The following is a 72089-nucleotide window of genomic DNA, read 5'->3' as shown; positions in this document are numbered from 1 at the left end:
CTAAACCCAATTGAGACTTAGAAGGGTAAAGTTTCCAACTTTACCCATAGGGACTACCAAAAAGGGTGCAAAACTCAAACCCCAAGGCTTAATAGCACAAGGCTTAACCAATAAGCAAGTAACTCATGAGTCAAAGCCCCAAAAAACAAATCTAGCCTCCTTGAGCTAGAAAACCACGTAAAGTTGCCAACTATACATTTATGCATGCCTAAATGAAGATCTTAAGCTTAAAAAAGGAACTTAATGCATGCATGGGACCAATTCTTCTCATAAAGCTTGCACCTTTAAGATTAAGTGGTCCAATGCAACTCAGATCCAGAATAACAAAACCCAAAAACGACTTCTCACACTTTTCAACCCAAAAAGGGGCTAATAACACAACAAATCACCAAATGAGGAGATCTAAACATCTACTAGTCAAGGTATGAACTTGATACCTCAAAGAGACTACAACAAGTGGAGAGATTCTATATCTATGACCTTCCTTCCAAGCTAAACACCTTCAATCTTCAAGCTTACCTTAGAAATGAGAAAAATAACCACACGAATCCACTCAAGGCTTAAGAACACCACCAATAAAGCTTATGGGTTGAATTAGGGTTTTAATGACAATGGAGGCTGGTACGGAGGCCATCCATGAGCACTTAAGGCCTTTAAATAAGGGGGAACACCCTAAAAATTAGGGTTTCCTTCCCTACCGCCAACACGCCGTGTTGATTCATTAAACTCCGCTGGCCAAAGTCCTAACTCCACGTCGTGTTGAGGCTTGAACACGCGGGGTTCAATGATAATCCATGAACAACTTGAAAATAATTACATACCTAGAATCGAGCGTTACAATTCTCCCTCACTTGAATCAGACTTTGTCCTTGAAGTCCGTTGACTCAAATAACTCCAGGTAGTGCTCCCTCATCTCATCCTCGGGCTCCCAAGTCCACTCCGACCCCTTGCGGTGCTGCCACTGTACCTTCACCAGCTCCAGTACCTTGTTCCTCAAGGCTTTCGTCTTCGATCCAAAATCGCCACCGGTCTCTCAATATAATTCATGCGGTCATCCACCTGAATATCCTCCAATGGAACCACTGCAGAATCATCCAGTAAACACTTGCGCAGCTGATATACATGGAAAGTACTATGAATCTGACTCAGCTTTGCTGGAAGATCTAACCGATACGCAACCCAGCCCACCCGAGCCAAAACCTTGAAGGGACCAATATATCTGGGACCCAGCTTGCCCCGCTTTTGGAATCGGATGACACCTTTCCAAGGTGACACCTTCAGGAGAACCATATCTCCCACTTATAACTCTAAGTCTGAACGGCGCCTATCGACATAACTCTTATATCATGGAGCCTGCTCCGAACCTGCTGAATCTGCCCAATGGTCTTCAGTACCACTTCAGTACTCCCCATAACCCGCTGTCCGACCTTGCCCCAACAAATCGGAGTCCTTCATTTCCTACCGTAGAGCATCTCGAATGGAGGTCAATGGATACTTATTTGATAACTTTTGTTATACAAAAATTCCGCTAACGGAATATAAGTATCCAAACTCCCACCATAATCCAACACGAATGCACGCAACATATCCTCAAGAGTCTGAATAGTCCGCTCACTTTGACCATTGGTCTGCGGATGAAATGTTGTAGTGAAATGAAGACGAGTTCCCAACTCGTCATGAAATCTCTTCCAAAATCTGGAAGTAAAATGAAAATCCCTTTCGAAACAACTGATACTGGCACCCCATGACGTGTCACCACGTCCTGAATATAAATCTCGGCTAACTTCTCTGCGAAAAAATACTCTCCTGAATCGGAATGAAATGCACGCTCTTGGTCAACCGATCCACGATGACCCAAATCGAATCCACTCCGCGCATAGTAATGGGAAGCGTTGTGATAAAATTTCGCTGATGCTCGGCCTTCACTTTCCTGCAAGTCAAGCACCACTCCACGTACCAAGCCACATCCTGTTTCATGCAGGGCCACCAATAATCCAGACGAAGAACCCTATACAGCTTCATCACTCCGGGATGGATGGAGAACCTCGACTTGTGGGCCTCCTCCATCAGATTTTGGCGTACACCGCCAATAAGGAACCCAAACTCATCGATGCAGAGTCAACAATCCACGACTATCATAATCGAAGGAAGCCACCTGACCCACAATGCGCTCACTCTTCCGGTGCTCTTCCTTCATAGCCTCGGCCTGAGCCTCACGAATTCGCTCCAACAATGCAGTAATCACGGTCATCCTCAAACATATATCCCTGATCGGAGCCGCGACCTCCTTGCGGATGAGAGCATCGGCCACCATATTGGCCTTCCCCGGGTGATAAAGGATCTCACAATCATAATACTTCACCACGTCCAACCATCGATGTTGCCTCATGTTCAGATTTGGCTGATCCATGGCCCCCAACTCTAAATCTTGTGTTGGATAGTTCGCCTCATGAGGCTTTAGCTGCCTCGAAGCGTAAGCGATCACACGAACCCGCTGCATCAACACTGCCCCCAAACCTGTGATCGAATCATCACAATAAACCACAAAGTCATCAACACCCTCAGGCAGGGTCAGAATTGGCGCCTCACACAATCGCTGTCTAAGAGTCTAAAAAGTTGCCTGCTGCTCAGGCCCCCAACGAAATGTCACCGACTTCTTCGTCAGTCGGGTCAATGGAACAACGATCTTGGAGAAATCCTGGATGAATCTTCGATAATAACCAGCCAGACCAAGAAAACTCCGAATATCAGAGGGAGACCTCGGAACCTCCCACTGCATCACGGCCTAGACCTTGGCCGGATCGACCAAAATACCCTTCTGGTTGACAAGGTGCCCCAGAAACTGCACCTCGTGCAACCAGAACTCGCACTTGGAGAACTTTACAAAAAGTATCTCCCTCCTCAACGTCTCCAGCACTTCCCTTAAGTGCTCTTCATCCCGCTCCTGAGTCTTGGAATAAACCAATATGTCATCAATAAATATTATCAAAGACCGATCCAACATCGGTTTGCACACGCGGTTCATGAGATCCATGAACGCGGCCGGAGCATTAGTGAGCCCAAAAGGCATCCCCACGAACTCATAATGACCATATCGAGTCCGAAAAGCTGTCTTCTGCACATCCTCATCCTGGACCCGCATCTGATGATAGCCCGATCGCAAATCAATCTTGGAGGACCAAGATGCACTCTGAAGTTGGTCGAAAAGATCATCAATCCTCGGGAGAGGATAACGGTTCTTCACTGATACCTTATTCAACTCCCGATAGTCAATACACATACGATGAGACCCGTCCTTCTTCTTCACAAACAGAATCGGTGCTCCCCAAGGCGAACTGCTCGGTCTAATATATCCCTTGTCTAACAGCTCCTGTAACTGTGTAGACAACTCCTGCATATCGGGTGGAGCCAACCGATACGGTGCTTTGGCTATAAAATCCACACCTAGAACCAACTCAATCCTGAACTCCACCTGCCTCTCCGGAGGTAACCCAGGAAAATCCTCAGGGAACACATCCGAATACTCCCGCACAATTGGCACATCATCCACGGTCGCCTTACCCTTATCCCGGGTATCTAAGACATAGACGAAAAAACCCAAGCAACCCTGGTGAAGATAGCGTCTGGACCTTGCTGCAGAACACATAATCGGCCGACGCTGCGGTCTCTCACCCTGAATCACCAACTCTCCCCCACTTGGGGTCTGAACCCGAACTAACTGCTGCTCACAATCGATCACTGCTCCATTGGGCTCATCCAGTCCATGCCTACGATAACCTTGTTCCCACGCAGAGAAATGGGAACCAGATCAACCAGACACTGCTTGCTGAATAACTGAAGGGTACAATCCCGATGAACCCTCGTAACCCAAATCATTCTATCATCAGCAGTCTCAACATCAAGAGGGAAATCCAGCTCCCCCAGTGCTCCAACAAATCTCTTGCTAAGCGCAAGTGATACAAAGGATCAGGTAGCCCCCGGATCAAACAACACTAAAGCAGAGATATCATTCACAAAGAACGATCCTAAAATAAAACATATACACATAAGCAAACAATTCAATATAAATAAAGAGATATGGAGAATATACATACCCATCACCACATTGGGAGTTGCACGTGCCTCCTATGTCGTCAGCTGGAAAGCCCTGCTCTTCGCCGCATGCGCATCTGACCGGCCCTGGCGGCCGTCGGTAATCCAAAGAGTCGCAGGAGCGCATGATGACACCGGTCCTGTTGCAGCCAAACTCGGACATTGGGCCATCTAGTGGCCCCTCTGATTGCATTGAAAGCAAATTAGGTCTGATCCCTAGGTTATGGTAGCAGTACAGTCCCTGCTATAATGACCCGTTCGATCACACATGAAGCAGCCAGAACCACCACCACTCCTGCACGGTCCCTTGTACGTCCTGCCACACTTTCCACAACGGCTATGGCCCTGATGTCCCCTCGATCTAGAATCTGATACCTTGGGCCTCTTACCCAAACCACCTGATGTCTGAACCTCATCTGGCTTCCTCTTCCTCTCCATCTCCAGGTCAATCTCCCTTTCCCTGGCCTGAGCGATCATATCCTCCAGCGTCTTGCAACTTGATCTGCTCACAAACTGTTGAATGTTGCTCCTCAGCATCTCATGATAACGGACCTTCTTCATCTCCTCGTCTGCCATATACTGCAGAACCAGAAGTTCCCTCTCCCTGAACATCACAGTGATCTCGACCATTGTTTCAGTAGTCTGGTGGAGGTCCTGGAACTCTCGCGCCAGCTGCTGCACCTCAATAATCGTGGCAAACTCAGCGCGAACCTGGTCGAAAAATCATCCCACGTCATCCCATCAGCAACATCATCACCCACTGCACGACCAACCTCCTCCCATCAGTCTCGTGCCCTGTCCTTCAATAGGCAGGAATCTAGTCTGACCTTGTCCCCCTCGGGACAACGACTGGTGCGGAAAGCGTTAACAACATCTGCTAACCACCGCCTGCTTGCAATGAGGTCCTTCACCCCACGATAATCCAGAGCCCCACATGCCCGGAACTCCCTGAAAGTTAAAGATCGTGCTCCTGCTAGGCAATCATCTCAGAACGAAATGAACTCAACCGCTCATCCAAAACCTCCAAGATACCCTAATTGACCGAGCCAAATATCACAAGAGTTTGATCAAGAATTAAACGAGTAATCTTTGAGGAGAAAAACTCCCTAGTCTACTCATTGAGCTGCCTAACTCCAGATCCTGGACCCTCATTGGCACCAGAACTGCCAACAAATCTGACCCGCAATACCACGATACTGAAAATAGACCATATCAACCATCAGAACATACACATAGAAATACATATCGGGGGAATCACAACTCTAAAAGCTCCTTGATTTTATCGTAACTCTCCTTGAATCTATTACGAATCCTCTACTTCCAGTAGTACAGGCCCATACTACCTTCCACATCTATCCGTACTTTCCTCAAGAATTGCTTTGACTCAACCAAGTTACTCTACATCCATACAATCTTCCCTCACAGATAAGGCTCCCAACACTAGATCTCATCCTAGGTTTTCCTTGGGCAAACTCCATACCACTCTCCGCCATCATCCGCAAAAGGAACTCCAGCTAACTTCCTCTAACTAGCTCACGAATACACATACACATCACTAAAACTAGATAATTCTTCAATTAAGAGGTCTCACAATACAGCGTTTTGACTCAAACAAGAGTTGTGCAATAGAGTTAAAACCTAACCCTCTAAAATTATTTAGTTCCCATAATATGTAACTTAGCATATTCATTTACTGGTTAGCTGAAACTAGTTAGAACTCCTAAAAGCACAAAGCAAGCAACATTCGAGCATCAAATATCAAAACCAAGCATAACCTAATCAGGCCATCCTATCATTGATGATCAGTACTAGCATGCAAGTCTTGTTGGATTTGGTGTCTAAGCCCATAACTATAACTGGTATGTACTTGACCCGATAGTATGGACTTTTGATAAAGAGGTTATTTGTGATTTATTAATATATTATAAGTATAATATATTAATTGAGAAATCATATTATTTAACTAGTATTGATCAAGAATTAATTTGGAATTAATTTAGTGATCAAAAGAGACTGATTAAATATACGGGGACTGGTTAAGTAAATCAATGATTCTTATAGTGTGGGTCAATGATTCATGGTTGATTAGGATGGGCTAAACCAATATGATAGTCCATGGAGGTTTAACCCATGGAGCCTAATAAATATGAAGGGTCATGGTGCATTAGGGTTTGCATTGATGAAACCCTAGCCTTTGTCACACTATAAAAGCAACCCCATAGCCCTAAAATCGGTTGCCCATTCATTGTAAGAGAGTGATAACCGATTTTGAGCTAACTAGCCTACTCTCTCAAGCCTCCTCTTGCATTTGGTGTTTGTGACACATTAGAGGCATCACACTTGAGGTGTTAAAGCTTTCTAAGGCCAAGAACTACAAACTACATCAAGAGGTATTCATCTAACTTTGTTTTTATGTTGTATATCCTCTATTGTATGCTAGTTAGGATGTATGCTTTGGAAAAATAAAATTGCATGTATAATTAGAGAAACCTTAGATCCAAAGCATCTAGGGTTGCATGTGCACTATAAGAGTGTTATAGTACTTAAAACTCAACAGTGGTATCAGAGCCTATGATTGTTTTCTATTATATTTGATGCTTGGTTATTTTTCAAAGCTGAAAAAATCGATTTTCTGGCCTCTGACTGATGAACTCGCCGAGTCCAATGATCTGACTCAACGAGTTCACTCACTAAAAGGGCTACTCGACGAGTCCAGTTCATGTACTCGTCGAGTAGAGGCTTCTGTTTGCAGAATTTCGAGTTTTTGGCCAGAATTGGATTAGGATCATTACCACAAACTGTTTTGTATCATAAAAATCGTATTTTCTGATTTGGTAATGATGATCCTCATCCAATTAAAGTACAATTGTCAAATTTTAAGATAATAAGATAAGGATTTGTATTATTTGATATGAATTGCCTTGCTATATGAGTTAGATTAGATCAATGGTAGATTATATGATAATGTTGTTAGTTAAAATTGATCTAAATTGTTCTTGAAGTGAGTTTTGTAACTTGTCCTCAAGTTATATGAAAAGTCTCATTCATGAACATTAAAACTCATAAGTTTTCATAAGTTATGGAAACCAAAAGTTTTGAAGAGTTACAAAACTTACCCTCAAGTTGTGGAATTTGTAAAGTCTCACTTATGAAACATTTAATTCCAAACCTTAGAATTTTAAAAGTTTAAAATTCAACCCTTATACTATTATAATATTATAAGTTTAATAATATATATATGTATAAGAGAAGACAGTCTTACCGTTAGTAGGCCTCATTAATGAAGCCGGTCTATAAGGGGGGTATAAGGTTACTGCCTATAAAATGGTGGTTTAATAGGTGTCCACTCTCACCCACCGCTTCCTTGACTGGTGGAGGATCGTTAGGCGAATGGGTAGGATAGGACATTAATTCTCGTTATAAGTATAATGATAATTATATAAGTAACTACATGTTTTTATTAAATTCCCAATCTTAGTTACTTTAGGAAAAATATGAAAATGGTGTTATTCCATGAAATTGCACTTTGCACCTTGCTAAGTCGTTAATGGAGCGTGTGTGGTTAACCGACACACTAATTTGGGACTAGCAAGGGTGGCAAAGGGTAGCTTGATGTTAATCATAGATCAATCGAGCGTGTGTGGTTAACCGACACATTGATTAGATGATTTGTAACATTAAGAGTATCAAGCACATTTACATGGTTATTCACACCTTGTTTGTGATCCTCGGCATCCCAGTCAAAAACTTGAAGGGCATAATCGAGATTTAAACATGCCATTGAAAAGTTCAATGAATCTCAAAAGAATCTAGGAATTTCAATCCAATTTAAAACTTAAAAATCAATTTCGTTTTTCATGGTGGAAATTGGTAAATCGTCATTTACCTACCTTTAAATATTTTGAAATTGGATAACGGCATCCCTCCTCCGAATTGTAAAATATTGTGTTGGGTCCTAGCCTTAGTATTTCATTTGGGTGTTATATTAAGGATTCTTATCTAATCTAAACTCGTTCTTTTTCTTTTCAGCTGTCTATCCCAAACATCTAACCCTTCTAGCTCATTCTCCCTCATGAACTTGGTTGGGAGAACTATCTTCGATGGGTCAAACTTTAACAATTGGATTAGAAACATTCATATGGCCTTTCACTACGAGGACAAAGAATATGTCCTCGATAAAGAGATGAAGGAGATCGATGAAAAAACTACTACTCCCGAACAAATCGAGGAATACAGGGTTCATGAGAGGGACGCGACAAAGGTGTCGTGCATTATGATTGCTACCATGACTACTGAGCTTCAAAAGTCCTATGAGGACTTCTGGCTCTACGAGATGCACCAAGATTTGATGGAAAGGTATCATCAAAGTGCTCGGAAATAAATGTATGAGATCATTGCCTGCATGATCACAACCAAAATGAAGGATGGAGAGTCCATCACGGCCCACTTGCAAAAGATGTAGAGATTTGTGGACCGCTTGGTGAAGTTGAATGTGAACTTCGATGAAGAGTTGGCTATTGACATCATCCTACATTCATTGCCTCCTTGTTATGATCAGTTCAGAATGACTTATCAAATGAACAAAGAGAAAGTCACTCTGAGCAAGCTTCAAGGCCTACTAAGAACTGCAGAAATCAATTTGAAAGGAAAGGTTGTTGTACCTACTCCTACTGCTGCTGCCCCTGTTCTGAAAATTGGACATGGGAAAGGGAAGAAGAGGAATGCTCCTTATAAGAGCCACAAGGGAAAGTCTCTTGATGGATCCTCTTCCAGTGGGACCAAAGCTGGTTCTGCTAATCCCTCTACCAATCAAAAGGAAGCAGAGTGCTTCCATTGTCATGAAAAATGGCACTGGAAACGAACCTACCCCAAATACTTGCAGGACATTAAGGATGGGAAGATAAAGCCCACATTCGTAGGTATTTACACTATTCTATCTAATAACTCATCGCATGCTAATTCTTGGGTCCTTGATACAGGTTGTGGATTACACATTTGTTCTGATTTGCAGGGACTAAAAGGAAGTAGGGATGTGGAGCACGGGAAGATAAACTTAATTATGGGGAATAGGAAAGTGTCGCCTGTGACCAAGATTGGAGTTTATTCTTTATTGCTTACTAGTGGGTTAAATTTAGATTTGAATAATTGTTGTTACTCGTCAGATATGATGAGAAATGTTATTTCCTTTCATGGTTTGTATAAACAAGGTTTTAGATTTTCATTTGATAATGAAATTGGTTCTATTAATGCTTTCTATAATGGTTTATTTTATTTTAAAGCATTTCCTTGTGATCGTATATATGAAACTGTGATGGTTGTAGATAACTTAGGAAATAATGTGTTAAATATTGATTCGTCCAATGGTTTGGACAAGGCATGCTTGTGGCATTGTCGTCTTGGACATGTCAACAAGAAGCGCATGGCCCAACTCCAAAAGGATGGAGTTTTGGAGTCATTTAACTTGAAATCGGATGACCCTTGCGAATCTTGTTAGCTAGAAAGATGACCAAGTCACCCTTCACTGGTACTTGTGAGAGGGGTGAAGGTCTGTTGGATCTCATACACACCGATGTGTGTGGACCCTTCAGATCCGCTACAAGGGATGATAACCGCTTCTATGTGACTTTTACTGATGATTACAGCAGATATGGCTACATCTACTTAATCAAGCATAAGTCAGAAACCTTTGAAAAGTTCAAAGAGTTTAAGAAGGAAGTGGATAATCAATTGGGCAGGAAGATAAAGATCCTTCGATCCTATCGAGGTGGAGAGTATCTTAGTATCGAGTTTCACGACTATATTAAGGAATGTGGAATTGTTTCACAGTTGACTCCACCTAGGACACCACAGTTGCATGGTGTGGCTGAGAGGCACAATCGAACCTTGTTTGACATTGTTCATTCCATGATGAGTCGAGCTTCGTTACCTATCTCATTCTGGGGGTATGCCTTTGAGACTGCCGCCCATATCCTTAATCTAGTCACTACTAAGAAGTTTGCCAAAACACCTCATGAGATGTAGACAGGGAAGGTTCCCTCATTGGATCACGTCAAGGTTTGGGGTTGCGAGGCTTTCATAAGACGAGAGACTCACGACAAGCTCGAACCTCATAGTGAGCGATGTATTTTCATCGGCTACCCACATAAATGCTTTGGATATCTCTTCTACAGACCGAGTGACAATGTTTTCTTCGTTGCGAGGAGAGGGGTTTTTCGAGAGAGAGAGAGAGAGAGAGAGAGAGAGAGAGAGAGAGAGAACTCATATGCCAAGAGGACAGTAGGAGGCAAATTGACCTTGAAGAGCTTCAAGAGTTAAGTGATGAAGGAACCTCAAACACTGGTGCTCAACCCGAGGAGGAAACTCCTGTTGAACCTATTGACAAGTCATTACCTCTTCGACGTTCCTCTCGAGTTAGGATGGCACCTTAGTTTTATGGCTTCCATATTACTATTGAAGGTGATACGTTTATCAGTGATAGCACACTGGTAAACTTGGATGAACCATCTAACTACAAGGAAGGCATGACAGGCCCCGAGTCTGCTAAATGGAAAGAGGCAATGGACAACGAGAATCAGTCCATGTATGACAATCAAGTTTGGAACTTGGTTGACAATGTACCAGGTCGCAAGACAGTCGGGTGCAAATGGATCTTCAAGAAGAAGACCGACATGGATGGGAAAGTACACACATATAAGGCGCGACTAGCTGCGAAGGGCTTCACTCAAACTCAGGGAGTTGACTATGATGAGACCTTCTCACCAGTAGTAAAGATTAAATCTATAAGGGTAATGTTAGCCATAGCTGCATTTTATAATTATGAAATATGGAAAATGGATGTCAAAACTGCTTTCCTTAATGGAAAGTTGGTTGAAGATGTTTACATGTGTCAGCCAGAGGTTTTTGTCAATGCAAAGTACCCTAATAGAGTGTGAAAGCTTGAGAAATCCATTTATGGATTGAAACAAGCATCTCGCAGATGAAATCTTTGTTTTGATGAGAAAGTCAAAGATTGGTTTTTCGAGAAGCGAAGATGAGTCCTGCGTATATGTCAAAGCTAGTCGGAGTATAGTTAGCTTTCTGGTAATGTATGTAGATGACATACTTCTCATAGGAAACGACATTCCAACCTTGCAGGAGGTTAAGTCCTGGCTTGGGAAGTGTTTCGCTATGAAGGACTTTGGAGAAGATGCCTATATTCTAGGGATAAGTATATTGGGATACATGAGTAAAAGACTAATATGACTTAGTCAAAGTACCTACTTGGACAAGGTGTTGAAGCGTTTCAGCATGGAGAACTCCAAGAAAGGTGACTTACCTATCCAAAGCAATACAAAACTAAGTAAGACTTAGAGTCCGAGTACAGAGGCTGAGATAGCAGAGATGAGTCGAATACCATATGCTTCCACAGTTGGCTCGATCATTTATGACATGACTTGTACTCGTCCTGATGTGGCTTTTGCTTTGAGAATGGTCAGTAGATATCAAGGGAATCCTGGTAAAGCTCACTGGACTGCAGTAAAGAACATTCTTAAGTACATGCGTAGGACTAAGGACTGGGTCCTTACCCTCGGTGGGAGTGATGACTTGAGAGTGACAGGGTATTGTGACGCCGGTTTGCAGACCGACAGAGATAATTTGCGCTCTCAGTCGGACTGGGTGTTTACCCTAAATGGAGGAGCAGTAACATGGAAGAGTTCCAAGCAGGAGATTGTAGCTGATTCAACGTGTGAATCAGAGTACATAGCAGCGAGCGAAGCACCGAAAGAGGCGATATGGTTGAAAAACTTCATCGGAGACCTTGGAGTTGTACCATCCATAAAGGAGCCTGTGAAGATTTTCTGCGATAATGAAGGGGCGGTCGCCTTAACCAAGGAACCGAGAGATCATGGTAGATCCATGTATATCGACAGAAAGTACCGCTTCATAAGACATCGAGTAGAAGAAGTACTCCTCGTAGTTAGGAGGGTATCGTCAGAGGATAACCCAACAGATCCCCTTACGAAGGGACTGAGTAGGGTTAAGCACTTGCAGCATGCTAAGAGTATCGGGCTGAAGGACAATATTAGTTTTACTGATTAGATAAAATATTTAGAAACTTGTAATAGCTAAAATGTAATTGACATTTGATGATTGAATAAAAGGAGTTTTATTTATAAGTAAAGTTACTATCTTGTGTCAATTGTTTACAATTGTTTCACTTTTGCATGTTTTGACTTCCGGAATAATAAGATTATTCAAACTATCCACAGTCGATCATACTTTGGAAGTAGGTTATGAGGTTAGACTGTCGTGAATTGGCTTGTAGATTGTCTAAGGTGTTAGACATAGCAAAAGTATGCTACAACGTTCATGAGTGCTCTTGAAATAAGATTTGAGTATTGGATTAAACCCACACTCACATGAATCATTTCATGGAATTTATCACGAGTGATTGTGAGACGATAATATCATATAGTCTTCAAACCAAGATATATGAGTTGTTAACTACGAGTTGGTTGTGCATTGATGATATGAAAACACATCAGTAACTTGATGTTATAAAACGTATCATTGTGCATGATTTAATGAGTAGTAAGTACAAGCATACAAGTCGAAGTTTATATGTTCCTTTTATCCTAAGAGGATTAAAAGCAATATCTTGGACCCCTCGATGATTTTGTTTTGACTTATGTGTCGGGCCCGGTCAGGACTAAATTGATGTGTTCAATTATGTTCTATGTCAAACGAATCGGAAATCGGGAAACAAACAGCAGGATAATAAGTATGAATATGCTCCATGTATTTTTCCGCATGATATCTTGAATAAAGGAGGAATATATGATCCCTTATCTAAAGGATGCGTCACTGACTAGGTCAGAGTTCGACATCGGATTTTGAGAGCTACGATTGCTAATCGGATTTTGAAGTTGCATTGGCAGTTATAGTTATTAGACTTATCCAAGTAGGAGACTGTTGGATTTGGTGTCTAAGCCCATAACTATAACTGGTATGTACTTGACCCTATAGTAGCATGGTCCTTTTGGGTTGCCTTCACCAGAGCAATTTGATAGGATGGACTTTTGAGAAAGAGGTTATTTGTAATTCATTAATATATTATAAGTATTAATATATTAATTGAGAAATCATATTATTTAATTAGTATTGATCAAGAATTAATTTGGAATTAATTTAGTGATCAAAAGAGACTGATTAAATATACGGGGACTGATTAAGTAAATCAATGATTCTTATAGTGTGGGCCAATGATCCATGGTTGATTAGGATGGGCTAAACCAATATGATAGTCCATGGAGGTTTAACCCATGGAACCTAAGAAATATGAAGGGTCATGGTGCATTAGGGTTTGCATGGATGAAACCCTAGCCTTTGTCACACTATAAAAGCAACCTCATAGCCCTAAAATCGGTTGCACATTCATTCTAAGAGAATGATAACCGATTTTGAGCTAACTAGCCTACTGTCTCAAGCCTGCTCTTGCATTTGGTGTTTGTGACACATTAGAGGCATCACACTTGAGGTGCTAAAGCTTTCTAAGGCCAAGAACTACAAACTACATCAAGAGGTATTCATCTAACTTTTGTTTTTATGTTGTATATCCTCTATTGTGTGCTAGTTACGATGTATGCTTTGGAAAAATGAAATTGCATGTATAATTAGAAAAAACTTAGATCCAAAGCATCTAGGGCTGCATGTACACCATAGGAGTGTTATAGTACTTAAAACCCAACAAGTCTACAGGCTCATACGACAGACATACAACGATATCTATCCTACCATTCTACCATGCAACAACTGAGCAGATCCTTATCCCTAACTAGCATGCGATTCACAAATTCATAGATCAAAGCATATCAATAATATGTATGGGTAATTTGGGAAAGCTTACTTGAGCTCGGCTGATTGCATGCACCACACCCTTTCTTATTTTTGAAAAACCTTTTCTTAAAATATGTTTTTTTTAAAACTTTACCAAATCCTCAGTTTGAGTTCAGACACACCCGAGAGTGTGCCTAAATCCCTCAAACCAAGGCTCTGATACCAACTTGTAACATCCCAAAAACATGATCCTAAAATTTCATTTTTAATTCAAGTAAAAACAATATTCCAAAATGTTGTTCATACAACCCAATAAAATAAATATGTCAAACATCATAAAAATCAAAGTGTATCCCATAAATAGAATCTATATGGTTTATGCAATGCAGTTATCCCGATCCCTTCCCCTTGGAACTGGAGTACCTGAAACATAAACTGAAATCCGTAAGCAAAAAGCTTAGTGAGTTCCCCAAACTACCCCATATCATACATAATAAATCACATACTGGGCCCTCGCCCGTCATCGGGCCTCGCCCGACTTCGGGCCCCGCCCGGCATTGAGCCCCGCTCGGTTTACATATATGTTATTCTCAGGCCTTGTCTTTCACTCGGCCTCGCCCGCTACATATAAAATATATATCGCATAGTCATGCTAACACATATAATGATCATAAACACTAGCATATGTTCCGATCATCGGGCCTCACCCGACATCAAGCCCCGCCCGATAGAGATAGCAGCACACAACACATGCAAGGGTCATACAGACTCCTAACATCCTAGAAAAATCAATAAGGGCCGACATTGGTGCGTTAGACCCAATAAACCCAATGAGGAAACTCACCTCCAAATCTGAACGATAGCAGAATAGGTCTCTGCTCCGAATATCAGCTCTACCCGACACCTAAACAGTAACAATCCCTTAGATACAACTAAAAATACCTCAATACTCCTTTATAGGTCAAACTTGGTCAAAGAAAAAAGTAAAAAGTCAAGGTCAACGGCCCATGTTGACCCAACACGCCATGGTTCCCTTTTACCACGTCGTGTTTCCCCTTTATCCTCACAAGCGCAAAAATCCCATCCAACACGTTGTGTTTCCTTGAAAACACGCTGTGTTTCCTTGAGTTCCAACAGCTTATTACATTAAGCTGTTTCCTTCGTCTCCAAGGGTTCCCAAGCTCACCCAAAATTGAGACTTAGAAGGGTAAAGTTTCCAACTTTACCCATATGGACTACCAAAAAAGGTCCAAAACTCAAACCCTAAGGCTTAATAGCACAAGGCTTATCCAATAAGCACTTAACTCACGAGTCAAAGCTCCAAAACACAAATCTAACCTCCTTGAGTTAGAAAACCACGTAAAGTTGCCAACTTTACGTTTATGCATGCCTAAATGAAGCTCTTAAGCTTAAAAAAGGAACTTAATGCATGTATGGGACCAATTCTTCTCATAAAGCTTGCACCTTTAAGCTCAAGGGGTCCAATGCATTTCAGATTTGGAATAACAAAATCCAAAAACGACTTCTCACACTTTTCAACCCAAAAAGGGCCAAAAACACAACAAATCACCAAATGAGGAGATCTAAACATCTACTAGTCAAGGTATGAACTTGATACCTCAAAGAGACTGCAATAAGTGGAGAGATTTTGGATCTATGACCTTCCTTCCAAGCTAAGCACCTTCAGTGTTCAAGCTTTCCTTAGAAATGAGAAAAATAACCATAAGAATCCACTCAAGGCTTAAAAACACCACCAAGGAAGCTTAAGGGACGAATTAGGGTTTTAATGACAATGGAGGCTGGTAAGGAGGCCAACCATGAGGACTTAAGGCCTTTAAATAGGGTGCAACACCCTAACAATTAGGGTTTCCTTCCCTGCCGCCAACATGATGTGTTGATACACCACAACACGTTGTGTTGATTCATTAAACTCCGCGGACTAACGTCCCGACGCCACGCTGTGTTGAGGCTTCAACACGTCGTGTTCAAAGATAATCCATGAACAACTTGAAAATAATTTCATAACTGGAATCGAGCATTACATGTTGATCGACCTCATCAAATCTTCATCAATTCCATTTAAGTAATACTCCATTATGTCAACCCATTGTTCGTAGTATTCTGGAATCAACATAGGAATTTTTGTTGCAGATCCAAGCAAATGAGAGAAATTTGTCATCATGTTCACATTAAAGTTCACCATTGATGAACAATTTTCAAAGAACGTAAATTTTGATTCAAAGAGAAAAATCAATCAGAGATCAATAGATCTAACATACAAAACACAGAATCAATACAACTCAGTCGATTGACACTAGTTTTTCGTTTCAATCTGTGGAAAATTTTGAATTGGCAAGAACGATTCAAAAAGATGAAAAATACGAGAAAAATTCAACTGATGATATGATTCCTGCTCTGATACCAATTGAAGTGTGTTAAAAATGATAAACGAATCAATCGAGTAAGTAAAATCAGCAAAAGACACACAGATCTAAATAATATCTGATTGGCTCAATTTCACGTCTGAAGAGTACAAAGAAAGAGCGAGAGAGAGAGAGTGCAAATGTGTTAAGAGAATGTTCAAACTTCTCTCTAACCTAAGTACTTACCCTATTTATAGGATACATTAGACGTACAAAACATACAAGGACTAAACGTGACATAACGAAACTAAACTGCCTTGTAAATAGATAACATGTCGAAAGTGCTTCTGCTTTCGACACTTACAAACACATAGAGAAAGACACAACTTTCAACTCTCACTATCTACTTTCGACTCTACAGTGGTATATGTGGCCACGAACCACGATCGTGCATACCGTCCCGGTATGTCGTCGTGGTTCGTAGTCGTTGCGTTTCGTGATGGCTACGCCGAGGGTAAACGACCAATCAGAAACCTTTGCCCAATTTGACCGTTTAACGATCCAATTTTCAAGTTTTTAATTTTTTTTACAATTTCAAAACATATATAAACACAATACATCAAATTTTATACTCACCTTTCATCAAATTATAAACTCTCATTCTCTAAAAAAATACATGGATTTCTTTAAGAATTTTGATTCAGATTATGAGGTGGAATTCATCTCGACATTCTTCAACGTTGTGCAACACATTCACGATGAAGAAAGTTTGAAGTTGCGCGTTCAAGAGCGGTCGTTAATTGTGATCGCCAAGCTGCACACGATGTAACACCCTGTTTCGGGTCGTTTCATAATTCAGGATCGTGACCCGAAGATCAAGTATCATAAGGCTTCGGGCCTTGGGAAGGAGAAGTTTAGGCCCAATTGGTGGTGGATAATGTAGGTTGTGGGTACCAAGTGTTCGATTTGTGTTTTGGAGCCCAAGGGTATAACGGTAAAATAATGGTATTGGTTTTCCATGAGTTTGGGATTTAATTTCGGAAAGTTTTAAAGGGAAAGAGAGTTGATAGGATTGTAGAGCTTCTCATTACCTTTTCGTGGATATAAGGATCATCGAAATCAGAATTAAAACGAAGTTATGGCATTCGGAAGAAAGGATGGTTATGGGGTAGTCTAGTACGTTGGGCGTACATAGGTGTACGATGGTCGTACTGAACTAAGTGATCGCGGATGGTCCTTGGAGTACGCTAAGCGTACCTGGAGTACGCAGAGCGTACTCCAGTCAGATGCAAACCCTAATTTAGGGTCTTGGACCCTATATAATGGCCTTAACACATCTTTAAACCCTATTATCTCCAACCTCCATCCCATTAAACCTTAAATACGAAACCCTAGATTTTTCTTGAGTGTTCTTGAGCTTTGGTGGTAAACCTTTGGTGTTCTTGCTCAGTTTGAAGAAGAAGGAGCTTGGTATTCAAGCATTGGTTGGTATGGAGCTCATAGATCCAGAGTCATCATTCATTTTGCTAGAATTTGAAGGTATAAAGTTTCTATCTTGGTAACTCTACATGTTAGATCTAGTCTAGGGCTTGTTTTGGGCATATTATGGTCCCTTGACTCATCCTTGTGAGTATGAGCTACTCCAAGGGCTTAGAATAATGTATCCTAGCATTTACGATGTTGTGAGTGCATAAAAGTGTCATCTTGATGAGTTTGGATGAACCATGTATGGTTTGGTGTTCATGTTATGGACTTAGTTGGATTAAAACGGGTTTTGGGTCCCATTAAGACATTCAAAGGGGTAAAGTTGCCAATTTTATGTGTTAAGAACTTAAAATGAAGTTGGATCTGAGTTTGGACGTTTGGTCTTAAGCATTAAATGCTTAATGAGAGGTTTTGGACATCTGATGAGTACGTTGGGTGTACGTAGGAGTACGCTCAGCGTAATTCATGAAGTTTGGTTTTCCTTGCTTTGATGAGTTGTACGTTGTGCTTCATTAAGACGTACATGGGGCGTACAAGCTTGGTACGTAGGGCATACACTTTAGTGAGCCTTCTTGATTTTGGGCCACTTTTTGGACTTTAGGGGTTTGGGATTATATTGGACCACAAGTATTGCTGAGATGTGCCATGGTTAAGTTTTGGGCCTTTATGGAATTGGGCCCAAATTGGGCCTTGTGTGTCTTATGGACTTATGTCAATTGAAGGAAGGGTAAAATGTATTTTACCTTAGGAGTCGGGATTAGTGAATTAAGTCTCGATTATGGTTTGTGACCCAATTATTGATTATGTTTGTATTTGGCTTGTTAGCGTGGGGATTATCCAGTCCAGTAGCCCGAGCAGCAGTTGAAGTGTCAGCGGACTGAGGTGAGTTTCCTTCACTATATCCGTGGGTAAAAGGCACCAATGTCGACCCACTAGATTATATTTGTAGTATGATGATTGTCTTCGTGACAATTACCTGTTATGCATGTATCTACTTGATGTCTCTGTGACTCTTGTTGTTATGATTATATGTGACAACCTGAAACTTTTCCCGTTATCCTTACCCAGTTTCCGTTAATAAAATTTGGGTTTTTATTTAATTCCGTCAAATCTCTTAATTTGGGAAGGACCTTAAGTTTTAAATAAATAATATGTATTTTATACGATTCGGAATAAACCGGGAATCACGCGAAAAACTTGAAACTTCCTCGAAAATCACCGAGTTCACGGTCAGGACGAGTTTACGACCGTAAACTTGTGTAGACCGTAAACCCGTTTACGGTCAGGTGGACCCCCCCTTGACCGAGAAATCTACCCTATATATAGAGTATTTGGCCTTCATTTCACACTTTAAACACTTCAAAGGCTTTCTCTCTCTACTCTCTCTCTACCTTCATCGAGTTTCCTCCAAGATCTTCAAGTTGTAAGTGTTGTTCACATCTATTTGTTGCTTCATTCCTCTATCTAGTGGTAAATCCATGTTCCTATCTCATTAATCTCATCATTTATCTAGATCTTCAAGAATCCTCAAGAACACCTTAGTGTTTTGGACCGAAAACACCTTTCTTTGCCTTCAAATCGTAAGTATCATCCTCTTATACTTATATCTAGTTAGGATTCTTGAGTTTTGCCTTGAAATCGTCACTTTTCCATGAACAAAAGGTGTTTACGGTCTAGTGTATCTCCTTAGACTGTACACCCTTCAATGACCGTATATTCATGGGCCGTAAACCAATGAACCGTAAACCCATGGACCGTAAACCCTATGACCGTAAGGTCATTAGACCGTAAACCAATGAACCGTAAACCCATGGACCGTAAACCCTATGACCGTAAGGTCATTAGACCGTAAACCTTATGACCGTAAGGTCATTAGACCGTGAACCCATGGAACCGTAAACCCATGGACCGTAAACCCGTGACCGTACACTTCTGATTACGGCCACAAATTCTCCTTTTCAATCACATGTGATTCTAACACTTAGTTTTAAGTGTTTCCTAGTCCCTAAGGTGGTTCTTTCCATAACAAATAGTGTTATGCCCGCACCTAATACATATATGTACTTCTACATGCTAAATAGGATCTGTTTGTGCCCGAGGCTTTATTTGACACTCAGCAATTCCTACCAACTTACACTTGAATCCCAAGTCATACTGTGAGTTCATACCCCTACGCTTTTTCCGAGTTTTTCATGTTTTCAGGGTGGGGGGGGGGGGAATACAAGCAAAAGTACAAGGAAACTTGTGCTCAAAGTATATTATTTTGTATAAGATAATTATATTTTCAGCATGCTTTTAAACACAGAAAACAGTTTTACCAAACGATTAAGAAATCAACTCGTAGAAACAGTTTTCAAACTAAAAGTAATGAACTCGTGAAACATTTCGTAAAATGTATATCATACAGATTATAAACAGGATTTTTAGTATTATTACTTGTAAATTGTTAGTCTAAAGTTGGGGACACGTCCTTGGTAACACTCCCACCGAATTCGAGAGTGTAGGATTAGCACTTGTAACCAGAATCTCTTGTAGGGAGAGCGTGACTGTTGTGTATAGATCTATACGGGACTGACTATCCAGCACCTAAACTGCTAGCTACAGTTAGGCATACATGCCTGTGGTGACAAAGTCATAAAAGGATACTGGCCCCGTTCCGTTCCATATCAAGTTTAAGTACGGTTATGACACCCACAACCCAGATAACAGGAATTTACGTTTGTAATAATGAATCAAGTGAACTAACCTCAAAGTAATAATCGATTCGATTACTATAGGGTATTAATAACACCCTTAGGATTTAGTTAACCACTTATTCATTAGTTTTATTTATGTAATAAGGCTAATACACCTCACATGGAGCTAACAGGGTTTTTCAAGAAAACTACGCCTAACGATATAAGTATGGTAGATACTTGTACACCTCAGACTAGAAACATATAACCAACCATCAACTTTTAGGGAAAATGTAGGATTTTCCTGGGATAACTCAACCTTTCATAAACGGACTATTTAACAAATAACTAATGGATAACCAAACATCTTTCATAAGAAAATATAGGATTTTCTTGGGAAACACTTTTCAAAGGATCAAAGAAACATTTTTCACCAGAACTAAATACTTATGAACTCACCAGCTTTATGTTGATACTCTTTCAAACTACTTGTATTCTCAGGCCAGCAATAGACAGGTACTTTTATCAACTTTTGGAGAAGACGGAGCATTTGGAGTTACGTCTTTTACTTTTGTTATATACTCTTATGTACAAACTATGTTTTCAAACAGATGTAAATAATCATATTGTAATGTAATGGTTGTATTTACTTTGCTTACTATGATACAACTGTTGTGATACTACGCATGACGTCACCCGCCTCCGAACGTTTCCGCCGTTATTTCTGACGGTTCGGGGGTGTGACATTATATGTACTGGTGGTAGGGGTGAAATAGAACCAATACCGGTTGAAAGATACCGAAGGGGGTGAAATAGACCCAGTACCAGTTGAAAGATACCGAAAGGGGTGAAATAGACCCAGTATCGGTTGAAAAATACTGAAGGGGGTGAAATAGACTCGGTACCGGTTGAAAGATACTGAAGGGGGTGAAATAGACCCAATATGTTTTTGACTGTTATGTATGTATGTCATGGGGTATTTTTGGGGAGCTCACTAAGCTTTGTGCTTACAATTTTTAGTTTATGTTTCAGGTACTTCCAGCTTGAAAGGGGAAGGCCCGGCTTGATCGCACCGCATCCGCCCATGTTTTCCGCACCATGTGATTTTGGGGTTTGTAATATGATATAATTTCACTATGATACACTTTTGGTTGTTTTGACATGATTATTGAATGTTTTGAAATGAGTTAAAAATGAATTTTTTTTTGAAAATTTGGGATGTTACACACGACTTATTGGTACGTGATTACTTTGCCGATAAATGTCTTTACAATGATGACTCGTTCGAACATCGTTTTCATCTAAATAAGGATATATTTTTACGTATTAGTAATGTTTTAGAGGCCCGTAATGATTTTTTTTAACAAAAACCCGATGCTTAAGGAAGAATGGGTTTTTCTAGTATACAAAAATGTACGGTTGCGCTTAGGTATTTGTGATACGGTATACCATTTTATGCATCCGACGAGTACTTAAAGGTATCCGAGAGGACCGCAATTGATTGTGTATATTGGTTTTGTGCATGTGTGTATGAGGTTTTTCACAAAGAATATATGTGTTAACCTAGTCCATGTAGTATTGAGAGATTATATTTGGCTCATGAGGAGAGGCATGGATTTCCGGGTATGCTTGGTAATCTAGATTGTACACATGTGGCTCGGGAAAAAATGTCTAAATGTGTGGCGCGGTCAATTTACACGAGGTGATATATGTGAGCCAACTTTAATAATAGAAGTTGTTGCATCTCAAGATTTGTGGATATGGCATTCGTTTTCTGGAGTTGTGGGGTCTAACAACATTAGTGTTCTTGTCCAGTCTCCTCTTTTCAACGATATTTGGACCGGCAAAGCACCTGATATGTCGTTCACGGTGATCGGACATTCGTACAAATAAGGTTACTACCTTTGTGATGGGATATACCCTGATTATTCTACATTTATGAAGGCATACTCGGTTCCTCGAAGTGAAAAGACAAAGTTGTTCACAAAAAAAGTAAGAATCATCGAGAAAGGATATCGAGAGGACATTTGGAGTCCTCAAGCAGACATTACATGTAGTGAAATACGTTACACGACTCTGATATAAAGATATAATTAAACGAATGGTCGAAGCATGTATTATAATGCATAATATGATTATTGAAGATCAAGGTCGAACGATTTGCACATATGATCCGGACGACATTGTCATCCAGATTGAAGAGTTCATACCCAGAACGACTGAATTTTTAACACGACTTGTTGAAATTCATAACAGCGAAACGAGTTTCAAACTTCCCGAAGATGTCGCGGAGCATTTGTACCAACTTAACATGAACGAAGATTAATTTTTTTTAGGTTACTTAAGTAATGTAGTTTTTAATATTAATGTAATGTTTCTTTATTATTGAATGAAAAACTAGTTAAAAAAAATTCTATGTTTTTTTTTTCATTTAAAGTTGTATTTTTATTGTATTTTTGAATTAAAAAAAATATAAAAAAATGATGTGGAGTGGAGTGGTAGTAGTGGGTATCCCATAGGTTTAGTAATACTTAGGACATGTCCAACCAACCTCCAAATGCCATTTTTATCTCCATTTTTTCCCTCATTTTTTTCAAACCCTACCCTATTTCTTCCCCTATATTTGAAGATATGAATAGTATTACCCACTATATAGAGTAATACTATTCATTTCTTCAAATATAGAGATGAAGTTTTAGTTGTTGGTTTTAGTTCCTCTTTTTATATATTTATACATTTAAAGTTATTTTATCTATTAGTTTAAATTAAACATAATGTTTAATATTTATAATATTTTGTTATATAATAAATTATATTAATTAATCATAAATATAAAATTTATTTTTATTTATCGAATTCATATAAAAATTTAAATACGTATTAAAATCATGAAACATGATAACATATTTATTTATAAGTGCATCATAAATATAATCTTATTTATTTAATATTATTGTAACGAAAAAAATATAGATTATATATTTGTTAAAACCTAATTAAAAGAAAGATGTCTTTGACAATCTATGTAAGTTGGAAGAATGAAATATACTAGGAATATACTTTTGGGGTTAAAATCAAGTAAGATTGGAGATGAAACCCTATTAAGCCCAGTTTTAATCCATTTTTGGAGGAAAAAATATAGTTGGATTGGATATGGTCTTAATGGTGATGATGTGACACCCACCACTATAGATGTTAGGGGTGGATATAACAGATGCCCTTTGAAGAAGCAAACAAAGGACAATCATAACTTTTCACCTAAAAGTAAATACATATAAATTGTTATATCTTACGTATGGCAGACCTTTTGTTATTCAAAATCAAGAAAAAACTTCATTGAATATATATATATATATATATATATATATATATATATATATATATATATATATATATATATATATATATATATATATATATATATATATATATATATATATATATATATATATGCTTCTCTTCCATGGTCAAGAGAACGAACAAGAAACTTAAATACATTGGTTCTCTCATAGTTGACCAAGAAAACAAGCATGGAATGAAATAAGAAAAATATTGATGCCAAGAGGACATAAACAGGTATATATATTTCAAAACATCAACTTTGGAGATTTGAAACCAACCATTAAAAAGATTTTTAGTAACATAGTCGAGTTGGCTCTTATACCAATTGTTGGTTATTTTTATAACCAAAACATAAAACGCGGAAATATAAACTTTGGATTTTTTTTCTCTCGAATCTATTAAAAGAAAACTTAAACATGAAAGAACGATTACATACCTTATTCCATTGAGATTTTCAGATCTGGAGACTGGGGTGAGTTTTCCAGTTGATCTTAAGAACTCACTCTGATTCCTTAGCAATGTGACTCACGAATTTTATCTGTGTATGTCGTGTGTCTTGATCTGCTCCTCATGACATGTATATATAGGTGGAGATATACCCTAATGTGAGAGATGAAAGGGATCTTGAGGATCTGAATCAAACCGGGAATTCAACCCACAAAAGGTAAGTGAATAACATATAAATCGGTACATCAACAATTTCTATTATTACGGTAATAACCAGATTTAATGATAACATTATACATATATATGAAGTGATCCCATAATTATCTAACAGACACGATTAGCCCCTTTTACATGATTGTATTTCATATGTCATTTATACGAAACAACAACGTTTACTATTTTGTAGAGACATGACTATTGCATCTATCTTTCGAATGAGAGTATACCATATTGGGACCATTGCCATTGACCTATATGTCCACACGCTCATGTTGGCTTTCCTAGAGCAAGTTGGCCCTCTAAAATATATTCCATAATTACATATGGATTCCTACGGTACAATTTTGTAACATATTCGGATTGCATGTTTTGATGATGGTCCCATGTTTGTAATGGTAGGGTATTGCTGTTTTCGTGCAGTGTTATTAGAGAAAATTTAACTATTATATGATCTATATGAAATTAATGTTTTAAAATATGAGACGAGAAAATTTAACTATTATATGATCTATATGAAATTAATGTTTTAAAATATGAGACGCATCTAAAGATATGTCATACTGGAGCATGATAAGCAAATAAATATGTATAATTATGATATGTATAATTTATAAGAAAGATGTAATTTTATGTCTAGATTAATATGTATTTGGTTTGAGGAAACAATATTTTGACTTGGCATAAAATATAATAACTCTCAACTGTTTATCAAAATTTTAAAATATCGTTTACAACAATGTCCACAACCTTTGTTGATGTAATCCTTGATTGAGTAAAGGTTCTATCGTTTCTCGCTTTCCACAGGCACCACATCGTTCCATAGTAGATACCCACCAAGACCTTCTTCTTTTTTGGACAGTCCCCCATGTCGCCGCAAATTCTAGAACTTCGGATACCTTATCAAATGAGGGCATCAGAATACCACACCATGTGAAGATCCAATACCAAGTATCTTTGGCAAAATGACATACACACAGTAGGTGGTCAGCTGACTCCTCTGCTAAATTACATTCACCACACGTAATCGATGCAATATTGATTCCCTGATTCTTTAAAGCCAATGCAGAGGGGATACGATTTTGAACTGCCCGCCAAACAATACACGAAAAGTTTGTAACAACTTCTTTCAGCCACAGAAAGGGATTGTTATCCGGTCCAATGTCAGCCTTTATCAACCTCCTTGTAAATGTTGCAACAAAGAATTTGCCCATTTGAATCTAGTTCACATGACTATGAATCACTGCTTGAGTTTAGACAAGTAGAGTTTACAATAAAACTTTGAGTATTTAGCGGGCTGTAATTAAATTTGCAAATATTTTTATTGTAAAATGATACGAAATGTAATGACTAGATATGCCGGACAATAAAAAAACAATCAAAATAAATAATTGTATTTATAGAATTCATTACAAATTCTTATAGAAATTTAAATGGTTCTTAAAACAGCTATAAGAATTTAAAATAATATCCACTCATATTTGTGGTGATGTTATTTGGGTGTTATTAGATCACTCAACACACCTTTAATCCATGAACAATGTGTACAAGCCATTGGGACGAGTTCGTTAATGCATAGTTTTTCTAGGCACACAGCTCCTGAAAGTAACTCTTTCACTCGGGGGGGAACACAAACTCTAAAGGTAGGGGGGCCGAAACTGAAACAACAAAACAATATAAACAAGTTTAATTTTGTTTAAATTGTAACATATCATAATACTATTATACTTTTTGTTTATAAATGCGGTTCTAACAATTACCAACTAGGTTTTTGAATATAAATGAACTAACAACTCACAACTTGGGTTATGAATCGTAATTAATCTTTAGTATTTTTTATTTATTTATAAAAAACAGCATTATAATATATTTTTTTTCTAAACGGTTTTGTAATAAAAGATTTCTCTATATCTCGTCAAATCCTATTTATTCAATTTATACAATTAAACAATTACACAAGGTACATATACAAAAATAAAAAGTTTACACAACAAATGGTTTATACATCTTACTAAAAAAATAGTAATTCTTACTATCTTATATTCCTGAAAAAATTAGTAACAAATTAGTAACAAAATTCATAATTCGTACTATCTTACTATCTAATCTTCCTAAAAAAATTAATAACAAATATGTGCTCCTATGGCTATGAGCCTATCACACATGTATTTAAAGAAAAGTCAAAAGCTAATATAGGATGTAGAGGCATAGGTGCTCTGTTGCAGTATTTAATTAAAAAAGCAATTCATGTATATACATACACGCAATGTGTTTGACTCTGCTTAACAACAGTTTACCATAAAATACCCTAAAGCAACCAGCGAGAAGGAACAAGATACAAGAAAGAGTATGTTGACTGACTTACAACTTATTAGCAAGTGAGGCTACAAAGGTGAAGCAAAGTGAGAGCGTGGCAGTCCGAGACGAACGGAGAGGTTGAGAAGCTCGACCAATGCATCGTTAAACCATTGGAAAAACAGAGATGAAGATAAGAGCGGTGTGTTCAGTTACAATCTTTTTTAGACTTTTTAGTTCTTTTTTTTTCTTCGTTTTGTAGTTATCAGATAGTTTTAACTTTTAGATTTCAATTTTGGAGCATATGTTTCCTTCAAATTAGGATGGTTAGTTATTCACAAAACTTCTACTTTTATTTTTCTGGTGTCCGTTCCTTTCAAGCCCTCCAATTTCCAAAGCTTCATTTTTTTAATATCCTAGAAATAACTAAAAAATAATATATAAACAGGTATAAGTAGGCAAAGCAAGACGAATAACCCCTCCCAGAAATATTTGTTCCCTTCAATTATCCGTTCTATTTTGCGTTTACTTTTGTATAGGATCTAGCCGAAGTCCATTGTATTAGACTCAAATGCGGGGAGGCCATGGCCCTCTGGCCCTAAAGGGTCTGCCCATGCTTTCACTAAATGTATTTATGTGCTTTTTTGTTTATTAATATACTACTTGTCGTACGTTGTGATGGTTATTAACATTATACAATATCAATGTATGTGGAGTTGTTCTTGATGCATGTTATGTTATTTACCTAGCTATCAAATTTTAATTATGTATAAGGTGTTGTTATTTTTTTAAAACGGCAGAAATATCATCAAACTAAACTAGCAAGATGTTAGAAAACAAAACCAAAATCACATTACAAGATAGCTAACAAGGGATTATGAAGCCACCCAATCCGACTAAATGAACCCTTATACCTATATTGACACCAAGTGAAAGCTTGCGTGGCAAAATTATCAAAAACAACCGATATCTTTGGGGCAACTAAACCAAAGAGAGTCTTATTTCGAAGCAACCAAATATGTCACCACAATAACAAGAAAAATTGCTTTAAGAAACTCCTTTTGGATTTTACCTAGACAAAGCCCCGAAAACCAAATTAACCGATCTCCATAGCAAAAAAGAATATGGATATCAATATCACACCATCGAAACTCTAGCTTGGACCTACTTCGTAAAGGAGAATGTGAAGAATAGATGAGAACTGGACTCAATACCGATGTTACAATTAGGACATTGCAACGTAGGGATCTCCACCCCCTTTCAGAAAGAAACAAACGAGTAGGTAGTAAAACTTTAGATAATTAATAGGCAAAATACGAACGCATCTAGTAACACAAGGAACCGCAGGCAAGGAAATTTGTTCCACAAGAGCACGAGCCGACGTAGTGGAATAAACCCTGGAGATGGAAACAGGGTTGGGGAGTACCCGGGACCCCAATCCCCATCCCTATCCCCGAATCCTCATTTCAATCTTTATCCCATCCCGAATGGGGACAGGGGATCCCCAACGGGAAATCGAAGATTTCTTTTTCTATTTTAATATGAAAACTTTTACGTAAAGAAAAACTCCAAATTTCAGTTTTACCAATATAAGTTTAAAAATTTTACAAAACATAAAAATATTATATATTGCATAAAAATTCATATTTCTTCAACCAATCCCTCCTACCAAATCTACATACATACATGGAAAATCAAATAGAAAAAATTATTAGAGTGATATTTGAGGTAACAAGAAATAAGCCAAAGAGAAATATATATATATATATATATATATATATATATATATATATATATATATATATATATATATATATATATATGGGTTAAATTAGATAAACGAATAAGATAAAGTATAATTTCAACCAACTAATACTAATGAGTTAGGTTATTTGGAACAAAATTTAGGTATTGCAAATTTTACTATAAATATATGTTTGTATTATTTTTATATATTAATATCAATCGGGTCTGGGTCTAGGGTCCGGGACTAGGGATATCCCAATCCTAGCTTTTTTAAATGGGGATTCCCCATTCTTGTACCGATCCTCGGTCAACTTGGGGATTCCCCGGTCAAACCAGGCGCGGTTACGGGTTCCCCATCGGGTATGGGGTTTTTCCATCCCTAATGAACCCCATCACCAGTTAACCTCCAAACCCATCTATCAACTGCATGAGAAAGAGAAAACGAACTCAAAAGATTAAGAAGAGCATATCCATCCAGCAACAACAATCTAGGAAACATGCACTTTAATGGTGTAACGTCGTGATTTTTACCCCAAAATTTTTCATTTTATTTAACACATTTTTTAACAGAAAATGCAACGGAAGTCTTTTATAAAACTCATGCTTTAAAACAAACCACACGTTACCATCTTTCAAAAACAACCCAATTAAAACCGTTTAAGTTTAAGAAAACCTTTAGTGAACAAAAGTAACAACCATACATGTCCAAGTGGCATTGTCTAAATAAAAACATACTACCCAAAGATAAATGCTCACAACCTCATAAGTCCATGATCCTAAGTTACCAAATGCACAAGTACAAGAAACAAGTGTCAGCCCCTGCTGAGTGAGTTAATAAAAGTTGCATATAGTCGTAGGGAAAACTTACAATCCCCAAATGGGTCAACAATTTACTTTATGACATAACAACATTAAGCAACAAATACTCATTACTCACATATATAATACATATAACAACAAAGTCATCACGTACCACCAAAAGCATAACATATCACCAAAATCATTTAACCAAAAGCATATCACCAAAAACATAACACCAAAAGCATCACATATCACCAAAAACATATCACCAAAGGCATATCACAAAAATAATAGCACCAAAGGCATGTCACCAAACGAATATCACCAAAGACATCTCACAAAAAAAACATCACATATCACCAAAAGCCTCACATAACACCAAAGGCATACCACCAAAAACATCCTATGATATACATGAATCTCTACGCACATCCTATCCCAAGGGAAATACCTAGTTCACTACTCGTGTGCCCACATTTTTAAATGCTCTAAGTGGCTCATGCCTTCCACCCGAAACACCAACACCAGATACCCCTTTCGCTACTCCGACTATCCGAAACACAAGTGTTCCGCGATGTCGTTCAGGATATGGTACCAACGGTGTCGTACATCCAAAAAACTTTCCATTCCAACGAGATGTTTGTATTGGTCCTCCTCATTAGGACCACACCACTCCAGTCCACGAACAATGTAATTACAATGTAAGTGTACCATGTGTCGTGAGATCTTCTAGATAGACGAGGAAAATAACACCAAAATGGCTTAAGCTCTTTCTTATAGGTCCTCTTTCAATCTATTATGCCACCAAAGGTATTCAGATAGGGTTTAAAGCAAGTATCATAAACTACACAACCTGCTACGCAACTCCCCGCAAAATTCAACAAATCATCATATTAAGCACGTAATTTCATACAATCAATTAATATCATTATATTCACTAAATTCATCAACAATTCACCAAAGCATAGCCAATTATCATCATTCCAATTAAATTCATGCTAGCATACCATAAACATCATAATCATCAAAATGGAGTTAAATATTAATTTATACCCTAAGCATGGAAACTAGAAAACAAGAATATAAAATTATCATATCATATTCAAATACAAAACAATGACTAATTAAGACATAAAGCAAATCAATGATTCGCATATGAAATTTACTTTTGGACTTATGTACATTTAGTGAGTAAAACTACTAACTCACCTTAGCCTTGACGAATCCTTTAATAAACTAAAGTCTTGAGGTCCCTTGAAGTTTTCAATATGTAATGTCCCAAAAATTACTATGTAAAAAATTCAATTTTAAAACCAACAAAAACATCATTCACTAATTTCAAAATCCATCAAAATGTTATAATGTATAAAATAGTTAGCAGGGTAAAAATCATGTCATAAAATACAGAATGTTGGTGGATGTGGTGCAATCATGCCGAGCCATTCCTTTTTGAACTGGAAGTACCTGAAACCATATACATATAACTATAATCACAAAGCTTAGTGAGTTACCCCAAAATATCCCATACCAAACATACATAACAACTCGAAACTAAAACTGGGTCTATTTCACCCCATTTGGTATCTTTCAATCGGTATTGGGTCTATTTCACCCCCTTCAGTATCTTTCAAACGATATTGAGTCTATTTCACCCCCTTCGATATATTTCAACCGGTATTGGGTCTATTTCACCCCTACAGCTAAGCATACAACCATATAATCAAGAGTCACAAAGACAATAAGCATATACAAGCATATCAACAAGTGTTACAAAGACTACTATCATCCTATAAACATAATCTAGTGGGCCGACTTTTGTGCCTTCGACCAACGAGTATAGTGAAGAGACTCACCTAAAAAAAGGATGATCCACTGCAACTGCTCCTAATGCTGCAAATATAGATGCTAAAAACCACCTATACAACCATATAAAGTATACCCTTAGCTTCCCTTCCATAACTAGGGGTTTGACCAAAAGTCAACGCAAGTCAAAAGTCAAAGTCAACGGTCAAAGTTGACTCGCCACATCATGGCCCCCAAACGACAAAGCATACATGTTTTCCCCAGTCGCTATGTCGTGGCAACTCGGTCCAAAACGTCTTAATGAGTTAAGCTGAAATCTCTAATCCCAGAGGTTCCAAAACCCAGATCTTATCTTTAGTGTTGTCTAAAGGGATAAAGATTCCAACTTTATTGTAACGCCCGCGTTTCTGGCTAAGAATTATTATAATGATGTAATAGTTAGGGTCAATAATTGTAACCTATCTGATGTAATGAAGAAGAATTATTTGAGTATTATGTGATTTGCGTGTAAATTATGTGCAATATACGTGCTTATAACGATATAATAAAATAGGAATAAAATACGCGTCTAAAATAAAATAATAATTAGACCTAATATCTTTGAAGAACATTTCAGTAGTCGTAATAAGGATTCCGGAGATATAAAGAACGCTAAAATCCGACTTATAACGAAGAAGTTATGACCCGTCGAAGTTTTGCGATTAAACCGGCACGACTCCGCGTATCGTAAAAACTAAATTCTTGATGAAATACTTTTTACCCTTATCAATCTAAACGAAAGTCATATTATACATTAAACCGAGTGCGAGCATATAGAGAACGTCCAAATTTGACTTCGTTAGAGAAAGTTTTGACTTTTTAAGATTCAACGTAGCAGTATACAACTCGAAAATTGAATTTTAGATCGGTCGATTTTTAGCCGACACAATCTAAACGAGAATTGAAGATCTCGTCAATAGGAGCTCAAAGATATAAAAACATTAAAAAACGGACGTCGGATGACAAAATTATGAATTTTTAACGGACTTTAACTGTCTAAGCCTATTAAAATAAAACTTTAAAAATAAAGTCAAAATTAGCCAACACAGTCTAAAGGAGAGTTGTAGATCACGTCGATAGCCACGTGCGGATATAAAGAACGTCAAAAACGGTGCTCGTATGCGAAAGTTATGAATTTTACAAGATAATTAATTTTCGGATTAACTAGGAAGCGACACGTGGCATGATCTAAGACCACACCTTCTTCCCCACGGCTTGCCACCTGATGATGACGCGCGGCACATTATGCCCAGCGTAATGCTTAGGTACACCTAGCGTATTTCCCATTCACAGCCTATAAATAAAAGTCGCAAATCACTCAACTCCTCACACCTTTCTATCCAACTCTCTCCCCCCCCCCCCCCCCCCCACCCAAAGTGTCAATGCCTTCTCTAGAAATTCCTAGGTGTTAGTAGCGAAGCCCCGAAGCACCAGGAAGCCTTGAGAAGTAGAGATTTCGGCTTAGAAGTTCTGCCCATGCAGTGTCCAATTTCTCGCTAAACCACCTGTAACTTGAGTTATGCTTACTGTATTTTAAGTATAACTTATGTTTAAGTTCATTAACGTTATTATGAACCTATAAACAAGATTTATCAGTGATTCCAAGTCGTTATACTGGTTGATCTACTTACGTGGATGATGTCTACACTGGATTTAGTGAGGTGTTTAAAGTGAGATTTCCAAACAGTATACTTTGTATACCAAACGGATCCTACATCCGATATGATCCTACCTGGTTGTTCCTTACTTGATAGATCTTGAAGTAGACTTTGAGTTAATGATGAATCTAGAATAATAATTAGTCGCAATAAATATTAGACTAAGACTTAGTGATAATGATACTAGGTTATGTCAAAGGAAAAGACATTTTCTAGAAGCGAAGCGCTGTCCGAATTTTGTGTCGTCACTTTAACAAGTGAGTGCATAGTTACTTTCATCTTACACATAGATATGAAGTATTTAATATAAATTATAGGCTATATGTGTCTATTATTTGTGTTCCTGATATCTATGTTGGGTGAACGATTTATACATGTTTTACATGATTTAAACTTTATATATGTATTTTATACCTATAAATATGTTGGGTAAAGATGGGTAGATGAAAGATGATATAGATGATGAAAGATTAGATAAATGATGAGAGGCCTTGATTTTAAAGATGATCCAGTCATCTTGTGAAGTATAGATGACAACCATGGACTATTCTAAACAGTCCAGTGGAACGCTAGCGGGCTTGTAACCTATAGGTGTTTTTGAACTATGTGTTCACCATGTGTACTCCATAACCTTCATGGTTGCCTTACTAACATATATTGCTGAGGAATTCCCTAAGCATTATTGTAAATCCCGAAGATAATCAGATGAGAGGTTTATGGATTATAAGCCAGTAGAATAATAGATGTTGTAAGGCCTATGTTATTTCCGTTTATGCTTATGTATTGTGTTGACGATGACATCCCAACGTTTTTAATATAATTAAAATATATTTCTTCAGAAATACTTTGATAATATCTTTATCATATTTTGGGAGCAAATTCCGCAATATAATTCTTCAAAAGGATACTCTTATTTTTAAATAAAGGATAAACGAATCGGTCTTTTCTGGCCGTGAAATTGGGGATGTCACAGTTGGTATCAGAACATTAGATTAAGTGAACTAGGAATTTGAAGGATTTCTAGACTTAAACTTAGAATGCTAAGCGATGATTGTGAGATGAGTGTCTACTATATTACCTGAATTGACACCAGTACTAGTTTATTTACGGAAGATGCCTAAATTTTTTAATGTGCTAAATGGTTTATGAATAGCTATAAAATGCCTTATATGCCTTATGATGCTATTATTTGGTCGGATCTATGTTCTATTGCCGACCGGATAAAGAAACTTTATATGTTCAGATTTCTAAACGTTTAATTACGATATTAGAACTGGTATGTAACCTTTCGGAGTAATAAGGAGATTTAGACGCCTATCATAAATAAAGCTTTCCCTATTATTCTCGTTGTACGCTGAACACCTGCTTGGGTGTATAGGTCGTCATGTGAGAACTTGCAGCGGATTAAGAAACGCTAATGGAAACCAGCAGCTTGAGCCACGAGTGATTGAGCATGCACCAGAGGTAGCAGCTGCACCCGAGCCAATCACGATGGCAGGAGTCCAAGCAATGATTCAGGCTATGATGGCCGAACAAAGGGAGGAGATGAGACAAATGTTACTTACTATGGATGAACCTATTGTACCCATTGTACAACCTGAACTGAACATTGAACAGTCAGAGGAAGGAAATTAGAGTCGTACTGTGAGTCAAGTTGAACCCCGAGTGGTAAGGAGGAACGACCCAGACATAGGGATTGGCAGGGATGGACGTATGTAAGAACTTCTTGGGTGCCAATCCACCAAGTCTTTCTGGAAGCTCAAATCCATTAGAGATTATGGAATGGATCTCCGAAATGGGAATGGTATTTGAAAGCTGCAACTACAGAAAAAAGCAAAACACCGTCTTTGCAGTCACATAACTAAAGACCGAAGTTTTAAGTTGGTGGAAGTTGTTGGCAGATACAATGCCACTGGGAGAAGCCCTGAGGATGTCTTGGGAAGTATCCATGGAGCAGTTGAAAATGAAATAATGCTCAGAGGTAGATCTGATAGATCAAAACAATGAGTTTCATAACCTGAAGAAAGGGAATACGAGTGTTGATGAGTATGCCACCGCATTCATCGAGAGGATGAAGTTATTCTCCTACTTGGTGCCTACTGAACTCTCCAAGATAGAGAATTTTGCTAACGGATAGCCAACGGACTTTGGCCCAACGGTCAAAATGGAAACTACTTTGAAGACAACCGTTAGAGCAACCAAGAATGTAGAGACCCAGTTAAGGGAGAAGGGTCTGGAGAGATCTGAGGTATGAGGGAAGCGAAAGTTTTATGGATCATCAAGGTCCAACAAGAAAAGCGGGTTCGAAAAGTCTAGTTCCAAGAACTTTAGAGGAGGAGTAGGTGAAGCAAATTGGTGTGAGAAGTGAAAAAAGAAACACTCTGGAAAATGTGGCGAAGATATAACTTGTTTCAAGTGTGGGAAAACTGGGCATTACGCTAATGAGTGTACATCCAGCAAGAGGGTGTGTTAAATATGTAATGAAGAAGGGCATATTTCTACGGACTTCCCGAAGAAGAAAGAGCTAGCAAGGCCTAATGTACCGCCAAGGCCAAAGGCAAGAGCATTCCAGATGACCCTCGAAGCAGCAAGGGATGAAGTAGATGTCGCTTCAGGTACCTTTCTTGTAAATGAATTTCCTGCCAATATATTGTTTGCTTCAGGAGCTAATTACTCCTTTATATCTCATAAATTTAGTGGAAGACTAGCACTACCTGTAAATAAAGTTGATAATGCTCTAGTTGTAGAAGTTGCTAGTGGAAAATTTATACATGTTAGCGATTTCATTAAAAACATCGTCATCAACTTGAACGAGAATAAATTCCACGAAGAGTTGTTACCCATTGAGTTGAACGGTTTCGACATAGTACTAGGAATGGATTGGATTAGTGCAAACGATGTCGATATACTATGCAGGAAGAAGATGGTGAGAGTAAACCCACCTGGAAAAGAGTCGTTTATGGTGTACGAGGAAAAACGTAGAGTAAATTCTGGAATCATTTCCCCGATGAAAGCCAGAAAGTGTTTGTTTAAATTATGTACATCATACTTGGCATTTGTGATTGGCGCAAAGAAGGAGAAGAAAGAAATGTAAAGAATACCAGTGGTATGTGACTATCCGAAAGTCTTTCCCGAAGATCTTCCTGGATTGCCCCCTGATAGACAAGTAGAGTTTCGAATAGACTTGTTTCCAGGATAGATGCCAATAGAAAAAGCACCATACGGATTAGCATCGACAGAAATAAAAGAGCTTATGATGCAACTTCAGGAGTTGTTAGACAAAGCTTTCATTAGACCTAGTTCTTCACCATGGGGAGCTCCGGTGTTATTCATGAAGAAAAAGGATGGGAGCATGAGAATGTACATAGACTATAGACAGCTGAACAAAGCAACGGTGAAAAACAAGTATCCATTGCCAAGGATTAACGACCTATTCGATCAACTGTGTAACACCTGTTCCAGGCATTATTTAATTTATCTAATTTTTAGGGTTTTGTGCATGGACTCGGCGAGTTGGGGAGCTCCAACTCGTCGAGTAGAGATCGTTATGAGGACGCGGATTTTAAATCCTACTCGATGAGTCGGAAGGCCCCGACTCGACGAGTAGGCGTTGTAAAGGAAAACCCTAATTTTTAGGGTTTACACCCTATTTAAAGAACATAATCCGCCTCTTGTGGTCTCCCTTACCACTTCATTAGCCAGAGAAAACCCTAGTTGAACCTTGCAGCTTCTTGAGTGAGAGAGAGAGCTTTTGTGAGTAATTTTGGTGTGGTTGTGATGGATTTTGGATCTTGAAGAAGAAGGAACAAGGAGAGAAGCAGTAGCTCCGACATCTACTCTGTATTGGTAACCATCTTGAGGTATAAAGTCATTACCTTGATCTTTAGATGCTTAGATCCATTTTCTTTGTAGTAAATGGCCACTTTTGGTGCAAGATGGGGTCATACTCGGATTTGGACTTATCACACGGATATGGTTCCAGATCTGGACCTCTCTAGGTCCCCAATGACATAAATTTGCTCACTTTATCCAGCTTAGGCCCTTTCCATGCACTAAAACCTTGTAGGAATCTTAGTTTTGATGTTTTAGCCTTGTGAGGCCTTGCATGCACGTAAAGTTTGCAACTTTACGTGGTAAATGCACTAGGGGAAGTTGGATTCGAAGTTTGGGACCTTAGATCCCACTGAAAAGGGCTGAACACAAAAGGAACTAAAGGAACTCGTCGAGTCCCTTAGTTGACTCGACGAGTCGGGTAGGGTTTACCCATTTTCGAGATTCGGAATGAGTGCAGTGAAAGATTAGGGTTTTGGTATTGTATGAACTTTTAGTTTTCTGGACATTTGATGAACTTAACGAGTCACTTAGGTGACTTGGCGAGTTGACATGGGATTCAGTGGAATGGAATCGGGAGGAACTTGACGAGTTGCTAGGATGCACTCGACGAGTTAAGGTCAACATGGACTATTGACCTTGATTGTTGACCTTGACTTTGACCAGGGTTGACTTTGAGGGTATTTATGGGATTGTGACAAGTTAATCACATGTTGATTATAGGCAGTTGAGGAGGAGCAGTGCGTGGGATATATTTGATCTTAGCTTGTCAGTTCAACATTCGAGAGGTGAGTCTTCTCACCATAGCAATGGGTCTAAGGCACCAAGGCCGGACCATTTTATGATATGTGGATTGTCGATTGATTATGCGTTATGTTAGTATGACATTTGCATGGAAGACCACGGGGGGTTCCCGTGGCAGTAGATTGAGACCACGTGGGGGTTCCCGTGGCATTTGGTATAAGACCTCGGAAGGTTTCCATGGCATCCTAGTATATTTGCATGTTTAGTTTGTATGATATTTACTTAGTAGAGAAGACCATGTGGGGGTTCCCATGGCAGGAAGACCATGTGGGGGTTCCCATTGCAGATAGTTAAGACCATGTGGGGGTTCCAGTGGCACTAGGTGTAAGACCCTGGAGGGTTTCCATGGCTTCCTATATGTTGTATGCATGGCTTATGTGATATGTGTAGCTTTTATATCTAATATGATATGTGTTATGTGGATTGTGTGTGGGGTATGCTCTGGGGGACTTACTAAGCATTAGCTTACAGTTTGTGGATTTGTGTCAGGTACATATGAGCCCAAGGGCAAGGGCATGGCTTGATGGCACAGCGTGCACTCTCTCTCAATCGTTTTTATGGGACACTCTCGTGATTTGGAAATAAATTGTATTTGATATGAATTTTAAAACAATTGTATTTGGGATTTCATGGTTTGTGGAAAGTATTTTGGTAAATCAAAAATGAAAATTTTCTTTTGAAAATTGTGTTGTTACAAACTGTAATGTTCGAGCTATTTCTCAAAGATCGATCTTAGGTCAGGATATCATCAGTTGAAGGTAAGAGAGCAAGATATCGAGAAGACCGCATTCAGAACAAGATACGAACACTATGAGTTATTGGTTATGTCATTTCGACTAACCAATGCTCCAACAACATTTTATGGATTTGATGAACAGGGATTGTAAACCATTCCTCGATAAATCTGTAATAGTGTTCATAGATGACATCCTGATTTACTCAAAGAGCAAGCAGGAGCATGGCAAGCACTTGCGAGAAGTATTAGAAGTTTTGAAGAAGGAGAAGTTGTACACAAAGTTCTCCAAATGTGATTTTTGGATTCGAGAAGTCCAATTCCTGAGTCATGTGCTTAACCAGGAAGGAATAATGGTTGATCCAACAAAGATTGAAGCTGTGATGAAATGGGAACGACCAAAAATGTCACACCCCTAAACCAGAACGGCGGAAACGTTCGGGGGCGGAGGACGTCATGCTCAGTATCATAACCATAGTGAAGAAAGTAAACACAACCATCATAAATATAATTTAAAAGGTTACATCGTTGCAAAAATACATGTTTCCAAATAAATTACATATGATGTCAAAATAGTTCAAAAGAAATCTGCGCCATAGCGTCTTGCCTCCAAAAATCTTGTGGTTACCTGTATTACTGATTACCTGAGAATACAAGTTGTTTTTGAAAGAGTATCAGCATAAAGCTGGTGAGTTCATAAGCAATTTATGAATGAAAAATGAATGATGTTCCTTTTTGTTTGTTACAAGTTTGTTTCCAGAAAATCCAATATTTTCTAAAGGGTTGTTATAGTCTTACTGAACCAAGACTTAGTGTATGTAAGTAAATCGTCATACTTGTGTGTGTGGTTTTATATTTAAATAAAACTCCTTAAATCCCCGTGAACTGTGTGTTTTGTTAATTTCCCATGTGAGATGTTATAACCATACTAAAACTCGAAGACCTCGTACTCGACGTTCTTTAGGTGTCGGAATGTTATGACACTTGTCACCCCAGACCTGCCGGTCTAGCTGTTGCAAGCAACTTAGGTGCGGGTTTGTCAGACTCAATATAGATCTATACACAACTATCATGCTCTCCCTCCAGGAGATTATGATTATAACTACAGGACTTTACTGTGGTACTTAAGAGTACCCCGAAGGAGAATGTCTCACAAATTTATTTATTAACAAGTTCACGTAGTGTGTAATGAAATACTTGTTTTGTAAGTCGATTGAGTTACTGTTTTCTTTGTCAAACGAAGTGCTCAAACTATACCTATTATAGTTTATCAAAAGTGTTGTGTGTTTGAATGAAACCTTGTTATGCATGTCTTTGTATTTCCATAAAATGACATTTAAAATACTAAGTGTAAATCGTACACACCTTGCTCAGCATGTTACAAGGTGTGAATAACTCTTAAACATGTATTTGACAGTTTTACCCTTAACTGCCACTGTTTTAGAATATTTATAGAAAAATCATAGTCGAAAACTGAATCCGTATACTCTGAGTATTTGGAAAAAGAGTCTACTGTATCCATAAAGTTTCCTATAATTTTTTGTGGTCTCAAACTAGGGTAAAAATGTTCATCTTCACAACCTGGTCCGACTTTGATGCTGCAGTGATAGACAGTTTTGTAAAAATCACCATAAATTGTAGAAAAATCGTATGAAGATGTGCAAGTAGTCATTTTAAATGTATAAACCTGAAATATTTTCATATTAAACAGTTTTGAAAAATATTAATTTTAAGTTGGGTAAAACAGTTCGTGAACAGGTCACAACTTTTCTGTTATAAGCTGTCAAGTTAAGTTTCAAATATGTTTTGGTGTTTTAACTTGTATTCCCCCCCCCCCTGAAAACTAAAGAAAACGGGAAAATGTAGGGGTATGAACTCACCTTGAGTGATTTATTGAAGATTGGAAGGTCGAAGACGAAGAGTATCGAGTCAAGAACACTTGATGAACACATGAAAGCTTGGATGATCCTAAGAACGACTTTTGGCGTTAAATGTGTGTAGATGATTCAAGGATGTTAGGAAAACATGGAATGACACCTGAGTTTACATGAAATACTTACCAAAAAGTGAAGTAGTAGCTCAAGAACACTAGCACAAAGTGGTGGGAAGTAGAGAGAAAAGAAGTTTTCTTGAGGTGTTAAGAAGTGTGTAAGTTTGGAATGATCAAGGTAAACCAAGAAATCCTCCAGGGATTTCTTTATATAGAGAAGGTTGCTGGAGCAATTTGCAAGTTGAAATGGTGTTTACCTTGGTTTGTGTGATGTGGATATGATTGGGCTAATGAGAGGATGACACATGGAGGCAAGTGGGCACACTTGACCCACTTGTGGGGTAGAATACTCCTCTTAATATAAAATAATGATTTTTAATTAATAAATCCTTGAAAAATAAATAAAATATGAGTTTTGGGGGTTTAAAATGGTAAAAATATGAATTTGGTGTAAAATATCCCGTCAAAAACGGGCTTAGGAAGCGAAAGTAGTCGAAAACCGGGCATTAAGGACCGAACCTGCGAGGTTCGGCTCTTAGAAGGTGCGAACCGAGAGTGGGAGAAAGAAGGGACCGAAGATGCGAGAGTAGGAACCGAAGGTGGAGGCTCGGTCTGAAAATTGCTATGGAATCGAAATGGACCGAGGGCTCGGCCTATTTCGGTTGTAGGGAGGTTTCGGTCCTGCATGCTTAGTTCGGCTCTCAGGCTTCGGTTCGGATCTTGGGTAGTTCGGTTCTGAGGAGCTTCGGTCCTAATAGAAGGGTTTCGGTTCTAAGAGGTCTGGTTCCTAAGAGGGGTTTCGGCCCTATTTAGCTGTTTTTCGATATAACTCCCCGATTCAAGCGGTTTTTGGCTAAGTTAAGGGTCGGGATGACCCGGATGACTATAAAAAGTTTGAGAGAGATTTTGGGAGAGATTTGGGAGAGATTTCACATAATTGGAGAGATTTCACATACGTGGAGAGATTTGGGTGAGATTTCACATACTTGGAGAGATTTCACATACTTGGAGAGATTTGGGAGAGATTTCACATACTTGGAGAGATTTGAGAGAGATTTAATCTTAGCCATTATTATCGTATAATCTCGTAATGCAAGGTTTGTAAACCCCGTTATGCTTCGTTTATGATTGTTTTAAGTTCCCAAAAGGGTCCATAGTCATGTTTTGATGCGTTTTACTCCTTTTTAGGTTTTTTTTTACATTGCTAAACACATAGATTCTCCGAGACACTTGAATTCTTGACATACAAATGCACATTGTTTATACATAGAATAACTTTTAACATACAAGTACTAGTTAAGTTTGACTGGTTTGACTTGTTGACTTTGACTTTGACTTGTTGACTTTGACTTAGACTTGAATTTGACGGTTGTCACATTATCCCCCCGTTAGAAGGAATTTCGTCCTGAAATTTGCATTTTGAGTGGGACTTCAAGGGTTGGGGAATAGATCTGGGTACTTTTGTTTCATTTGGTCCTCACGTTCCCAAGTAAATTCGGGTCCTCGCTTGGCGTTCCACCGGACCTTTACGATGGGAATGCGGCTTTGTTTCGTCGATTTGACCTCTCGGTCTATGATTTCAACAGGTTCCTCTACAAAGTGGAGGTTCTCATTGATCTCAATTTCTTCCAAAGGAATGACAAGGGTCTCATCAGACAAAAATTTCTTTAGGTTCGACACATGAAAGGTAGGATGAACGTGATTGAGTTCCTGGGGTAATCGCAGCTTGTATGCCACCGGGTCAATCCTGGCGAGGATTTCGAATGGTCCGATATACCTTGGATTTAGTTTCCCACATTTTTCGAAACGTATTAATCCCTTCCAAGGTGATACTTTTAGTAGCACTAGATCCCCAACTTGGAACTCCAAGGGTTTTCGTCTCTTATCCGCGTAGCTCTTTTGTCGGTATTGCGAAGCCTTCATTTGTTCTCGAATTTGGACGATCTTTTCGGTTGTTTCCCTTATGATCTCCGGGCCAGTGAGTGCGTTGTTAGGGACTTGCCCTCTTTCTAGTTGCGTATCGCCCACCTCAGCCCATCACAGGGGTGATCTGCACTTACGGCCATAGAGGGCTTCGAACGGAGCAACTTTGATGCTAGTGTGATAACTATTATTGTATGAGAATTCGATAAGGGGTAAATGAACATCCCAAGCCTTACCAAAGTCTATCACACAAGCTCTTAGCATGTCCTCTAACGTCAAAATGGTTCTTTCACTCTGCCCGTCAGTCTGTGGGTGGTAGGCTGTACTCATGTCCAGCCTAGTTCCCATAGATTTCTGCAGTGACTGCCAGAATCGTGACGTGAACCGACTATCTCTATCAGAGATAATGGATATCGGTACTCCATGAAGGCACACTATTTCTTTAATGTATATCCTTGTCAGTTTCTCCATTTTGTCTGTCTCTTTTATTGGTAGGAAGTGTGCGGATTTGGTTAATCTGTCGACGATTACCCAAATGGTGTCAAGTCGACCCGTGGTCTTAGGTAACTTGGTAATGAAATCCATCGTAATCCGCTCCCACTTCCACTCGGGTATCTCTGGTTGTTGAAGTAGTCCCGAGGGCTTTTGATACACTACCTTAACCTTGGCGCAAGTTAGGCACTTGCCCACAAAGGTAGCTATTTCGGCTTTCATGTTCGGCCACCAATACAGCTTCTTGAGGTCTAAGTACATCTTGTCTGAGCCGGGATGCACGGAGTAGCGAGTTTTATGAGCTTCGTTCATGACAACGTCCCTGAATCCACCAAATTTTGGTTTCCAGATCCGGTTCATGAAACAACGAACGCCGTTATCCCTGACTTCAAGATTTTTGTCCATTCCTCTCAACGCTTAACCTGTCACGTTCTCTGGCTTCAAGGCTTCTTCCTGTGCCTCTTTAATTTGTGCGGACAGGTGGGAATGGATGGTCGTGGTTAACGCCTTTACTCGGCGGCCCTAGTATTCTTTTCTGCTCAAGGCGTCTGCAACCACGTTGGCTTTTCCGGGGTGATAACGAATCTCACATTCGTAATCGTTTAGTAATTCCACCCATCGTCTTTGTCTCATGTTGAGTTCTTTTTGATCGAGGATATGCTGAAGGCTTTTGTGATCGGTGAAGATAGTGCACTTAGTGCCGTAGAGGTAATGTCTCTAGTTTTTTAGGGCGAAAACTACTGCTCCTAATTCGAGATCGTGCGTCGTGTAGTTTACTTCGTGTGTCTTCAGTTGTCTTGAGGCGTAGGCAATGACCTTTCCTCGTTGCATTAACACACATCCTAGACCTTGGTTTGACGCATCACAATAAACCACAAAGTCTTCGGTTCCATCTGGTAAGGACAAGATCGGAGCACTACACAGAGTTCGTTTCAGTGTTTGGAACGCAGCCTCTTGCTTATCCCCCCAGACGAAAGTCACTCCTTTTTTAGTCAAGGTGGTGAGTGGTTTTGCGATTTTGGAGAAGTTTTGAATGAACCTTCGATAGTAACCGACGAGTCCTAAAAATTATCGGATCTCCGTGGGTGTTCTTGGTGCTGCCCAGCTTTCAATCGCCTTGATCTTTGAAGGGTCCACATGGATTCCTTCCTTGCTGACTACATGTCCGAGGAAATTCACTTCCCGAATCCAGAATTCACACTTTGAGAATTTTGCGTACAATTTCTCCGGCCTCAGCGTCTCCAGGACTTGACGTAAATGCTCGATGTGTTCTTCGTTACTTCGGGAGTAGACTAGTATATCATCGATGAAAACAATCAGGAACTTGTCTAAGTAAGGTCGACACACCCGATTCATCAGGTCCATAAACGCTGCGGGTGCATTAGTTAAGCTGAAAGACATCACTACAAACTCGTAGTGACCATAGCGCGTTCTGAAAGTTGTCTTGTGAATATCCTCCTCTTGAACTCGTAGTTGATGGTACCCAGATCTAAGGTCAATCTTCGAGAAGAAACTTGCTCCTTGTACCTGGTCAAAGAGGTCATCGATTCGAGGCAAAGGGTATCGATTTTTAATGGTGAGTTTGTTTAATTCGCGGTAGTCAATGCACATACGGAACGATCCATACTTTTTCTTGACGAACAAGACCGGTGCTCCCCAAGGTGAGAAGCTTGGCCTAATGAAACCTTTGTGCAGTAGTTCGTTTAATTGACTGGATAATTCCTGCATTTCGGCTGGGGCTAGACGGTATGGCGATTTGGCTACGGGGGTAGCTCCAGGAATTAAGTCGATTCGGAATTCGACTTGTCGAGGAGGGGGCACTCCTGGAAGGTCTTCCGGGAATACATCGGGGAAATTACAGACCTCCGGAATGTCCTTGATGTCTTTCACTCCTTGTTCCTTGTCTACGACGTGGGCTAGGAAGGCGTGGTACTCCTTGCAGAGATACTTTTAAGCCTTGACACAAGAGATGATCTGAAAGTTTGAGCTAGGTTTGTCGCCATAGACAACGAGAGTTTCGCCACCCGACAGATTAAGGCGAACAACCTTTTCGTGACATAGGATTTTCGCATGGTGAGGACATAACCAATCCATGCCAATGATAACATCGAAACTTTTTATGGTGACCGACATAAGGTCGATTTGGAAAGGGTGATTGTTTAAGGTGAGGGTACACCCGGTGTAAATATCGTTAGTGTTCTCTGTTTTTCCGTTAGCCATTTCTACGGTGAATATGTCTTTTAGTGTTTGTGGTGTTTGTTTAAGCAAGCATTTAAATTGGTGGCTCACGAAGCTTTTCTCCGCGCCACTATCGAAAAGAATGCATGCGTATGTATTGTTGAGGAGGAACGTACCGGTAACCACAGTTGGATCTGCGACGGCTTCCTCATGACCTATCGCCAGAACTCTGCCCACTTCGTCGGGGTTGGGGTTTCTTGCCTTTGGGTAGTTACGTTTGAGGTGTCCTGCTTCTCCACAACCATACCAGGTTCGACTTGCTCCGGTGTTGGCGGCTTGTGCATTCTGTTGGACTTGAGTTCTACAAAATTGGGTGGTGTGCCCCTTTTTGTTACAGTTGGTGCAATGCATTTCACGGCATGCACCGTTGTGGTCATAGCTGCACTTGTTGCACTTAGGTAGGTTCCCGACGTATTGCCTTATCGGAGTTGGGTTGGTAGTGGTTGTGGCAGTGTACACAACAACCACTTGTTGTTTCTTGGCAAGGTCTTGAGCAGGTTGGACCTTCTTCTTATCCCATAACTTCCTTTTGTTGTTTCCCCCTTTTGCTTGCTCGGAGGTGGTCGTCACAGTGCCATGGCTGGCTTTATGGTCGATGAGTTGTTGTGCCAGTTCCTTGGCACTATCGAAGGTAATTGGCTTTGAGTCCAATACGTTTCCTTAAACTTGGGGAGATAGTCCCCATATGTACCTTTCCACCTTCTTGCTTTCAGTAGGAACCATCCCGGGACACAGCATGGCTAGATCGCTGAACCTTGAGGTGTACGACAGGACGTCAGAGCCTGTCATTTTGAGACCCCAAAATTCTTCTTCTAGCTTCTGTATCTCGCCGCTGGCCAGTACTCTTTTATTAACATGGTTTTCAGATCTTCCCATGTTATCGAATTAGCCACCGGGAGCGTTAGTGCTTTGACGTGGCCCTTCCACCAGGTGAGGGCTCTTTCGGAGAATGTGCATGAAGCAAATTTGACCTTGCTTGCTTCAGGGCATGCGCATATTTCAAAAATGGTCTCGGTTTTCTCAAACCATTGTAGCAACTCTATGACACCTCCGCTTCCGTTGAAGGTTTTGGGCTTGCCGTTAATAAGGTCTTTGTAGGTACACTCTCTCGAGCGTCCCTGGCCGTCCCCGTTATTAGAATTTGAGGCAACACTACCCGCACCTTCTGAATTACTGGGGTTGATTTGGGCTATCGCGGCTGCTACTGCGGCCGTCATGACAGCCTGGAACATTATTGGGTCGAACTGAGGGGGCAGTGGAGGTGGTGGTGGCGCTGCAGCTCCTGCGGCGCCGCCGCGTCTAGGATTTCTACGAGGTGGCATTTTCTGCCATATCAAGAATGAAAACACAATAAGTCTTTGATAATACCCACAAATCGAGAGTTAAAACTAAACATTATTAGTTCTTTATATGATTCCGACTTGTAAAGATTTTGTATGAATCCATTCACACTAGAGGTCTATAGATAATGAAATATAGACTTTATGAATGCTGATAGTTTTGATTCACATGAAATGTCTGTAATAGAATCCACACCGGGCCCATCCATCGATCGTTTGAGGTATAATATTTATATATAATTAAGATTCAATAAACTTTCGAATCTAATGGGTCTGCCCTGGGCCCACAACCAAACAAGGAACATGATCCAAGGCGGAACCACCATTTCTAGGTCGACATGGTCTTAATTATATATAACTTTGATTTATACACCAAACAACCATAAATTGGACACCAGTAAATTTAATCTGAAAACAACCCTTGCCATGAACTTGATGTAATAAAGCAAATAGCGTGTCAATTTCATTGATATCACTTAGTATACAATATTGGGGAAAATTTGACCCGACTAGGGGTCTATGCTACATTAATGCTTGGGAAAATTTTGACCGCCTAACTGATCCCGGGAGTGTAAACACTTAAATCGCGAGATCGGACATAAAATACTAGAAAATAATAGTAATATTTATCCGCAAAACTAGATTAAACTGGAGCGAGCAGTGCAAACACTACTTGCGGCGGTTGAAGCTTTGAGGATCACGGAGTGTAGACACGAAGTTCCTCATTTCGGCTCTGGATTCCACCGCTTGGCGCTCTGCCTCTGCCAGACGTCCTTCTAGAGTGGCTCGATGTTCTCGGAGTTCTTGCACTTCAGTTCGGGTCGCGGCCATTTCCCATCGAAGAAGTTCGGTGCGGTCTCGAGTTCGATCGTGGTCATCATCCAACCGGGGAATGCGAATGGAGTTGACTTGGCTGGTGGCACCAACTTCCATGAGATGTCGGGTGTTAACTCTTGTTTGCTCTTCGTGGCGTGTGACATGGTGAACTATGACAGGGAGGGCTCGGTCGGCTGACCCTCCTCTGCTGAGATCGTAGAAACCTCGTTGCATGCCATAGGGAGGTCGTTGACCTTGCTCTGGCTCCATCTATGTATAGTTTTGGCCTATTCGGGCGTCGGGCCTTGGAAGTGTTGCGGAGGAATAGGGGTAGGGTGTGGATTGTAAACTTCGGGTTCGGAGTCGGTTCCATCTGAGTCTTCTTCCTCTTCACCGTCTACTGATTCTTCCTCTTCCATGGGTTCCTCATCCTCCATGGGTTCTTCTTCAGGTGCTTCCTCTAGGTCTTCCATAATCCAACTGGCATTCCCTTGGTTGGGGAAATAGGGATCACCCGGTAAGTGAAATATTGCCATTGTGCCTGTACGAGAAGAGGGATAGAAGGATGCCGCGAAAATTTTTGGGAATAAGAAGTTAGTTATCGCAATTTATAATGTGCTTATTACGGTTTTTGAGTTAAAATACTCCTATAGTATTTTTATGTTTGATTCTCGAAGTTTTTGGTTAGTTGAAGACTTGTTGTTCATCATGATCCTTCTTCGGCATACATTGGTCCTACCTTAGCTAAATATAGTTGATCAGGCTATATTCAACCAAGATCTGACTACATACCCCGAAGCTGAATCATGGTGTTCAACTTGTCTTGATACTTTTATGTTATTGCCATTATGATATTGAATTAGTATGTACGATTGTGCGAATACTTTTATAAAAATATTAATTCTTATTTTAAAGTATTTTTGAAAAGCTACGTCAGAGAATTTTTTCCCGTTGTATTTATAGTTTATATACCTTATGTGGTTCGATATACTTAGTTCACTATAAACAAAGCTCTGATACCAATCTGTCACACCCCCAAACCAGAACGGCGGAAACGTTCGGGGGCGGAGGACGTCATGCTCAGTATCATAACCATAGTAAAGAAAGTAAACACAACCATCATAAATATAATTTAAAAGGTTACATCGTTGCAAAAATACATGTTTCCAAATAAATTACATATGATGTCAAAATTGTTCAAAAGAAATTTGCGCCATAGCGTCTTGCCTTAAAAAATCTTGTGGTTACCTGTATTACTGATTACCTGAGAATACAAGTTGTTTTTGAAAGAGTATCAGCATAAAGCTGGTGAGTTCATAAGCGATTTATGAATGAAAAATGAATGATGTTCCTTTTTGTTTGTTACAAGTTTGTTTCCAGAAAATCCAATATTTTCTAAAGGGTTGTTATAGTCTTACTAAACCAAGACTTAGTGTATGTAAGTAAATCGTCATACTTGTGTGTGTGTGGTTTTATATTTAAATAAAACTCCTTAAATCCCCGTGAACTGTGTGTTTTGTTAATTTCCCATGTGAGATGTTATAACCATACTAAAACTCGAAGACCTCGTACTCGACGTTCTTCAGGCGTCGGAATGTTATGACACTTGTCACCCCAGACCTGCCGGTCTAGCTGTTGCAAGCAGCTTAGGTGCGGGTTTGTCAGACCCAATATAGATCTATACACTACTATCATGCTCTCCCTTCAGGAGATTCTGATTATAACTATAGGACTTTACTGTGGTACTTAAGAGTACCCCGAAGGAGAATGTCTCACAAATTTATTTATTAACAAGTTCACGTAGTGTGTAATGAAATACTTGTTTTGTAAGTCGATTGAGTTACTGTTTTCTTTGTCAAACGAAGTGCTCAAACTATACCTATTATAGTTTATCAAAAGTGTTGTGTGTTTGAATGAAACCTTGTTATGCATGTCTTTGTATTTCCATAAAATGACATTTAAAATATTAAGTGTAAATCGTACACACCTTGCTCAGCATGTTACAAGGTGTGAATAACTCTTAAACATGTATTTGACAGTTTAACCCTTAACTGTCACTGTTTTAGAATATTTATAGAAAAGTCATCGTAAGTCGAAAACTGAATCCGTAAACTCTGAGTATTTGGAAAACGAGCCTACTGTATCCATAAATTTTCCTATAATTTTTGGTGGTTTCAAACCAGGGTGAAAATGTTCATCTTCACAACCTGGTCCGACTTTGATGCTGCAGTGATAGGCAGTTTTGTAAAAATCACCATAGATTGTAGAAAAATCGTATGGAGATGTGCAAGTAGTCATTTTAAAGTTATAAACCTGAACTATTTGCATATTAAACATTTTTGAAAAATATTAAGTTTAAGTTGGGTGAAACAGTTCGTGAACAGGTCACAACGTTTCTGTTGTAAGCTGTCAAGTTAAGTTTCAAATATGTTTTGGTGTTTTAACTTGTATTCCCCCCCCTGAAAACTAAAGAAAACGGGAAAATGTAGGGGTATGAACTCACCTTGAGCGATTTCTTGAAGAATGGAAGGTCGAAGACGAAGAGTATCGAGTCAAGAAGACATGATGAACATGTAAAAGCTTGGATGATCCTACGAACGACTTTTCGTGTTAAATGTGTGTAGATGATTCAAGGATGTTAGGAAAACATGGAATGACACCTGAGTTTAGATGAAATACTTACCAAAAAGTGAAGTAGTAGCTCAAGAACACTAGCACAAAGTGGTGGGAAGTAGAGAGAAAAGAAGCTTTCTTGAGGTGTTAAGAAGTGTGTAAGTTTGGAATGATCAAGGTAAACCAAGAAATCCTCCAGGGATTTCTTTATATAGAGAAGGTTGCTGGAGCAATTTGCAAGTTAAAATGATGTTTACCTTGGTTTGTGTGATGTGGATAAGATTGGGCTAATGAGAGGATGACACATGGAGGCAAGTGGGCACACTTGACCCACTTGTGGGGTAGAATACTCCTCTTAATATAAAATAATGATTTTTAATTAATAAATCCTTGAGAAATAAATAAAATATGAGTTTTGGGGGCTTAAAATGGTAAAAATATGAATTTGGTGAAAAAAATCCCGTCAAAAACGTCAAAAACGGGCTTAGGAAGCGAAAGTAGTCGAAAACCGGGCATTAAGGACCGAACCTGCGAGGTTCGGCTCTTAGAAGGTGAGAACCGAGAGTGGGAGAAAGAAGGGACCGAAGATGCGAGAGGAGGAACCGAAGGTGGAGGCTCGGTCCGAAATTGCTATGGAACCGAAATGGACCGAGGGCTCGGCCTATTTCGGTTGTAGGGAGGTTTCGGTCCTGCATGCTTAGTTCGGCTCTCAGGCTTCGTTTTGGATCTGTAGTTCGGTTCTGAGGAGCTTCGGTCCTAATAGAAGGGTTTTGGTTCTAAGAGGTTCCTTTTAAGAGGTTCGGTTCCTAAGAGGGGTTTCGGCCCTTTTTAGCTGTTTTTCGATATAACTCCCCGATTCAAGCGGTTTTTGGCCAAGTTAAGGGTCGGGATGACCCGGATGACTATAAAAAGTTTGGGAGAGATTTGGGAGAGATTTCACATACTTGGAGAGATTTGGGAGAGATTTCACATACTTGGAGAGATTTCACATACTTGGAGAGATTTGGGAGAGATGTAATCTTAGCCATTATTATCGTATAATCTCGTAATGCAAGGTTCGTGAACCCCGTTATGCTTCGTTTATGATTGTTTTAAGTTCCCAAAAGTGTCCATAGTCATGTTTTGATGCGTTTTACTCCCTTTTTAGGGTTTTTTTTACATTGCTAAACACATAGATTCTCCGAGACACTTGAATTCTTGACATACAAATGCACATTTTTATACATAGAATAACTTTTAACATACAAGTATTAGTTAAGTTTGACCGGTTTGACTTGTTGACTTTGACTTAGACTTGAATTTGACGGTTGTCACAAAAAAGTCCCACAAAGATTCATAGTTTTCTGGGATTAGCTGCTCCATTAACAACTTTGACCCATAAAGGAACTACATATATATGGAGTGAGAAACATGAAGCGTTCGAGAAATTAAAGAAGAAGTTGTGTGAAGCACCGATTCTTTCTTTACCTGATAGAGTTGAAGACTTCGCAGTCTATAGCGATGCATCTGGAGTTGGGTTAGGTTGTGTTCTGACCCAGACAGATAAAGTGATAGCATATGCATCTCGACAATTGAAAGAGCACGAGAAGAACTACCCCACTCATGATCTGGAGTTGGTAGCGGTAGTATTCGCATTAAAGATATGGAGGCATTATCTTTATGGCACACAGTGAAAACTCTTCACTGATCATAAAAGTCTTCGATATCTCTTTGATCAAAAGGAATTGAATATGAGACAACGACGCTGGATAGAGTTACTAAAGGATTATGTGTGCGAGGTACTTTACCACCCTGGTAAAGAAAATGTCGTAGCTAATGCTCTAAGTCGAAAAGTAAATCTGGAAAGAAAAAGGCCAAGAGCGTTAAGAATAGAAATTCTCTCAACCATTGTAGAAAAAACGTTAAGAAAGCTCAGGAATACGGTTTGGAGAAAAATGACCAAAAGGAAGAACGTATAGACAAAACGTTGGTATTCGGTACAAATAATCAAGGATTGAAGGTATTCCAAAACAGGATTTGGGTGCCTAAGATAGGAGGAATAAGGGATCTTCTAATGGAAGAAGCTCATAATACCATGTACTCAATTCATACCGGCAACACTAAGATGTATAGGGATCTGAAACCTTACTACTGGTGTCCAGCGATGAAGATTGATGTTGCAAAGTATGTGGTAGAGTGTGTAACATGTGCAAGAGTTAAAGCGCAACATCAGAAACCATATGGGAGTTTAGAACCTTTTCCTGTACCCATGGGTAAATGGGAAGAAATCACCATGGATTTTGTGACTAAACAACTCAGGATGAAGAACGGTCACGGCATGATTTGGGTGGTCGTGGATCAGTTCACAATGAGTGCACACTTCATAGCAGCCAATGAGAGATGGTCTATGGATAAGCTTGCAAATGCCTACGTAAAGGAGATAGTAAGACATCATGGTGTTCCCTTAACGATTGTATCGGTTCATGACAGTCGTTTCACATCAAGATTTTGGAAGAGTCTATAAGAGGAAATGGGTACGAAGTTGTGTTTAAGTACAGCCTACCATGCGCAGACTGATGGTCAGAGCGAAAGGAGAATTCAAACACGGGAAGATATGTTAAGAGCATGTACCCTAGAATTCAAGGCAAGTGGGATGAGCATTTACCCCTGGTAGATTTTTCCTACAAAAATAGTTACCATTCGAGCTTTAAGATGGCACCATATAAAGCCTTATATGGACAGAAGTGTCGTACGCCATATTGTTGGCTTGAGGCCGGAGAAAAGTAGTTTATGGGTCCCGAAATAGTCCATCAGACTACTGAAAAGCTAAAGGTGATTAGAGGAAGGATATTAGCATCTCAGGATCGCCAAAAGAGCTATGCTGATAAGAAGCGATGACCAATGACTTTCGTCGTTGGAGATTCGGTCTTGCTGAAAGTCTCACCGTGGAAGGGACTTATATGATTTGGAAAGAGAGGAAAGTTGAGTCCAAGATTTACTGGACCATTCAATGTTATTCAGAGGATTGGGAACCAAGCTTACAAGATGGAATTTCCAGAAGAACTGGATGGTATTCATAACACTTTCCATGTGTGTTATTTGAGGAAGTTCACGGGAGAAGTTCACAATATAACTCCACTTTCAGAGTTAAGGATCGATGAAGATAAGAGGTTACTCGAAGAGCCTGAAGTAATTGTTGACCGTAAGACGAAGAAATTGCGACGCAAGATGGTCGAATTAGTGCTAGTACGATGGAAACATTCGAATGGGCCGAACCTCACCTGGGAGACAGAGAGTAACATGATGAATCACTATCCACATCTGTTTGTTGATGCATGATTCCGGGACGGAATCATCCTAAAGGGGAGAGAATTGTAATGCCCGTGTTTCTGGCTAAGCATTATTATAATGATGTAATAGTTAGGGTCAACAATTTTAACCTATTTAATGTAATGAAGAAGAATTATTTGAGTATTATGTGATTTATGTGTAAATTATGTGCAATATACGTGTTTATAACGATATAATAAAATAGGAATAAAATACGCATCTAAAATAAAATAATAATTAGACCCAACATCTTTGAATAAATTTTAAGTAGTCGTAACAAGGATTCCGGAGATATAAAGAACGCTAAAATCCGACTTATAACGAAGAAGTTATGACTCGTCGAAGTTTTGCGATTAAACCGGCACGGCTTCACGTATCGTAAAAAGTAAATTTTTGACGAAATACTTTTTAGCCTTAACAATCTAAATGAAAGTCGTAGTAGACGTTAAACCGAGAGCATACATATAGAGAACGTCCAAATCTGACTTCGTTAGAGGAAGTTATGATTTTTCTAAGATTCAGCGTAGCAGTATACAACTTGGAAATCGAATTTTAGATCGGTCAATTTTTAGCTGACACAATCTAAACGAGAATTGAAGATCCCATCAATAGGAGCTCAACGATATAAAGATAATCGAAAACGGACGTCGGATGACAAAATTATGAAATTTTAACGGACTTTAACCGTCTAAGCCTGTTAAAATATAACTTTAAAAAATAAATTCAAAATCAGCCAACGGAGTCTAAATGAAAGTTGTAGATCACGTCGATAGCTACGTGTGGATATAAATAACGTAAAAAACGGAGCATGTGTATGAAAGTTATGAATTTTACAAGATAATTAATTTTCAGATTAACCAGGAAGCAACACGTGGCATGATCTAAGACCACACCTTCTTCCCCACGGCTTGCCACCAGATGGTGACACATGGAACATTACGCCCACCGTAATGCTTAGGTACGCCCAGCATACTGCCCATTCACAACCTATAAATAAATGTCACAAATCACTCAATTCCTCACACCTTTTTATCCAACTCTCTCCTAAACCCGCCAAAAGCCTCACTGCCTTTCTCTAGAACTTCCTAGGTGTTAGTAGCGAAGCCCCGGAGCGCCAGAAAGCCCTGAGAAGTAGAGATTTTGGCTTAGAAGTTCTACCCGCGTAGAGTCCGACTTCTCGCTAAACCACACATAAGTTGAGTTATGCTTACCGTACTTTAAGTATAACTCATGTTTAAGTTCATTATTGTTATTATGAACCTATAAACAAGATATATCAGTGATTCAAAGTCATTATACTAATTGATCTACTTACGGGGATGATGTCTAGGCTGGATTTAGTGAGGTATTTAAAGTGGGATTTCCAAACAGTATACTTTGTATACCAAACGGACCCTACCTCCGATATGATCCTACGTGGTTGTTCCTTACTTGATAGATCTTGATGTAGACTTTGAGTTAATGATGAATCTAGACTAATAAGTAGTCGTAATAAATATTAGACTAAGACTTAGTGATAATGATACTAGGTTACGTCAATGGAAAATACATTTGCTAGAAGCGAAGCGCTGTCCGAATTTCGAGTCGTCACTTTAACAAGTGAGTGCATAGTTACTTTCATCTTACACATAGATATGAAGTATTTAATATAAATTACATGGTATATGTGTTTATTATCTCTGTTCCTGATATCTATGTTGGATAAACGATTTATACATGCTTTACTTGATTTAAACTATATATGTATTTTATACCTGTAAATATGTTGTGTAAAGATGGGTAGATGAAAGATGATATAGACGATGAAAGATGAGATAAATGATGAGAGGCCTTGATTTTAAATATGATCCAATCATTTAGCGGATTATAGATGACAACCATGAACTATTCTAGAAAGTCTAGTGGAACGCTAGCAGGCTCGCAACCTGTAGGTATTTTTGAATTATGTGTTCACCAGGTGTACTCCGTCCCCCTCATGGTTGCCTTACTAACATATATTATTGAGGAATCCGCTAAGCATTATTGTCAATCCCAAAGATTATCCTTAGGATAGGTCCCTTAAATTAGATGCCTTAGGGACAGAAAGTGAGGATAACGGGAATGGGTAATCAGGTTGAATGATTTGAAAACAATAAAGAATTTAATTATTATGGGTTAAAAACCCTATGTGCTCACCAAGCTCCCGATCCTGACCCACTCAGTTTCTTGTATTACAGGTAGTGGCACAAGAGCACAGGTGTGATGATCAGATGAGAGATTTATGGATTGTAGGCCAGTAGAATAATAGATTTTGTAATGCCTATGTTATTTCTGTTTATGCTTATGTACTGTATTGACGATGACATCCCAACGTTTTTAATATAATTAAAATACATTTCTTCGGAAATGCTTTGATAATGTCTTTATCATATTTTGGGAAGAAATTCCGCAATATTATTCTTCAAAAGGATACTCTGATTTTTAAATAAAGCATAAATGAATCGCTCTTTTCTGGCCGTGAAATTGGGGTCGTTACATTTATCCCTTGAGATCCACCAAAGTTCTAGATCTCAAGTCTTAGATCCATAAAGCATAACCATGACATGGGCTTAATCAAGAACCATGTAATCCCTTAAGTCTTGAGCCCATTTGCTCCAAAAGAGCTTATAACACTAAAACCATCCTAAATATTGATGTTTTTTAGACTTGCATGTCCAATGCAAGTCTTGGACTCAACTTAGGTCAAAATGGGGTTTTATGACCAAAATCTTATGCATGGCACAAACAAACCACCAAACTTCAGATCCAAATCATAAACTACTTCAAATGATCCATATATTCATAAAGTTTCAACCTTTATGAAGTCTCACTATCCCATCCAACAAGATCAAGAAGAAAATAGGACAAAATGAAAGATCTAGCACTCTATAATAAAAAAGGTGGAAACTTGAACACTTATAATGGTCCAGAATTGAGTTAGGAAGGGAGATGGGGACTCTCTTGATGATCCTTGGCTTACTCCTTCTTGCTTATTTCTTCAAGACCTCTTAAAAGCACTCAAGAAAGATTTAACAATGGAGGAAAATGTGTTAGGGTTTCTTCTGAGTCTAAGAGGGTGGTGGAGGCTGAGGGTGAGCAAACCCCAATCTCCTTATTCCATTAAATAGGTGCAAAACGCAGAAAACTAGAGTTTAAGATGTCAGTGGCGGCCACGCTGTGGCCTTCCTTGCCACGTATGGCAAGTCAAAAAGACTTGTGGCTGGAAAATGTCTCGCCACGTCGTGGCCATCTTTCCCGCGTCGTGGCGACTCACCAAATTTCAAATCTTAAATTAAAATAAAACATACGTCAAAACCAGATGTTACAACTCTATACCACTTGAATGGGACTTCGTCCTCGAAGTCCATTGCTGCAAATAACTCCGGGTAGTGATCCCTCATTTCATCTCCAAGTTCTGAAATCCACTCTGATCCCCTCCGGTGCTGCCATTTCACCTTCACCAGGTTCACCTCCTTGCTTCTTTGGGATTTGGTCTTCCTATCGAGGATTGCAACTGGTCTCTCTATGTAGTTCATGCGCCGATCCACCTAAATGTCCTCCAATGGTACCACTGCGGAATCATCAACCAAACACTTCTGTAGTTGAGAGACACGAAAATTGTTGTGGATCTGACTAAGCTCTTCCGACATCTCCAAACAATATGCAACCCTGCCCACTTGGGAAATAACCCTTAAAGGACCGATATATCTGGGGCCCAACTTTCCCCGCTTCCTGAACCGGATGACACATTTCCAAGGTGACACCTTCAAGAGTACCATATCTCCAACCTGAAACTTTAAATCAGATTGGAACCTATTTGTATAGCTCTTCTGTCGACTCTGTACAGTCTGCAATCTTCCATGTACCTGTTGGATCAACTCGGTAGTCCGGAGAACCACCTCCGTGCTACCCATGACTCGCTGATCGACCTCCCCCCACAAAATTAGGGTTCGAGACTTCCGACCGTAAAGCATCTCAAAAGGAGATCGATCAATACTGGTGTGGTAGTTGTTGTTGTAGGAAAACTAGGCCAATGGGAGAAACGTATCCCAACTACCACCAAAATCCAACACACACGCCCGAAGCATATCCTCCAAAGTCTGGATAGTCTACTCACTCTGTGCATCGGTCTACGGATGAAATGTCGTGCTGAAGTGCAGACGAATAGCCAAATCCTCATGAAATCTCTTCCAAAATCTGTAAGTGACGTGTACATCCTATCTGAGACTACTGGTACCGGAACCCCATGTCGTGCCACAACCTCTTGGATATAAATGTCTGCCAACTTCTCCGCAGAGATGCTCTCCTGATTGGGAATAAAATAAGCACTCTTGGTCAATCGATCCTTGTCAACCCAAATCGAATCCATCCCCCCACCCCCCCCCCCCCCCCCGCGATGTCTGTGGCAACTTCGTGATAAAGTCCATCGTGATCTCTTCCTATTTCCAGACGGGAATTCCCAGCGACTCCATTTTGTCATGAGGTAGTTGATGCTCGTCCTTGAGTTTCCTGCAAGTCAAGCACCTCTCCATGTACCAAGCCACATCCCGCTTCATGCATGGCCACCAATAATCGGGTCAGAGATCTTTGCACATTTTTGTCACACCCGGATGAATAAAAAATATTGACTTGTGCGCCTCCTCCATCTGTACCAGTTGTACACCACCCCAATACGGAACCCAAATCCTCTGATACAAGGTCAACAGTCCTATATTTTCATAATCGAAAGAGGACACCTAACCGACAATGCGCTCACTCTTGCGGTTCTCCTCTTTCATGGATTCGACTCGAGCATCGCGAATCCGCTTAAAAAATAGAGTAATTAACGTCATCCTCAAACATAGATCTCGAATAGGTGCACTCGTCACCTTGCGATTGAGCGCCGGCCACCACTTTGGCCTTACCGGGGTGATAAAGGATCTTGCATAATCCTTCACTACATCCAACCACCTGTGGTGCCTGATATTCAGATTTGGTTGATCCATCAAGTACCTCAAACTCTTGATATCCGTGTAAATGGTACAATGCACCCCATAAAGGTAATGACGCCAAATCATGAGGGCAAAAACCACCGCCCCCAACTCCAAATCATGAGTGGGATAGTTCGCCTCATGAGGCTTCAGCTGCCTCAAAGCGTAAGCAATAACCCGAACCCTCTGCATCAGCACCAGACCCAAACCTGTGATCGACGCATCACAATATACCATGAAATCATTCCCACCCTCTAAAAGAATCAAAGTCGGAGCCTCGCACAACCTCTGTCTCAAAGTCTCAAATGATGCCTGTTGCTCAGGCCCCCAAGGAAAAGTAACTATCTTCTTCGTTAACCTGGTCAACAAAACTGCAATCCTGGAGAAATTGCCGATGAGCCTCCGATAATACCCTGCTAAACCCAAGAAGATCTAAATCTCAGGTGGAGACTTCGGAACCTCCCACTGCTTCACGGCCTCAATCTTGGTCAGATCAACTAATATCCCCTTCTCATTAATAAGGTTCCCCAAAAACTGCACCTCGCGCAACCAGAACTCGCACTTGGAGAACTTCGCATAAAGCCTCTCCCTCCTCAGAGTCTCTAGAACAACTCACATATGATCCTCATGACGCTCCTTTGTCTTAGAATAGACCAAGATATCATCAATAAATACAATGGCAGACCGATCCAAAATCGGTCTACGCACACTATTCATAAGATCCATGAACGCAGTTAGGGCATTGGTGAGCCCGAAAGGCATCCCCATGAACTCGTAATGACCATAAAGAGTCCTAAAATCAGTCTTCTGGATATCCTCGTCTCTAACTCTGATCTGATGTAACACCCATAAAATCATGCCAATTTAAAACTTTTTAAAACATTCTAAAACCAATAATTATTACAAATTCGTTTTTAAAATAGTTTCATGTAAGAGTATCCCATAATCAAATCATAAAAATGTAAGGAGGTGCACGATCACGCCTTCGCCTTCCCGCGATCATCAGAAGTACCTGAAACAAAATCAACAACTGTAAGCCCGAAGCTTAGTGAGTTCCCCCAAAATACCAACGCCATACAAACCATACAATATCATACAAACAACATGCATAATGAGCCATCAGCCTGACTGGACCGCCTCGCAGGGCCATCAGTCTATCTGGACCGTTCTCCAAGCCATCGACACGTCTGGACTGCCTCTCAGCCTTCAGCCTATCCGGACCGCTTGTCGGGCCTTCGGCATGACTAGTACACCCTAACCGGGTCTGCAGTCTATCCGGGCCGCCCTGGGTATGTTGGCACAAAGCACAAAGCATAACCGCCTCAACCAAACCTCAAACCAAACAATCACGTGCACATAAATATCATACGCTAGCTAGCATGTACAGATAGTCATACAGATCTAATAGATCCCTATTCATAGCATCATCCTATAACCACGATACCGATCTAACATATCACTAACATAGCATCATCCTATAACCTGGATACCAATCTAATAGATCACTAACATAGCATAATCCTATACCCAGGATACAAATCATAAAGGGCCGGCCTTGGTGCCTTAGACCCTATTGATATAGTGAGAAGAACTAACCTCACAATGTCGATCGGAATTGAAGTATCAAACTCCCGAAACATGGCTCCAAACACCAACACCTACATCCACCAATAATCCACTTTCATAAATTCCCAAATTACTAAAATACCCCCAAAAGTCAAACTGGTCAACCCTTGGTCAAATTCAAAGTCAACGGTCAAGGTCAACAGTCCATGTTGACCCAACTCGTCGAGTGTAGCTTACTGACATGTCGAGTTCCTTCATAACTAAAAAGCCACGAAAACCCCAGTCGACTCGCCGAGTTTCCAGACAACTCGTCGAGTCCATGCAGTGTCCAGAATGTTGGGAAAACCCTAACCAACTCGTCGAGTTACCTCTCTAACTCGTCGAGTTCATGCAGAATCCAGAAAGCGGGAAACCCTCATTCAACTCGTCGAGTTGACTATGCAACTCGTTGAGTTTCATTCAGTCCATTTCTCATTCAGATGCTGTGAAGTGAAACCAAAGCTCCAAACTGTAGATCTAGGCTCCTAGGGTGTAGTTACCACGTAAAGTTGCTAACTTTACGTGCATGCAAGGCTCCAAGAAGCTAAAACACTCATAACTAGCCTTAGAACAAGGTTTTGGACATGGAAGAGGGCCAAAGATTCATAAAGCTTGAGGCTTTATGTCCATAAGGGCCTAGAGGAGTCCAGATCTGAAACCATGCCCTTGTGACAAGCTCAAATCCGAAAGTGACTCCATTTTGCACCAAAATGCCCATATACTAACATAAGAAGAGATCTAAGAAATGGAAGGCCAAGGTAAAGACTTTTTACCTTCAACAGGATGCCAACACGATGTAGATACTGGATCTACAAGCTTCTTCTCGTTCCAAGCCTCTAAATCTTCAAGCCTCTTCAAGGAATGCACCAAATACACACTTTAGTCTCACACACACACACACTCAAGAATAGGGTTAGATCTATTAGGGTTTGCTTCTGGCCGTCAAAAGGTGGTAAGGAGGCTGGAGGAAAGGACTAAAGGTCCTTTAAATAGGGTGCAAACCCTAAAAATTAGGGTTTCCATGCACAGCCTCTACTCGTCGAGTTGGGTCCTACAAATCGTCGAGTAGATTCCATAAACCACGCAGGTTGACCAGGTTCGACACTACGAGTTGGGCCCTCCAACTCGTCGAGTTCCCACAATAAATTGAATATAAAGCTTTAAAATTTATACCTGGGAGTCGGGATGTTACAATTCTCCCCCACTTGAACTAGACTTCCTCCTCGAAGTATGCTGCGGCGAACAACAATAATGTCTCTAAATCTTTAGAGTGAATACCATGATGAGCAACGATCTCGCTTATATACACGTCAGCCAGCTTCTCGGACGATGAGCTCTCCCGAATGGGCAGAAAATAGGCACTCTTGGTCAATCGATCCACGATGACCCATATAGCGTCGAAACCCTTTGCCGTTCTTGGCAATTTGGTGATGAAGTCCATCCTGATATGCTCCCATTTCCACATGGGAATCTCTAGAGGCTGCAGCTTGCCTTGCGGCCTCTGGTGCTCGGACTTGACCATCCTGCAGGTCAAGTACCTCTCGACGTACCAAGCGATCTCTCGCTTCATGCACGGCCACCAGTAACTCAAACTCAGATCCCGATACATCTTGGTGGTCCCCGGGTGAATAGAGAAACGAGACTTATGAGCCTCCTCCAATACCATTTGTCTGACCCCACCAGAAATCGGAAGCCAGGCCCTTCCGCAACGGCTCAATAACCCCCGGCTGTCCTGCACAAATCGGGTGATCTCACCTCTAATCCGCTCAAGTTTCCAGTTCTCCTGCCGTACAACCTCAGCTTGAGCTTCCCTAATCAAGCCCACAAGTGGAGAATCCACTGATATCCTCATACATGTCACTTGTAACACTCAAAATTCAAGCCAATTTAAAACTTTTCAAAAACATTTAAAACCAGCAGTTATTACAAATTTGTTTTCAAAATAGTCTAATATCATAGTATTTCCCAGAAACATAAACAAACATGAGGAGCTGTACGATCACGCCTTCTCCTTGCCGCGATCCCCTGATGTACCTGAAACAATAAACATAAACTGTAAGCCCGAAAGCTTAGTGAATTCCCCCAAAATACCCATACCCACAACAATACACATATAATCATAAACAACATACTATGGGTCCAGTCAACCATCGGGTTGGAATACCCCAGGCCCTCAACCATCCGGTTGGAATGCCAACATACTATGGGTCCAATCATCCTTGGGATGGAATACCCCAGGCCCACAATCAACAGGTTGGAATGCCCACATACTATGAATCCAATCATCCTCGGGATGGAATACTCACGACCCACAATCAACAGGTTGGAATGCCCAAGTGTATTGGCTTTCACACAAAGCAGATAAGCCTCAACCGCCAAACAAACATGTGCACATATAACAGATAATCACATAGCAGTCTATAGACAACAACTGATCTAACGGATCATAACACATTGCGCATAATACCATCCTATCTATCAAGATACCGATCTACAGATCATAACACATACCACATAATACTATCCTACCTACTAGGATACCGATCTAACAGATCATACTAGCATAACATACCCAGATAAAAATCCAAAGGGCCGACCTTGGTGCCTTATACCCTTGAGTATAGTGAGGATAACTCACCTCGCAAGTAGTGCTGAAATACTGAAAACCTCTGACTGCCGTCTCGCCAGGAATCCCAAACTATTACACAATAAACACCAAATTAATACCCAAAATAACCTTCTTTGACTAAATGTCCACACATTCATTAAGTCCATTCTCTTTATCGGGTCAAGGCCCAATTACCCAATCATTGACTTGAAAGTCCAAAAATAAAGCCCATTATCAGCCCAATTTACTAAATTGGGCCCATCCTTCTATTTGGGCCTAAACCCCATGATCAACTATCACTACTGGGCCCACAATAACTTATTTACAAAGTCCAGCAAAGGCCCAATTCCATTTAGTCCATAAACAACCCAAACCCGAATCCCATTTGTCAATGGCCCTATAGAGGACGTACGCGGGGCATACTCCTCTGGTACGCAGGGCGTACTCATCCAGACGTTGACAACCATCGGGGTGGTTGACCCAGTATGCGGGGCGTACTGGATTTACGCCGGGCGTACTGGACAGTTTGCCAAAACCTCATTAAGTGCTTAATGGCTTAAGCTCTTAAGCCGGAACTTCTGATCCAGAGACCTAACATGCCTAGGATCCATAAAGTCATGAGCTTTATCACTTTGGATGTCCATAAAGTTCTTAATGCTTGGTCTTAATCCATTAAGACCTTATTTCTCTTTGCATGGGACACGTACAGCTAATGGGACCTTATTTTTATCACTCAAGGTCCCTTCAAGAGTCTGGAAGGACAGCTCTTTTCGTCCAAATCACAACATGCACCACCTTATGGCTTTTGGGACAAGAAATGCTTCTAATAAGGTAAAATGATGAGATCTATGCATATATGCATAAAGTTTGGAACTTTATACCTTCTGGAGCTTCTTGAGCACAAGCTAACTTCAGATCTACAAGCTTGATCTTCTTCTCCAACACTTTGATGCAATACCTTCCTCTTAAAGCACTCAAGAACACACCAAATATGCTTAAACACACAAAGGATAGGTTAGGGTTTGGGAAGGATGAGTATAATCTGTGGAGGCTGAGGTAAGGGAGGTGTTGGTGCTCATAATGTTGGTTATATAGGCCCCGAACCCTAAATATTAAGGTTTCACCCAGACATTAGTATGCCCCGCGTACACAAGTTTAAGCCCAGCGTACTAAGGCGGACCTTAGTACGCTTAGCGTACTCTTATGTATGCGCAACGTACACCCTATTGGCCCAAGTTTGCAAACTTCGCCCTTAAACTTGTCTTGGCTATTCACTTCCAACCCCAAGGACCATAAATGACAAGGTAATCATAGAATAGGGTTCGGGAATACCTGCCAAATCTCGAGATATTACAATTCTCCCCCACTTGACTTAGACTTTGTCCTCGAACTCTGCTGTGGCAAATAGATCCGGGTAATGCTCCCACATCTCAGAATCGGGCTCCCACGTCCACTCAGATCCCCTCTGATGCTCCCACTGTACCTTTACCAAAGGTATCTCCTTGTTCTGCAGAACCTTCATCTTACTCTCCAGAATGGCCCCAGGCCTCTCTACATAATTCAGGCGCTCATCAACCTGAATATCATCCAACGATACTACTGCCTCCTGATCCATGATGCATTTTCGCAATTGCAAAATGTGAAAAATGATGTGTATCTGACGGAGCTCCTCCGGAAGATCCAATCTGTATGCGAAATTGCCAACCCTGGAGATAATCTGAAATGGACCGATGTATCGGGGACCCAACTTTCCCCTCTTCCTGAAGCGAATTACACCCTTCCAGGGTGAAACCTTCAGTAACACCATGTCACCTACCTGGAACTCCAACTCAGATCGGCGATTGTCGGCGTAACTCTTCTGCCGACTCTGAGCGGTCTGCAGTCGCTGTCTATCTGCTGAATCTTCTCGGTAGTTTGCAGAACTACCTCTGTCCGTCCCATCACTCTGTGACCAACCTCACCCAACAAATCGGGGTGCGACATCTTCGCCCGTACAACAGCTCAAAAGGCGGGGCACCAATGCTGGAATGGTATCTGTTGTTGTAGGTGAACTCCGCAAGAGGTAGGTGGGAATCCTAGCTCCCACCGAAATCGATGACGCAAGCCCTCAACATGTCCTTGAGGGTCTGTATGGTCCGCTCTCTCTGACCATCGGTCTGCGGATGATATGCTGTGCTAAAGTGCAGCCGCGTGCCCAGTTCCTCGAGGAACTTTTGCCAGAAACCGGAGGTAAATATAACATCTCGATCGGAGACAATGGAGACTGGGACTCCGTGGTGAGCAACGATCTCGCGGACATACACGTCGGCCAACTTCTCGGCTGATGAACTCTCCCGCATGGCCAAGAAATGGGTACTCTTGGTCAATCGATCCACGATGACCCATATAGCATCAAACCCCTTTGCCGTCCTCGGCAGCTTGGTAATAAAGTCCATCGTGATCTGTTCCCATTTCCACATGGGAATCTCTAGGGGATGCAGCTTGCCATGCGGCCTCTGATGCTCGGTGTTGACCATCCTACAGGTCAAGCACCTCTCGACGTACCAAGCGCTTTCTCGCTTCATGCATGGCCACCATTCGCTCAAACTCAAATCCCAGTACATCTTGGTGGCCCCCGGGTGAATAGAGAAGTGAGACTTATGAGCCTCCTCCATCACTATCTGTCTGACCCCACCAGACATCGGAACCCATACCCGACCGCATCGGGTCTATAATCCTCGGCTATCCTGCACAAAACGGGTGTTCTCACCCCTAATCCTTTCCAGTTTCTAATTCTCCGGTCGCATGCCCTCCGCCTGAGCATCCCTTATAAAACTCACAAGCGGAGAATCCACTGCTATCCTCATACATACCGCTACGTGGAAGACCCAGCTGACTTTCGGCTCAAGGCGTCCGCCACCACATTCGCATAACCGGGGTGGTAAAGGATCTCGCAATCGTAGTCCTTGACTACATCCAACCACCTGTGTTGCCTCATATTCAGGTTCGGCTAATCCATGATATGTTTCAAGCTCTTGTGATCCGTGCTCTAAATCATGTGTATGATATCTCGTCTCATGCGGCTTCAGCTGCCGCGACGCGTAGGCTATCACCCGTCCTCTCTGCATGAGGACCGCCCCTAAACCTGTGATGGATGCATCACAGAACACCACAAAATCCTCAAATCCCTCCGGGAGTGTCAAAACTGGAGCCTCGCACAAACGCTGACGGAGGGTCTCAAACGCCCTCTGCTGCTCAGGGCCCTACCGGAAATCTACCCCATTCCTCGTCAGACGAGTGAGTGGTACTGCAATCTTGGAGAAATCCCGTATAAATCTCCGGTAGTACCCTCCTAATCCCAGAAAAATCCTGATGTCTGAAGGAGATATCAGCACCTCCCACTACATGACTGCCTCGATTTTGGCCGGGTCGACCAAAATCCCCTCCTGGTTAACGAGGTGACCGAGGAACTGGACCTCTCGTAACCAAAACTCACACTTCGATAACTTGGCATACAACCGTTCTCGTCTCAGAACTCCCAACAACTCCCTGAGGTGCTCCTCGTGCTGCTCTCGGGTCTTGGAATACACCAAGATATCATCTATAAACACGATGACCGATCGATCCAGCATCGGTCTGCAAACCCGATTCATCAGGTCCATAAATACTGTCGGCGCGTTGGTGAGCCCAAATGGCATCACCACGAACTCGTAATGACCATAACGAGTCTGAAACGCGGTCTTCTCCCCGTCCTCCTCTCTGACCCGGACCTGATGATATCCCGACCTCAAATCTATCTTGGAGAACCAAGATGCCCCCTGTAACTGATCAAAGAGATCATCTATCCTCGGGAGTGGATAACGGTTCTTCACCGTCAACTTGTTCAACTCCCTATAATCAATGCACATCTGGTGCAAACCGTCCTTCTTCCTAACGAAGAGGATCGGTGGTCCCCATGGGGAACTGTTAGGTGGAATGAACTGCTTTCCCAACAGTTCCTCCAGCTGTGATGACAACTCCAACATCTCGGGTGGCGCCAACCGGTACGATGCCTTGGCGATAGGAGCCGCACCCGGCACCAGGTCGATCCGGAAATCGAACTGCCTCTCCGGAGGTACTCCTGGTAACTCCTCCGGGAACACGACAGCAAACTCTCTAACCACTGGAACCTCTGAAACTGGAGTCGGATCCCTGACCCGCGTATCCACCACATACGCTAGATAACCCGCACACCCGTGCTGAATGTACTGCCGAGCCCTGGCAGCTGAACAAAACTCTGATCCCACCCTGGTGCCCTCACCATAAACAATCAGTTCTCCCCCACTTGGGGTTCGAACCACCACCCGCTGGCCCTCGCAATCTATCATGGCACCAAATCTACTAAGCCTGTCCAGCCCTACAATCACGCACACTTCCCTCATGGGAATCAGAACCAAGTCTATCGGAAATGATACCCGAAAGATCTCCAAATCACATTCTCGGTAAACTGAAGAAGCAGATACCTCGTGTTTGTTGGCGATAGAGACTCGCAACGGACACTCTAGATCGTCTAGTGGCACACTGAACTCCCTACTAAATGTCTGAGATATTAAAGACCGACTCGTCCCCGAGTCAAATAAAACCAATGCAGGGAAGGTGTTTACTAAAAACGTACCTAATCATAGGTACAACGGATAAGCGTAAAACAGATATAATAAATGAGAGAAAGGATAGAAACATACCAGCAACCACATCCGGTGCTGCCCTGGCCTCCTCGGCTGTAAGCTGGAAGGCACGACCCTGAGCCTTTGGATGCTCCACCCCAACTGGTCTCCCATCCGTGATCCTCAAAGTAGTCGGCGCAGGAGCCTGCGCCGGCTTGGCCGCTAGTATAGGACACTGGGCCTTCATATGGCCTACCTGCTCATAATGATAGCAAATTCTGACTCCGGAAGTCAGAGCCTGCTGCCTGCAATCCCTGGCTAGATGGACCTGCTTGCCACATCGGCGGCACCCACTCCCTGCTCGGCACGCCCCTGAATGAGCCTTTCCGCACTTCCCACAAGTGTGGCCTGGCTGTCCCCCAATTCTGGTATCAGCGGTCTTAGACCGCTTCGGCGCCAGCTGCGACTGAGTCGGGGCCGATCGCTGCTCCCTTAACTGCAGCTTAATCTCCAACTCGTGCCGCCTAGCGGCCTCCTGTAGGTCCAACAACGTATCACATCTCTGAGTGGCAACAAACTGACGGATGTCAGTCTTGAGCATGCTCAGATAACGTGTCATCTGAGTCTGCTCCGAGGCAAACTCTGGGCAAAACATCGCCTTCTTAGTAAATATACGGGTGATCTCTGTCGCGGACTCCATACCCTGCTTCAGGTATAAGAACTCCTGAGACAACCGCTCGTGCTCGACCCGAGGAATGTAACGAGCGCGGAACATATCCCTGAACTGCTCCCAAGTAACAGCATCCCTCTGGTCATCCGTATACGACCCCGTAACCAATCTCCACCAATCCTTTGCCCCGGTCCGTAACAAGATCAGGGCACACCTGACCTTCTGGTCAGCAGGACATGAACACATGAAGAAACATCCCTCCACGTCCGAAAGCCACCTCATGGCTACAATAGGATCCTGAGTACCATCAAAAGTCGGGGGCTTCGTGTTATCGAAGTCCCGGTACTGGAAAACTCGGCCAACTCCTCCCCCTGCTGCTGTTACAGTCGCGGTAGCTTTAGCGGTAGCCGTCTCAGCAAGGGTTGCATATCTGTCATCAAAGTACTCCATCATAGCGGACTTGATAGTCCCAAACAACTCCGGAATCTGCCCCTGATAATCTCGACCACCTCCTCGCGGATGATCTCCCTGACTCGATCCTCTGTCAACACTGGCCCCTCATGGCCGATAACCTCAGGTGCTGCTGGGGCTTCCTGGTCACCATGTCCTGATCCCGATCCGGATCCTATCACGAAACGCCTCGTAACCACCATACTGAAAATATAACAGGAAGATATCAGACAATCCGCATAAATAACTAGGAACTGACTCCCTACTAAACCCTAGGGGTTGTGACTTCCTTGATACTCGTATGGGTCCTGTGCTTTCAGTAGTACGGGCCCATACTACCTTCCACACCTACCCATATTTGTCTCAAGTATCACCACAACACCCTAACACTATACATGCCGATGGTGGTCGCCCAACCTCACTCCTAGAGGAATGCTAACTGTCTCACAACTGACCTACCAGTCTCACACAACCCACCAATCTATGAAACTTCCACCAACCCTGCAGCACTAGTGTATGCTAGTCATACAAAACACTTGACCCTATAGACTTTCGAATACTTGATCCTACCCTAAGACCTTCATCAAACAAGAACAGGAAATAAGGCCAAACCATACATTCTCAGGCTATAAGATCTTAGTTATGTACGACCGTGATGCATACACAAAGCAACTACAGTAATGATGTCAATTTCATATAAAGAAAACCCTAGGCTAGTAGGCATCATGTAACCAGGAAATTCTATCATGCAATTCCTGAAGATCCCTAGCCTAGTACTAGCATGCTGTTCTAACATATCACATAATCAAATAACTGTATGGTATTTTGGGGTCTACTTACTGGCTCCGGCTGATCGTACACCCTGCATCATCATTTACTTATTTTGAAAACCATTTGAAAATCATTTTGAAATTCTTTTCCTTGATTTGAGACTAGAGTCACACGAGTGTTCCTCCAATTCACTCAAACCAAGGCTCTGATACCAACTTGTAACACCCAAAATTCAAGCCAATTGAAAACTTTTCAAAAACATTTAAAACCAGCAGTTATTACAAATTTGTTTTCATATTAGTCTAATATCAGAGTCTTTCTTAGAAACATAAACAAACATGAGGAGCTGTACGATCATGCCTTTGCCTTGCCGCGATCCCCTGATGTACCTAAAACAATAAACTGAAACTGTAAGCCCGAAAGCTTAGTGATTTCCCCCAAAATACCCATACCCACAACAATACACATATAATCATAAACGTCATACTATGGGTCCAGTCAACCATCGGGTTGGAATACCCCAGGCCCTCAACCATCCGGTTGGAATGCCAACATACTATGGGTCCAATCATCCTCGGGATGGAATACCCCAGGCCCACAATCAACAGGTTGGAATGCCCACATACTATGAGTCCAATCATCCTCGGGATGGAATACTCATGGCCCACAACCAACAGGTTGGAATGCCCAGGTCTATTGGCTTTCGCACAAAGCAGATAAGCCTCAACCGCCAAACAAACATGTGCACATATAACAGATTATCACATAGCAGTCTATAGACAACAACTGATCTAACGGATCATACCACATAGCGCATAATACCATCCTATCTACCAGGATACCGATCTACAGATCATACCACATACCACATAATACTATCCTACCTACTAGGATACCGATCTAACAGATCATACTAGCATAACATACCCAAATAACAATCCAAAGGGACGACTTTGGTGCCTTAGACCCTTGAGTATAGTGAGGATAACTCACCTTGCAAGTAGTGCTGAAATACTGAAAATCTCTTACTGCTGTCTCGCCGGGAATCCCAAACTATTACACAATAAACATGTAACGACGTAAATTTTCCAAAACAATTTTTCATTTTCAAAACATACTTTTTTCATAAGATGATATCAAAACATAATGTATCCAATGTTATCATATCAAAACATATCAAAACATATCCCAGAATCTCAAGACATAAACTCCATGAGTGTGTACGGATAATGCCGGCGCCTTCCCGCGATCCTCGCTAGTACCTGAAACACATAACACAACAACTGTAAGCATAAATGCTTAGTGATTTCCCCAAAATACCACATACGCACATATGCCACTCAAGGCTATAAGACCTTCCGGTCACTGTGTCTCAGAGGACTTTCGTCCCACAACCCTGGTAGACCTTCCGGTCCTACCCGTAATGACCTTCCGGTCCATATCATCATGACCTTCCGGTCACTGTCATAATGACCTTCCGGTCCTTCTCATTCATAACATACATAACACATACATATCATATAACAACATACATCACATACATCTCATAGCATGTAAGACCTTCCGGTCACACATAGGTACCATCCTAGGTACAATATAGTGAGAAGACTCACCTCGTACGATGTCGGATAACCTCTCATGCTCGATAACCAGACCTAGCCTCCTCCTATTAACATAATAACATTCCTGATCAATACACTCTCTTAGACTCATCTCCAAAGATTGGGTAGAAGGCCTTTCTACCCCTCCCTGAATTCTACTGAATCAGCTTGACCAAAACCCTAAGGTCAACTGAAGTCAACGGTCAAACTTTGACCCGACTCGTCGAGTGCACATGGGCGACTCGGCGAGTCCATGCGGGTCCTCTGAATCCTTCTAGCCTCACTTGGCACGTCGAGTCATCCCTCCACTCGGCGGGTTACACCTGTCACGAATCGCGGGGCAACCCCGACTCGACTTGTCGAGTACACTAATGGACTCGGCGAGTTCCTTCCATGGCAACACTCAAATAGACTTCTGAGGTCAGATCTGCTCCTCTAACCTATAGATCTGACCTTCCCAAACACGATAATCACGTAAAGGTTCAGTCTTGACACTCATGCAACGCACACAAGGCTTTCCTTGATGAAATGGCTTAAAAAATGGCAACATAGTCTCATTCCCTCCATGAACCAACATAAAGCAGAATGGATAAGGCCCTCTGGACCTCTAGAGGTCCAGATCCAGAGTCTAACACTCAAAGGGACAACATACACAACATTTCAAGCCAATAAAGGGTATAGAAATCCCTAAAAATTAAGGATCTTAAACCAAACAGAGAAAGGATCGATTTGCTACCTCAACACTGTAGATCCAAGCTTGGAAACCACGGATCAGCAACCCTCTTGACCTCCTCTAGCTGGAAACACCTTCTTCCTTGCAAAACAACACCAAAAGGGTTGAAATGGCTTTCTCTCTCACACAACTCGTTCAAGCTCTCTAGGGTTTCTCTCTCTGGACTGGTAGCCGCAAATGAGGGCTATAAGGACCCTTAAATAGGGCACAAACCCCAAAGATTTAGGGTTTCTGTCCACAGCGCGGACTCGTCGAGTCCACCCATTGACTCGTCGAGTCCCTTCATTAATCCAGTCAGCAAAACGCGATCCTACTCGACGAGTCTAGGCGTCAACTCATCGAGTCGCACCTCAAAACTCAAAATAAATGAATAACATAGAATACCTGGGAATCCGGATGTTATAAAACACCAAATTAATACCCAAAATAACATTCTTTGAATAAATGTCCACACCATTCATTAAGTCCATTCTCTTTATCGGGTCAAGGCCCAATTACCCAATCCTTGACTTGAAAGTCCAAAAATAAAGCCCATTATCGGCCCAATTTACTAAATTAGGCCCAACCTTCTAATTGGGCCTAACCCCATGATCCACTATCACTACTGGGCCCACAATAACTTATTTACAAAGTCCAGCAAAGGCCCAATTCCATTTAGTCCATAAACAGCCGAAACCCGAAACCCATTTGTCAATGGCCCAACAGAGGACGTACGCGAGGCGTACTCATCCAGACGTTGACCACCATCCGGGTGGTTGACCCAGTACGCTAGGCATACTGGATTTTCGCTGGGCGTACTGGACAATTTGCCAAAACCTCATTAAGTGCTTAATGGCTTAAGCTCTTAAGCCCAAACTTCAGATCCAGAGACCTAACATGCCTAGGATCCATAAAGTCATGAACTTTATCACTTTGGACGTTCATAAAGTTCTTAATGCTTGGTCTTAATCCATTAAGACCTTATTTCTCTTTGCATGGGACACATACAGCTAATGGGACTTCATTTTTATCACTCAAGGTCCCTTCAAGAGTCTGGAAGGACAACTCTTTTCATCTAAATCACAACATGCACCACCTTATAGCTTTTGGGACAAGAAAATTTTCTAATAAGGTAAAATGATGAGATCTATGCATATATGCATAATGTTTGGAACTTTATACCTTCTGGAGCTTC

This window comes from Lactuca virosa, chromosome 7 (assembly GCF_052849685.1).
Source record: "Lactuca virosa cultivar CGN04683 chromosome 7, Lactuca_virosa_CGN04683_v6, whole genome shotgun sequence".
Taxonomy (NCBI): domain Eukaryota; kingdom Viridiplantae; phylum Streptophyta; class Magnoliopsida; order Asterales; family Asteraceae; genus Lactuca; species Lactuca virosa.
The sequence above is the reverse complement of the archived record's forward strand: the minus strand, read 5'-3'. Positions refer to the sequence as shown.